The sequence below is a fragment of the Nicotiana sylvestris genome, chromosome 2 (genome assembly GCF_000393655.2).
Source record: "Nicotiana sylvestris chromosome 2, ASM39365v2, whole genome shotgun sequence".
In the NCBI taxonomy this organism is placed as follows: domain Eukaryota; kingdom Viridiplantae; phylum Streptophyta; class Magnoliopsida; order Solanales; family Solanaceae; genus Nicotiana; species Nicotiana sylvestris.
The window spans coordinates 103,901,454-103,973,542 of NC_091058.1; the positions used below are offsets into that span (position 1 = coordinate 103,901,454).

The 72,089-nt window shown below is 41.4% G+C and overlaps 4 protein-coding genes across 4 annotated transcripts; 3 read left to right on the forward strand and 1 right to left on the reverse strand.

The window, feature by feature from the left end:
- Positions 1–26,654: 26,654 nt before the first annotated feature.
- Positions 26,655–30,628, forward strand: LOC104228806 (ADP-ribosylation factor-like protein 8a). The gene is made up of 6 exons (XM_009781348.2): positions 26,655–26,944; positions 28,902–28,983; positions 29,108–29,140; positions 29,251–29,372; positions 29,878–30,039; positions 30,373–30,628. Exons 1-6 carry the CDS (start codon positions 26,907–26,909, stop codon positions 30,488–30,490), a joined length of 555 nt encoding a protein of 184 aa, XP_009779650.1. The 5' UTR covers positions 26,655–26,906; the 3' UTR covers positions 30,491–30,628.
- Positions 30,629–31,281: 653 nt separating this feature from the next.
- LOC104228805 (pentatricopeptide repeat-containing protein At5g67570, chloroplastic) lies at positions 31,282–36,823 on the forward strand. Its single transcript, XM_009781347.2, has 9 exons — positions 31,282–31,938; positions 32,342–32,533; positions 32,659–32,740; positions 32,828–33,016; positions 33,171–33,284; positions 33,702–33,795; positions 33,949–34,106; positions 34,942–35,379; positions 35,791–36,823. The coding sequence occupies exons 1-9, from the start codon at positions 31,376–31,378 to the stop codon at positions 36,589–36,591; spliced, it is 2,631 nt and encodes an 876-aa protein (XP_009779649.1). The 5' UTR covers positions 31,282–31,375; the 3' UTR covers positions 36,592–36,823.
- Positions 36,824–56,624: 19,801 nt separating this feature from the next.
- Positions 56,625–57,014, reverse strand: LOC138885346 (uncharacterized). The gene has a single exon (XM_070166289.1). It carries the CDS (start codon positions 57,012–57,014, stop codon positions 56,625–56,627), a length of 390 nt encoding a protein of 129 aa, XP_070022390.1.
- Positions 57,015–63,045: 6,031 nt separating this feature from the next.
- On the forward strand, positions 63,046–63,948 carry LOC104215312 (uncharacterized). The gene has a single exon (XM_009765082.2). It carries the CDS (start codon positions 63,248–63,250, stop codon positions 63,743–63,745), a length of 498 nt encoding a protein of 165 aa, XP_009763384.1. The 5' UTR covers positions 63,046–63,247; the 3' UTR covers positions 63,746–63,948.
- The last annotated feature ends 8,141 nt before the right edge of the window (positions 63,949–72,089 follow it).

The following is a 72,089-nucleotide window of genomic DNA, read 5'->3' on the forward strand; positions in this document are numbered from 1 at the left end:
CCTTCTTGCGTAGCCTGTTGTATTTAACTTGAGCCTCAACTTCTTCGTCTATGATCCTATTCCCTCTACCAATTCCTGGCATCACCATCCCATTCAGATTGTCCTCTAACCATGCTGGGTAGAGAGGTTCACACCCCGCATGATACCTGTCTGGCTCAATGGTGTTCTTTTCCACAATGATCTTGCAGTGCCACATGTGCTGAGCTTGGCACTTGTAAGGGACATCATCATCGTGAAAGTCTGCTCTGAAATGGCTCATTTTGGCGATCATGGGTGCAACCTATTTCCTTCCTGCTTGCCTCATGACTCGGATAGGGACATAAGGGTATATCTCTCTCAACCTAATCAGTACCAAGTGTGGAGCATCCCTGGATCTGATGATGAATTCGTCTGTTGGGAACCATTCAAACATCCATTGCACCTGATCCTCAGTCAGATTGTTGAAGAATTCTACCCACTCTTTGGCACTTTCCGGCTGAGCAAACTTGTCTGGAATGTAATTCATCCGCTTGGGGTAATGGAAGGCAATATGGTCGTTCCAAGCCCTTCGCAGAAATTCTTGCCGATAGTGACCTTTTTGAAGATGTTCTAATAACCACAACTGCAGTAACAGGTTACAACCCTCAAAATGCTTGACTCCTCTTTGACAGCGCTCCAAAGCTCTGTAGATGTCGACTATGATCATGGGGACTATAGTGTATGTTTGCCCATTGATCCCCTCCATCAAAGTCTTGGCGATAGTGTGTATTCTTTCCCTTTTCATCGGGAACACTATCAAGCCCAAGAAGCATACGATAAACACGAACACTCGGCGGTGGATGTGGCCCAGAGAAGTGATAGAAAGCTCTTCATGGAAGGTACGGTAGGACTTGCTATGGCCATATCTCTCGTACAGGTACACGAAGGGTATGTAGGACTTCTCCAGGCATCCCAAGTCAGCATTTTTCTTCAACTCCATCATCTTTAGGAACCCTATACCAGTATGATTCTCCAGTACCAACAACCTAGGGCTGTCCCAAGTCAATTCCGCAAGTCCCCCAATTTCCTCTAGGAGTGGAGTCATCTCTATGTCGCTGAAACGGAACACAGACCTTTCACTATCCCAGAACAAAGTGGCAGCCTCGATCAACTTGTTGGGCTGAATGTCTAGCAGGGAAGGCAAATTACCCAGGTACTTTCTTACATGTTTCTTGTCACTTGAGGAAAGGTCCTCCCACCAATCTAACAACAATGGTGGAATGTTGCTAACTATACCGAATCTGGGGACCTCGTGCCTCATTTTCTGCAAAACAATAGGGTTAGGCTCTTTTCCCCCACCAGACTCGACTATTTATACATTCATGATTAGCATATTGGCATTTAGTTCTCCAAATTAATGCACAGAACGTGGTTGTATCCGTTGGGATTATGGACTTTTGGATAAGGCTCGTCTAAAATGATTATTATGTGGATAACATATTAATCCAACTAGGTTTGACCATGATGCATGCATAATGCCAATCAGAGTAAGGTTACTATGAGGGTCTAGACTGGTACCCTCAAGCGGACAACTTGAGGGGGAAAGGCACGGAACCATCGACTGCACCGCTGATCGACTAGTTTTACCGCAAATAAGCTTTTCCGAATTTAAGGGTAATAAATAGGAAGAGCGCAACCACTTATCAAGTGTTGCTATATGATTTAATATGCACGAGTGGAATATGATGTGGAGCATGATTTATGCAGCAATAAATAGCATGTATTCAAGTATTTGCACATAGGGAAAAATAAATACAATATTTAAATAATTGAAAGACAGTTATGAAAAAGAAAACAAGGAGACAAGTCAGTTTCAGGAGTAAAAAAATCATAAATGCTTGAAAATAGACAGTTAAATTCAAATAAGGGGAAAGGGTACGTGGGATAGAGCATGCTTGGGCTAATTCACAAAAGATAAGTTCGTTATGGTAAGAGCCTAAAAATAATCCCCAGCAGAGTCACCATGCTATCGCGCCCACTTTTTTCCCTCCATGGAGAGAAGTCCGAGTTTCGACATTCATGGAGGTAATAACTCATTTCCTTTTGGGATTTGGGTATTTGAAGAGTCGCCACCTAACGGATTATGGTACGTTAGGGCACCTAGAGCAATTAACTCTTAGACTAGTTTGCATTACAAGAGATTTAGGGTAAGGGCTCGAAATAACCTTGAGGGGAAGGTATTAGGCACCCCTCTCGGTTCACAACGGTGGGTCCCGGTCGAACTTATACTTATGTGAATTAATCCTTTTAACAAATAAATAGTTTAAGCACGTACTTGCAAATAAAGGCATGTTTTGTCATTTTTGAGTACATATATGATTTAAGTAAAGAAACAAAGGGAAAAGACTTGAACAAGTGGCATATATATAAAGGAAAGTAAAATTTAAACAACGGGAATTGGGAAAGAGGGGTCCTAGGTTGGTTAGCCTACAGGATCACCCCACACAATGCCCCGTAATCACTCCTCAATGAGGATCTACACGTGACATTAGCTTGTGGTCATCATATCCTTTACTATCCAATTCCCTCCCCTTGGTCATAGCCTAAAGCGTTCTCGTTGCCCTGGAGGTATTTAGGACCTCTAATTTGGGTAGTTCTAGAACTTCCTAAGGTTTAAAGGATAAAAGTCTAGGCTTCAATCATAAATAATTAGGATTGCATTTAAAGAGAACAAATTACTGGCCCTCAGTCACCTCCAGAAATATAACAAGTGCACGTCTTCAAAACAACAGTCAAGTATTTAAGCGAAAATCCTAGAACATGATATCTAGGTTAGCAGGGAGTATTCACCATTGAATTAGGACTGAGGTGTCAAAGACCTACTGATTTTAGACCTGTGAATACGAGCAATTTTAAAGCGCAGTTTTATAGTTGCAGGACTTTAATCGCCCTATAGGCTTGCCTAAACGCATAACAGTGGTGTCCTAAGAGCATGATATCTATGTTGATTAGGAATGTAGTAAAATAGTAAAATGATTTTTAAACGATAACTCGAGATCCTATAGGCATGCTTTCTAGCAGTATTGATTTAAGACAGCGTTTGAAAACTTATTAAAGAAGCGACAGATTAATTGATTAACCCAATTCAGAATAAACAAACGCGAATTAAACGGATTTATTTAACTAAACTGGTTTTAAGTTCTAAGGGCATGATTTCTATTAGAGGTGATTTTATAGGCATGATGTCTAATTATGAAAACTGAACTTCAATTAGTCTACACTTTATAGGCATGATGTCTAATTATAAAGCTGATTTTAACCCTATAGGCATGATCTCTACTATTAAAGCCATTTAGATCCTATAGACATGGTTTCTAATATTATGGAAGTAAAGCAAACAAAGAAAATGCATTTGAATCAACACGACCCTATAGGCATGGTATCTACCCAATTTAACCACAATAATATAATACCCTCCCTTTTTCACTAATCACCCCACTGTTGTTTACAATAATTATTACAAACCAACGAATTAAATAAAAATATATAAATAAACAGGAGTTAATCTATAGGGAGCCTGCAGTAGGCCCAAATGACTTCCAAGCCTCCAATAGCCTCAAATGCCAAAGTTCCATAGACAATCTCATGTCTAGGTGTGTCAAAGTTCCCTAAGGACCTCGAGGATCCCGGGCAGTGCTCACACCTAAACCTTTTCTCAAACAATAATTGATTTAGGTGCAGTGTGGAAAGACCAGCTCTGACATGCCAGAGTTCAGAGAGATCTCAAGGATCTCAAAGCAGTACACATATCAGAGGGGCATAACCTAGTATTCTAAGAATAAGTGAAAGTGCATAACAGTTGAAAGAATTTAATAGAAAGGTCTTAAGACTGAAAAAGAACTTTTGAAAACCATTAGTGCTGAAACAGTTTGAGGAAAAGTGTGAAGAAAATAATTAACAATCAGAACCAAGTCATAGTACAAGTTTCAGGAACAACTTTCACACAAAGGGGATAGGGGTTGGGAACATAGAGGGTATCTTTTAATGGAGCATACAAATGACAGGACATAGGGAGTTTTGAGGGGGTTACACATATACAACAAAGATCACAGCAGAAACATGCATCACATAGTTAGAATTACTTTAAAGGGATTGACTGACTTAGTAGGAATGAAAAAGAATAGGCAAGGACTTGAATGAGCATGCTGGGCAAGTATTAACAATGGATGCATGCTAATTATATAGAAACAGAGTTTAGGAAGGACATTAATTAGTCCAAACAGGCTTAAGTTACCTATGCAGACATGCTAATCAAGACAGCAAACAGGCAAGGAAAGTGGAAACATATTAGTCATAGGTTTGACTGGGCAGTATTAGACATGTTTGGATAAACAGTAGACAGAAACATGAACAGTCTTAAGTCATATGAACTAAAGCAGTAAGTAAACACATAGGTTTGATTCTTAAAAATTAATCAGAAGTATACCTAGTTAAAGAATGAAAAGTACAATATGTGAGAAAGGTAGTATGCAACTTCCAACCTTGGCTTGCAGCTGGCTAGAATGGAAAAGATCACAAGCAGCAAAGAGAGCAGAAAAAGAGCCTTTAGAGTGTAAAGAGTAGTGGTTTTTCGAACTATTGTTCGTTGTCCGGAAGTTAAAATAAGAGGGGGTTTATATAGTAATCAAAAGCTTAACAAAATAAGGTAAGAGATCAATTAAGTAGCAAACAGGGAAGTTTGTGGAATCAATCAGCAAGTCCTTCCCTTAACCAAAGGATAATCAAATCAATAGTAAAAGCATGCTAGGTATTTAAGGAAAAGAATCAAGTAAGGTTTGAGTATAGAGTAGGTAATTAGGGGTAAATGAACAGAAATTTCAATTAAGGAAACAATCAATAAAAATCAGCAAAAATACAAACAAGACAAGGGAAAATTAATTAAGGTCAAGCAATTCAATCAAATCGAGTAGAGAGGTAATAATCGAAAGTTTAAGGGAAAGTGTTCAAATCAAACCAGGAAATAAGGAATTTAGAATAATCAAGGATCCAATCAAAGGGAAAGTCATGAAAGAGTCAGCAAGTTTAACATATAAAATAAGACATGAATAGTCAGGATTCGACACATAACTTTAACAAAACAAATAGTTAAAACGACACTAATTCAAGGAGAAAGATACAGGTCTTAACATGAATAGTCAGGATGAACACAAGCATATAGAATCAGTGAAATATCGAACTAATAAATTTTAGTAGAAGCATATTAGGACAAGAAAATCATGAGAAATCACAAGAACCCAAAGCAAGAACACAGTCGATATACCAGTACTCAGAAACCAAACGAAGAACATCAAAAAAGTAGGGTATTCAGTACAAGCGAGTTAAGGTTTAAAAAATCAATCAAAGCACATAAGAAGCAGAAGATCAAACACTAAAAAAATCATCAAACATTTTGTAAAAAGAAATTCCGGAAACCCTAGTTTAGAAAAAGATGAAAATCACTTGAAAATTATACAATTCTTGTAAAGAATCTCAAGGTTATTGTAAAACTCACATGAAACAAGTCCAAATCCTCTCAGATCTGCACAGATCTAAGAGGTTCAGAAAAAGAAATTAGGGTTTCGAAGAGAACCATACAGAGGTGAAGAAACATGCTTAGAAACCCATAGATCATAGTCAATATAGGACGATCTTACTCGAAATCACACTGGAATGGCCTGAAACAGGCGAGAAAGGAACCATAGATGCAAGCCAACTAGCCCTGGTCCCTAGAGGTCCCTGGAGATGGCAAGAATAATGTGAGAGAAGACATTGGAGGCCTGGGCGGTGGTGAGAAACCACCAGAGATAACCATAGACGAGTGATGATTAGGTCCGATTAGGGTTAGGTTTGAGAGCGTTTGAGAGAAGAAAGAGGTTTCAGGGCGGCGGATGGTGGAAATAAAAGGGTTTGGGGGGGTCGTTTGGTTTAGTTTAGGAAGGGTCATTTGTGACCGTTGATCATTATAATCAACGGCTGAGATTAAAGGGTTTTTGGGGCCGGATCGGGTAGCTGGGTTTGGGCTGGATAATTTTAATTGGGATTGGGCTGGTATTGGGCTGAATTTGGGGCTAAAATTGAAATAAAAATAGGCTAGATTTTAAATAGCCACTTTTAATAAATACATAATTTATAAAAATGATAAATGGGTTCCAAAAAATATTTGCGTGTACTAAAATGATTTAAAATAGTTATTTAACATTTTAAAAATATAAAATACCATTTGATGCATCAATAATATAATTATATGTTAACATGGGCAATTATTGCAAAGACGTGCAATTTAGCATAAAAATGTAAATGCAATTATAAAAAATGTACTAAAAATATTTAAAAAATTATGAGGGCATAAATAATAAATTTAAATGACTAAAGAATCACAAAAGTAATTTAAAGGATAATTTTTGGATATTTTATAAATAAAAGAGAAGAAATAAATTTATTTAGGGCTTTTAAAATTATAGAAAAAATTATAAAAATACTTATGCATGCTTTTAACTGCATATGTGCTATATATATATATATTAAAAATATATGAGGAAAAATTGGGTATCAACAATATACACGGGACTCGGAGGTTTTTAGATGATGACTGCTTAACCCTTTCCATCAGAATTATTGTAACCTAGATTAAGAACAATTAAGTATTCCGTGTCTTTCGGATTTAATGTTGTCATCTGGTACGAGCTTGCCTATCATCTAAATTGGTTAGTAAAACTTCAATGAACAAAGTAAAAAATAAACGTTTAGGATAGCTGACCATGGGTACTTGCTTTATTAGAAGTAATATTTCTTCAAGTGAACTGCATTCTAGTAGGATGGTAACACCTTGCCATCCATAGTCTCCAATTCATATGCACCCTTTCCAACAATACCTTTAGCCCGATATGGGCCTTTCCAATTTGGACTCAATTTTCTTGCATTTGCCGCGTGTGCTGATCGAAATACTTAAGGAAAAAGTCCCCAATCTTGAAATATCTCAGACGTTTAACCTCTGCTTTTGTACTGCCATCCGAACCAATGTTGCCTCCCTTCTCTCTTTCGTCAAATCTAAATTTGTACGAAATTTTTCCTCATTTGATACTTCATTTGCATACTTGTACCTTGTACTCGGTTCTTCTATTTCTACTGGAATTAAGGCTCAGTTCCATAAACAAGCGAGAATGGTGTTTCTCCCGTACTTATTTTTGTCGTTATTCGGTAAGCCCATAGCACCCTGAATAGTACTTCAGGCCACATGCCTTTTGATTATTCTAATCACTTCTTTATATTGTTGATAATAATTTTATTTGTCAACTCGGATTGTCCATTTGCTACGGGATGATAAGCTGCTGAAGTAATGCGTTTAATTTTCCAACTTTTGAAAAAATCAGTAACCTTCGCACCTACAAATTGAGGCCCATTATCGCAAACGATTTTCTTTGTGACTCCAAACCGTCATATTATATTTCTCCAAATGAAGTCGATAGCTTCCTTTTCTCGTACCTGTTTGAAGGCACCTACTTCTACCCACTTTGAAAAATAATCAGTTAAAATTAATAAAAATCGTATCTTTCCTGGTACTTGAGGTAAAAGACCTACGATATCCATCTCCCACTTCATAAATGGCCACGGTGATATGATTGAATACAAAAACTCCGCTCGTCGATGCATATTATTTGTATAACGCTGACACTTATCGCATCGTATTACAAAAAAATTCGCTTCATCCTCCATTTTTGGTCAATAATACCTCGCTCTTATTAATGTTTTCATCAACGATCTTTCTCCGGCAAAATTACCACAATGTCCTTCGTGCACTTCTCGCATCACATATTCAATTTATGATGGTCCAAGGCACCGTGCTAAGGGTCCTCCAAACATTTTACGATACAAATTACCTTCTATCAGGCAATACTGAGCAACTTTCATTCGCAACAATTGGGATTTCTTCTTATCCTCAGGTAAAATTCCATTTTGTGAGTAATTTACAAATTCGTTTCTCCAATCCCAAGTTAGATTATTGAAATTGATCTCATTTTTGGTTTGATCGAGGGGTGAATGAAACAAATGCACCACAATTGTCTTTTTTGCGTTTCACACATCAACCACGGATCCCAGATTTGCTAACGTATCGGCTTCTGCGTTTTCTTCCCTGGGTATTTGGACACCTTTCCATATCTGGAACTGCCTGAGTAACTCTAGTACCTTTTCCAAGTATTGCTACATTCGCGTCTCTCTTGCCACGTAATTCCTTTGCATCTGATTTACTACCAGCTGTGAGTCATTTTTGATTTCGATTTGCTCAATCCCAAGTTCTCTTGCGAGTTCCAAACCTATAATCACGGCTTCATACTCCGCCTCATTGTTAGTAATTGGATAACACTTTATTGCTTGTCTTATAATCTCTCCCGAAGGTGAAATTAAAATAATTCCCAAACCTACTCCTTTTACATTTGAGGACCCATCAGCATATAAGGTCCAATTCCCCAGGTTAGACCCGGTAAATACTCGTACCTCTTTTTCGGCTTCAGGAAGTAAGTTCGAGCTGAAATCTGCTAATATCTGAGATTTTATGGTTGTTCTAGGCCGATAGATAATATCATATTTACTAATCTCTATAGCCCATTTAGCTAACCTCCCTAATAACCCTTGCTTGTGCAATATATTCCTTAGCGGGAAGCAATTATAACAGAAATAAGGTGACATTGAAAATAAGGTCGTAACTTTCTTGATGCCATTATCAATATTAATGCAAGTTTCTCTAAATGAGGATACCGTGTCTCAGCATCTAATAAAGATTTTCTAACATAATAACTTGGGGATTTCTTACCCTTGTCTTCATGCACCAGCACCGCTCTTACTGCCACTTCCGATACAGCATGAGTCATTACTTCTGGTGGTACACCTATTATATCTGATTGCGACTATGCAAAGCAGTAGACATTAGCACGTAAAATTTTAATTAACTTACCTTCCATTTCCAAGCTCAAGTTTGTTCCGACGTAAATTTTTTGTCAGGCCAGTGAACGAATAATATAACAACTTCGAGCTCCTCCGTGGTTGTTTTGATATTCTCGTTTTCCTCTGGCTCTTGGATCATATCGGGCCTTGAATCTATATCAGCTTTATTCTTTGGACTTTCAGTTGAGATGGACAATAAATTATCCTCAACTAAATTCTGTAATTGTTATTTCTTATCTCCCTCCTCGAGAGTTCCACTTGCAATTGCAACTGAGTTTATATCCTGCGCTGCTTGTTGATCTCATCTAATTTGATTGATTCTCCATTGTAATGGGAATTTAATTACCTGATGTTGCAACGTTGATTGGACCACATCCATATCATGAATCCATGACCTTCCTAAAATTATTTTATAGGCCATATCTGTATCTACCACTTGGAATTTAGTGTCTTTGACGTAACCTTTTGCGAACACTGCCAATATGATTTCACCTTTCATGATGACACTTGAATTATTGAACGCAGACAACGATCGTGCCTTAAGTATGATTTGACCATTCGCTTGCATCTCGTTCACTACTCTCGGTAGTATGCTTTTCACTGAGCTACCTGGGTCAATCAAAACTCGTCTAACATTAGTATCATGAACAAGTTAAGATATTGCCAATGCCATTATGAGGAATAATCAAGTCGTCTGCGTCTTCATTGTCAAACAATATGTTGTCCCCTTCCAAAACCTGACGAACCCATTTCTCATGGGTAACAATGACTTTGGATGTCTTTTTGATGTCGTGTATGTTACCCCATTGACTTCTTCACCCCCCCCGGTTATAACATTTACCGTTCTTTTTGGTGACGGGGTTTTGGTGGTTCATGCCTATTTTTCATGTAAGATTGTTTTCCTTTTTCACTAAACAGATCAGTCAGGTAGCCTTGCTTCAATAGATATTCAACTTTGATAAGTTAGGATTTTAAAGTGTTTATGTCCCTACTTCCCTATGCTTTGAGTATAAACTGATACAAAAACAGTCCCAAAATGCTCACAAGTTGTGCTTGATTGTAGGGTTGATTGACAAAGTGACGAAATGTCAAAGATCGGCTCAAAAAGGAGTGAAACCTGCTCAAGTATCAAAGACCAAGAGAAGTGAAGAAAAAGGGGCCTAGTGCGGACCGCGTAACAATGACCACGGCCGCACTAGGAGGTTCAGAGACTGGACATTTTCGAGCTTAAGGTCACGCGGCCGTGGTAAGATTCACACGGCCCGCGGAGAAGCTTCGCGGCCGTACTCCTGCTCTGTGTGGTCCGCGTTCATAGGGTTCAGCAAAGGGGCATTTGTCCTCATGCGGTCCGCGGTCACGTCTGCGCGGACCGCGCCAGTTGCCTTCGCAGCCGCGGTACACTCCCACACGGTTCGCATCCCCCAGTTCAAGTCATCAAACAACTAAAACCCAAGAGCCAGTGCGGTCGCGGTCCATTTTGTGCGGCCCGCACTGACCCCACAGGGGTATTTTTGTCCAGTTTTTCCAGCCTAGTATAAATAAAATATTTTACTATTTTTTTAGAGAGAGGTCAGATCTGAGAACAGGAGAATAGCTACGCTTGGTGTTGTAGCTATTTTTGGCATATTTGCTTCCCATTAACAATAGATTATTGTAGTTTCTTCTTAGTAATTAATTAATATGTGTAGTTCTTCATCTATTTCTTCAGTTTCTTCTTTAATTATGTGTAGCTAAACCCATTAGCTAGGGTTGTGGCTCAACCCTAGTGTGGGTAATTTATGGGTGTTGCCATCTAGGGTTAGATTGACTATGGGTATTTGTTATTTGGGTTGATTTTATGATTTAATTTAGAATTGGTGATTGCAAACACTGATTCAAGCTTTGTGGGTTTAACTCTTCTATGACCTCAAAATTGACCCAACAAGGAATTGGGATGGACTCATGAGAAATGATAGTCCCAATTAACGGGTTAAATCTCGAGAGAGTAATCACCCTACTTGAACCCTAGTTGCTTGGTCTAATTTGCCAACCCAATTGGTCTCGAGAGAGTCAATTGGGTAAAATCATTCTCTCTACCGAGAGGTGTGAGAGTGGGTAAAAATTGTGCAACGATTATAGCATAACCCCCAAACAAGTCAATCGAACCTAAGTAACATCTACCCGTCAATTAGCCACCAAGGTAATGCCACAACCCTAGTGCTCTTCCTTCCCATTAATTATAACTTAGCAATATTCTCCTAGCATAATCTAGCTTTAATCCATAGTTTTATAATAGTAGTTATAAATACAAAAACTCAAAAGATGATTGAAGTGACATTAGAAGCACAACCACAACTCTAGGCTAGACAGAAAATACAACTCCACTACTAGCTCCTTGTGGAAATTCGATCTCGGACCTCTATTCGGGTAAAAGATATTGCGATCCACTCTTCCTACCATAGTGTAGTGTCGAGTCGGCAGCGATCAACTTTTTGGCGCCGTAGTCGGGGAGCTTACGGTGTTGACTATCTATTTAGTTAGTTTTGTGTTTTGCTTCTCTTTCCTTCTTGTTTACTAATTTTGTTTGTGTCGATCAATCAGGTACAATGGCTCTTAATGCAAATGACCCTCTCGACAATGTGATACCGGGGGAGGAGGTAGAAGATCTAGAACCAGATGAGGTCTTACCTCAACTTCCACGGAGAGGCCGACATGTCAATGTAAATGCAAATGAGAACAACAAATTCCAGACCCTCCTCCGCCACCACCGAGAGTGGCTCCCAGAGTTTTACCAAATCAAGGATACGCCAGTGCTATTGTTCCTCCCCGAATCCGGGCCGGGAACTTTCAAATCACAAATGTTATGCTGACCTTGCTCGAGCAAAGAGGGTATTTCACGGGTGCCTCCGATCAAAATGCCTACAAGCACTTGAAGGGGTTCGTGGATACATGCTGGGGTAACAAGTAGACCAACGTATCCGAGGATGCATTGAGGTTGAGGCTTTTCCCGTTCTCTCTTCGGGGTAAAGCATTGGATTGGTTAGAAAGGCTCCCCAATCATTCTATTACAACATGGGATGAATTGGCGGACAAATTTATTTCCACGTTCTTTTCTCCAAGTCATATGGCAGCTCTTCGGGATGAAATCCTAGCTTTCAAGCAAGAGCCAACGGAACCTTTGCACGAGATATGGGAAAGATATAGAACAATGGTGAAAGAGTGCCCTAATAACGACATGACCGAGGCTATGATTCAACAAACCTTTTATCGGGGCATCAACACCACGAATCAATGCATTGTGAACCAATTGGCTGGAGGGAACTTTATGAAACTTTCTTACCAAGAGGCATGTGATGTACTTGATGAAATGGCTGACACCTCTTCGGCATGGCAAAGCCGAGCAAATGTGCCCTAAGGTGACCCCACGGTCATCTATTTGCACAAGGAATTGCACGATCATGGCCAAGCCATCGCTGAGCTTACAACAACTATGAATCAATTAGCAAAGGCGCAATTGCAACAAGTCCAAAACTCGCGCCAAGTCAATGCAATGGAAGGTGTTTCTATGTTGAAAAAGGCAAAGAGGACAACAACCTCAAGGTAATTGTGAACAATATGACAACAACAATGATGGTGGTGGTTATTCAAATGAGTGCTATGATGATCAAAGCGAAGGTCCAATTTGTCAACAACTACCAAGGGAATAGAGGTAACTCTTCCAACCAACAATGGCGTCCTCAAGGAAATTGGGGCAATCAACAACAAGGCGGAGGTAATTGGAATAACAACAACCAAAACAACAATTGGGGTAATCAAAGCAACCAAGGAAATTATAATGGGAGTAACAATAATTGGGGCAACAACAACAATCAAGGAGGGTGGAACAATAGCGGGAACCAAGGCAACCGGGGGCAAGGCTTTCAAAGTCCCCCCATGTACAAACAACCAAACAATCCACCCCCCTTTCCTTCTCAAGGTCCGAGTTCGTCCGGAAGTGATATGGGGAGAATTAAAAGCATGTTCGAGCAAATGATGAAAAAGAACCAAGATTCCGAGGCCTAATTAGCTTCGCATAACACATCTATCCGGAACTTGGAGGTGCAATTAGGCCAAATCTCTCAAGCATTGAATACTCGTCCCAAGGGTGCGCTACCAAGTGACATGGTGGTGAATCCGAAGGGTGGGAATAATAATCATGTGATGGTGGTTACAATAAGAAGTGGGAGAGGCGGTGATGTGAATGCCTCAATGCAAAAGCAAGTTATGGATGAAGATGTTGAGTTGCGGGATGATGATGTACCTTTGATTGTTGATGATGTGGTTAATCAAAATGCAAACAATGATGTGCGGATTGATATTAATGATGAGGCCAAGGTAAAGACTCAAGATGCCATGAACCTGTCTAGGGAACACGTGATTGACATGCCCGAGCCGGTTGTACAAAAAGCCAAGGCACCTTTGCCTAGGCCACCTCCACCTTATCCTCAACGGTTAGCAAAGCAAAAGAGTGACAATCAATTCAAAAAATTCATTGACATGATGAAGAGCCTTACAATCAATGTCCCTTTGGTTGAGGCACTTGAGCAAATGCCGAGGTATGCGAAGTTCATGAAAGATTTGGTTACAAAGAAGAGGTCTATGGAGTGTGAAACAATTAAGATGACTCATCAAGTGAGTGCCATAGTGCATTCAATGGCACCCAAACTTGAGGATCCCGGAGCTTTTACTATCCCTTGTACCATCGGAAGTGCGGAGTTTGCAAAGGCCCTTTGTGACTTGGGGGCTAGTATTAATTTGATGTCGTACTTGGTCTTCAAGACTTTGGGAATTGGGCAACCTCGACCTACCTCAATGAGACTTTAAATGGCAGATCGATCGATGAAGCGACCCTTGGGCATAATCGATGATGTTCTTGTCCGTGTTGATAAATTCATATTGCCGACCGACTTTGTCATATTAGATTGTGAGGTGGATTTTGAAGTGCCGATTATTCTTGGAAAACCTTTCCTAGCTATGGGGAAGGCATTAGTTGATGTTGAAGTGGGTGAGTTGACATTCCGAGTGGGAGATGAGAAGGTGGTATTCCATATTTGCAAATCAATGAGACAACCAAATAGCATGGAGGTGTGTTCTTTTGTGGACATTGTCACAGCCATGATAATGGATGACACAAGTTCCATGATCAATGTTAAAGAGCCTCTTGAGGCCATGGTTCTTAACATGGATGTCAATGATGATGCTAGTAGAGTGGAGTGCGTGAATGCATTGCATGGTATGGGTTCATATTCTTATGAGCCTAGAAGGCTATCTTTGGATCTTGAAAACTGCAAAACTCCACCAACGAAGCCATCGATTGAGGAGCCACCGGTGTTGGAGTTGAAGCCACTTCCTCCACACCTCAGGTATGAATTCTTGGGATCAAATTCTACTTTACCTGTCATTCTTTCTTCTTGCCTTACTAACATGCAGGTTAAGGCCACCTTGGCAATTCTTCAAAGGCGAAAGAGGGAAATCGGATGGACTCTAGATGATATTCGGGGTATAAGCCCTGCCTTTTGCATGCATAAAATCATATTGGAGGAGGATGCGAGGCCTTCACTTGAGCATCAAAGAAGACTAAATGAGGCTATGCAAGAAGTAGTAAAGAAAGAGGTTATCAAGTGGCTTGACGCAGGTGTGGTTTATCCCATTTCTGACAGTTCATGGACTTCTTCGGTGCAATGTGTACCGAAAAAAGGTGGAATGACTGTGGTGACCAACGAAAACAATGAGCTTATTCCAACTCGGACAGTGACGGGTTGGAGAGTTTACATGGATTACCGGAAGCTGAACAAGGTGACTAGAAAAGATCATTTCTCATTGCCATTCCTTGACCAAATGCTTGATCGTCTTGCGGGCCGGGCTTTCTATTTTTTTTGGAGGGTTACTCGGGGTACAATCAAATTCTCATTGCCCCGGAGGACCAAGAGAAGACGACTTTCATATGTCCTTATGGCACATTCGCTTTCTCCAGAATGCCATTTGGATTATGTAATGCTCTGGCAACCTTCCAACGTTGCATGATGGCTATTTTCACCGATATGGTGGAGGATATGTTGGAGATCTTCATGGATGATTTTAGCGTGGTTGGGGATTCTTTTGAGTGCTTGGTAAACTTGGATAGACTGTTGGCCCGGTGTGAAGATACCAACCTTGTTCTAAACTGGGAAAAATGCCATTTTATGGTAGAAGATGGTATAGTGTTGGGTCACAAGATCTCGAAGCGAGGAATTGAAGTTGATAAGGCCAAGATCAAGGTTATTTCAAGGCTTCCTCCCCCTACTTCTATCAAAGGGGTGAGGAGTTTTCTTGGGCACGCGGGTTTCTACCGGAGGTTCATCAAAGATTTTTCTAAGGTAGTTAACCCGTTGTGTAAATTGCTAGAGAAAGATGCCAAGTTTGTTTTTGATGAGAAATGCATGGAGGCTTTTGAGCTCCTTAAACAAAAGTTGACCACTACCCCCATCATCACCGCACCAAATTGGAGCTTACCATTCGAGCTCATGTGCGACGCAAGTGACGTTGCGGTGGGGGCGGTTTTAGGACAAAGGATCAACAAGATGTTCCATCCGGTGTACTACTCAAGCAAGACCATGAATGAGGCTCAAAGGAACTACACAGTCACCGAAAAGGAGTTGTTGGCTATTGTTTTTGCTATGGAAAAGTTCCGTCCTTACCTTATGGGGGCTAAAGTTATTGTGCACACCGACCATGCCGCCCTTAGGTATTTGATGACCAAGAAAAATTCAAAGGCAAGATTGATGAGATGGGTTCTTCTCCTTCAAGAGTTTGATTTAGAAATTGTTGACCGGAAGGGTAGCGAGAATCAAGTGGCGACCACTTGTCCCGTTTGGAGGAGGATGGGAGGCCTTGTGACGGCCTTAAGATCAATGATACATTTCCCGACGAGCAACTCCTTGCAGTGTCAATGAGTGGAATACTGTGGTTCGCTGATATTGCAAACTATCTTGTTACCGGAATCATCCCGTGTGAGCTCTCTTCTAACCAAAGGAAGAAGCTCAAACAGGATAGCTTGGATTATTATTGGGACGAGCCCTATTTGTTTAATATTTGCACCGATGGTGTGATTCGACGATGTGTCCCGGAAGAGGAGCAATTGGGTATTTTGGAAGCTTGCCATTCCTCACCCTATGGTGGCCATCATGGCGGGGCGAGAACGGCTTCTAAAGTGCTTAGTTGCGGATTTTATTGACCTACTTTGTTTAAAGATGTCGGTGATGTGGTCAAAAATGTGATGAATGCCAACGAGCCGGTGGAATTTCAAAAAGGGATGAAATGCCCCTCAATACAATTCTCGAGGTAGACATTTTTGATGTTTGGGGCATCGACTTCAAGGGTCCTTTTGTGAGCTCTTATGGAAACACTTACATTCTGGTGGTGGTAGATTATTTCTCCAAGTGGGTTGAAGCCGTGGCTTTTCCCAACAATGAAGCCCGGAGTGTTGTGGCATTTCTTAAAAAGAGTATATTCACGAGGTTTGTCACTCCCCGTGCTATCATTAGTGATGGGGGATCTCACTTTTGCAACAAAGCTTTTGTTTCATTGCTAGCCAAATATGGAGTTAATCACAAAGTAACCACCCCTATCATCCTCAAGCTAGCGATCAAGTGGAAGTCTCCAACCGAGAAATTAAGAGTATCTTGTCTAAAACTGTAAATGCAAATAGGACCGATTGGTCGAAAATATTGGATGATGCTCTTTGGGCCTATCGGACAACTTACAAGACTCTGATTGGTATGTTCCTGTACCGGTTGGTGTTTGGGAAAGCTTGCCATCTTCCGGTGGAATTGGAGCACAAGGCTATGTGGGCCTTGAGGAAGTTGAACTTAGAATGGGATGTTGCTGCAAATCTGAGGGTTGAACAACTTAATGAGCTCGATGAGTTTAGATTCCATGCATACTCCAGCTCGTCCTTGTATAAGGACAAAATGAAGTACCTTCACGACAAATATGCTCGGGGCAAGGAGTTCAAAGTTGGGGATATGGTTCTCTTGTTTAATTCCCGGTTACGTTTATTTCCGGGTTAGCTCAAGTCAAAGTGGAGTGGGCCATTTGAAGTTGTGTTCGTGACCCCGTTTGGTGCTCTTGATCTTAAAAACAAAAATGGTGAAGTCTTCAAAGCCAATGGTCACTGGGTCAAGCATTATCTCGGAAAGTTCGATGGCAGCCACGTAGTGGCACTTCTTCATCTAAAGTGATGCGGTGGTAACATGCGTCGTGCCGCGACATTAAATCAGGCGCTTCTTGGGAGGCAACTCATGTGTAGCTTAGGATTTTTGAGCTAACTATTTATGAGATGTTGCAGGGATTGTGTTGAAGCAGTGCAAAACAAAGTTGGAAAATGGCATAGTCTCTGAAGATTGCTAGCGCGACCGCGGTGCATTTTGTGCGGTCCGCACTGGCATGAGTCAAAAGGGGGACTCTCTGAAGTTCTTCACCGCGGTCAAGTTAGTGCGGTCCGCGGTGGGCTAACGCGGTCGCGGTACACGTCTGTGCGGACCGCGTAGGCTTCATTACGAGGGGTCACACAAATAAACCCAGCGTGGTCCGCGGTCATTTTTGTGCGGCCGCGCTGGTAGGTGAGTACGAGTCCTAATGGGGCTCTATAAATAGAGACAAAGGGTCTCATTTTACCCTTTTTGCAAATTGGAAACCCAGAACCCTAATTCTACTATTCATCCCCGTCCAAAACTGAGATTCTTGCTTGTGTGGATAGATTGCATTCATTCTTCATAATCCTAGTAACATTTCATGTATTTTTGATTATTACTCTTTTATTTTTATTTTAATTGCTTGCCAGTAGTCTTTAACTTCTTTGCCTTCACAATTGTTTTCGAATTGTTAGTCTAGGGTAGCTTTCATGTTAGTTTGAAATAACTAAGGATTGGGTACATGAGTAGGGACAAGTAGGGGTAAAAAGTTGAACAAAAATAGAACAAAAGCATGCAATCCCTAGTTTCCTCACTGAACCTAACCCAGTGCGGCCCGCGGTCACCTTAGCGCGGTCCGCGGTGCCCTAACGCGGTCCGCATTACGCTTCTACGCAGTCTGCGACGCTTGAATGATTGAGGAACAACTTGTGTCCAGCGCGGCCGTGGTAACGTTTGTGCGGTCCGCGCTGGCCCACCGCGGCCGCGACCCCATTTTGTGCGGACCGCGGTGTGAGATTCAGAGAAGACACTTTCTGGGGTTTTGATCAGTGCGGCCCACGGTGCCTCCAACGCGGCCACATTCCTGATGGCGCGGTCCGCGGTGCCTTGTTCTGCAGCAGTGTCTGCAACTTTCATTTTGCTTGTGCAATTTTAATTCAGTCACATGTTTCACTGCCTGTGCTTCAACTAACAATGTAAGATGTGTTTGTTTGCAGACAATGGTAAAACAACGAGGAAGAGGTGCTAAACAACCCGGCCGAGGTGACTCCTCCCGGGGATGAAAAGGGAAACAAGTTAAACTCACTTCCCGACCTAAACTGAAAACAAGGAAACAAATTGCTATAGACGACCAGTCGGGGAGTGAGTACGTACCATCCCAGGACCTCTCTTCTGATTGAGGGCCAGCTACTGCAGTCCCGGCTTCACATACTGCCCAAGCCCCACAACGTATACATTCTAAGTCGTCTGATGGCTCAGTAGTAGGCAGTGGTGAATACTCCACCTCCCCCACAACTTCAGTATCTGGGGAGAGTGCAGAAGGCGGGACTAATAGTGATAACGAGGTACCGAATAGTGGGGTGCCTCAGGTTGGGGGTGTTGAGAGAACTAGTAAACCTGAAGTTTGGGAAGATCAGTTTGTCAGCCAGGTGGCGTTCCACAAATTTAGAGAATGGTGGCCGCACGGAAGTTGATACTTGAGCGGAGCTTTATTGACATAGACCTTCTACCCCTAAACCCTAATGTGCATAGACAGTTCCAGGCTCGAGCGGGTTGGGAGTTCTTTAAAGACAATTGTTTGAAGGCAAATGAGCATATGGTCAAGGAGTTTTACAGCAATGTGGCTCATATCATGAAAGGCACTAAAGTGACGAAAGTAAGAAACAAAAATGTAGTTTTCACCGAGAAGGCGTTGAATGAGTATTTGGGGTTCATTGACGAAGATGAGTCCCTGTACAATGAAAAGTTAGCAATGGGCGAGGAGGTTCGTCCGTGGTTAGCTTCGTACCTGGCAATCCCGGGTACGGTTCCAAAATGGCTACAAGCAGGGACCAAAATACTTCGGAGAACTTTCAACTTCGAGGCTAGAGGGTGGTTGACCTTTGTATGCAGTCGGCTCGACCCGACCACTCATGATCAGACTATTCCACTTGCTCGGGTGGTTCTTATTGCTTCTATTAAGGCAGGTTACCCTATCAATGTGGGAAATGTGATGTCCCGCACCATTTCTGCAGTAGGGGTTGAACATGACTGGAACTACCCTTTTCCCAGCACCCTTACTATGTATTTCCGGGACATGGAGGTGGAGAAGAGACCGTTTGACGTCAAGGTAAAACCTGTGGCTCCATTTTCCTGGTACAGTTTGAAAGGGACAGACAACCCCAAAGACAAAAGTTACAAGCCGCCTTCCTCTACTCCAGCTAGCCAGTCTGAGGAGCCAGTGGCGGTAGTGTCTTCGGTTGAGCCCCCCCACAGAGCCTTCCACCATGCCTACGGTCACCACTGATGATGATTTGCCTCCATGACCCTCCTCCTTTGCTGGCCCCAGTACTTCAGTTGACACGGGGGTCCCTTCTTCCCGGACTCATCCTTTCACGGCCCAGCAGTTGAGCCGGACACTAGCCAGTTTGAACAACTGGATGTCAGCTGCGACATCTAAGTTGTCTACATTGTCTGCTATAGTTGAGGCCCATTCAGCACCTTCCACTACTCAGTTTCCTCAGTCCATTGAGTACACACTGCAGAAGCTCCTGAAAAATCAGGAGAAGATTATGAGGACATAGGACGCCTTGACTATGGTGGTGGATTCACATGGCAAGGCTTTGAGAGAGTCCGCCAAGGAGCACAAGAAAATGAGGAAGTCAAGGGCGTCCAAGGAGTCAGTGAGAGTGCTAGGACTGATGTGGACAGGCTATTGGCAGACCAGATGCCTTTAGACTTGCTATTCGGGGATCCAGCCCCAGCAGCAGCACCAATGCCACAGCCACGGCAGGAGCAGGAGCATGCACCCAGGCCCCTAAGAAAGAAGAGGAAGCTCCCCAGTTCAGTTGGTGCAGTTATTGAGCTACCAGACCCACAGGAGACCCCCTCCAGTGATGCACCTATCAGTCAGCCGGTTCAGAAGCAGGCCCTAGTCCCAGCAGCTGAGCAACAGGAGATCGGGAACCAGTCTGAGGTTCCCATACATACAGAGGACTTGGGGACCACTGATGATCCCATGCAGACGGACCAGGCCTAGGGAGATCCTATATCCTTTCTTTTGTTTTGATATTTATTTAATAGTTGGCATTGGGACAATGCCAGCTTTTATTCGTGGGGGTGCGCCCTACTTTTTCTGGATGACTGTATATGTATATAGATTCTTAGTTTATTTTTATTTATTTTGTGTTTTTTTTACTTTGGGCTGTATATAACTTTACATTTCTATATATATTCATCCCATGTTGTATATTCTACTTCCCTATTGTACATATTCATTCTATTTTCTATTTTCGCAAAATTTTCATTTTAGCTTTGTAGTTAGGCTTGTAGCCGCTTGTTTTGATTTTGGCGTTTCCAATAAGCCCTTGGTTTTCTTAATGCCACGGTTCTTTCCAATGGTGGAGTATTGTGCGAACCGGATGGCTCTTCCCAATGATAGATGGCGTGACAACCTTCTTAAGGGTTTGAGTCCGTTTTTTTTATTTTTCTTTTGTTTTTGATAGCGTAGTTAAAGGCACCTCAAGCAAGGCTTCACTTGGGCCTAACACATTTGCATTTGATCCCATGGTCAAAGACATAATGTTGGGTTCATGATGGTGAAAGTCGTGGCTTTGAGACTCTTGCGTTGACCAAACAATCATCATGTGATCTTTTTGGACCATTGTGTTAAATCATAACTAAGGTCGTTGTGGGCCCTCGACTCGATGTCTTTAGCAAATCCCTAGCGTGTGTGGTGAGGAATTGAAATTTGAGTCCAAGTCCCGAGCTAATGGTCTAGAACTTGCCCTGAATGTCTGTTGAGGCGAAATCCTAGGTGAAATTTGACTTGAGAAATGATTATAGGCTCTCCTTGATCCAAATGCTAAGTTGAACAATTTCATAGCCTTCCAATGAAATAATCCCTAGTTAACCCTTTTGAGCCTTAAACCTTTTTCTTTCAAGAACCAATGCTACAAGCCTTTACCTGTTTTAAACGATTACTCTTTCTTGGCACCCAAATCTTCCCTTGAGTAATGGCAAAAATCTAAGTTTGGGGGGAGAGACAAGAAAGGAAGCAAAGCAGTAAGGTAACAAAGAAAGAAAAGAAGGCAATGAAAAAGCAAGAAAAGAAAAAGGACAAAAAGAAAGTCCCATGTGAACAAGAATAAAAAGGGATTCAAGGAAAACAAAAGTGAAAAAAAGGTGTGGAGAAAGTAGAAAAAGGAGAAATGTTTTGAATTGTATAAGAAAGAGTGACAATGTGTCTCTCTAACCCCTTGTGAAGAAGTGAAATCCTCAAAAAGAGCCAAGAAAGTTGTGCTGAAATGAATCAAAAGAAGTGCTTAAGGGAAGATTGAACCCACGTGAATAAAAATATGTCCTACCCTTGCCTAAAAGCCTTCACAATGACTCCACAAAAGCCCTATTTGATCTCAAGTTGAAGGGAGCTTACATTAGTGGATACTTACATAAGGGGCAAACATATGGTACTTAGAGCCGGACTTGTGACCTTCCTTTTTGAGAGAGATGAGTGAAATTTCATTTGCTTCAATTTGTGTGTCAATATTTAAAAGGTGAGGTTCGCTTAGGGAGGGTTGAGGATGTGAGAGTTTGGGTTCCACAATGACCAAAGTAAGTGAGAAAAGCTCTTTGATGAAATGTGTCAACTCTTGATGCTCTTGTGTCGCACTTGATCCATAGTTTTCAAAGTTTTCAATGTGTTAATGATACATTCGTATTGAGGGCAATTGTTAGTCCCAATTGATGCTTGTTGAGGTTATTTTAGGATAGCTGGAATTACTGGGATGTTCCTTTAAGGGGTGGGTCTTATTTTGTTTGCTTGAGGACAAGCAACGGTTTAAGTTTGGGGGAGTTGATAAGTTAGGATTTTAAAGTGTTTATGTCCCTACTTGCCTATGCTTTGAGTATAAATTGATACAAAAGCAGTACCAAAATGCTCACAAGTTGTGCTTGATTGCAGGGTTGATTGACAAAGTGACGAAATGTCAAAAATCGGCTCAAAAAGGAGTGAAACCTGCTCAAGTATCAAAGACCAAGAGAAGTGAAGAAAAAGGGGCCTAGTGCGGACCGCGTAACAATGACCGCGGTCGCACTAGGAGGTTTAGAGACTGGACATTTTCGAGCCTAAGGTCACGCGGCCGCGGTAGGATTCACGCAGCCCACGGAGAAGCTTCGCGGCCGCACTCCTGCTCTGTGCGGTCTGCGTTCATAGGGTTCAACAAAGGGGCATTTGTCCTCATGCGGTCCGCGGTCACGTCTGCGCGAACCGCAATAGTTGCCTTCGCGGCCGCGGTACACTCCCACGCGGTCTGCATCCCCTAGTTCAAGTCATCAAACAACTGAAACCTAAGAGCCAGTGCGGCCGCGATCCATTTTGTGCGGCCCGCACTGACCCCACAGGGGTATTTTTGTCCAGTTTTTTCAGCCTAGTATAAATAGAACATTTTACTATTTTTTTAGAGAGAGGTCAAATCTGAGAACAGGAGAATAGCTACGCTTGGTGTTGTAGCCATTTTTGGCATATTTGCTTCCCATTAACAATAGATTATTGTAGTTTCTTCTTAGTAATTAATTAATATGTGTAGTTCTTCATCTATTTCTTCAGTTTCTTCTTTAATTATGTGTAGCTAAACCCATTAGCTAGGGTTGTGGCTCAACCCTAGTGTGGGTAATTGATGGGTGTTGCCATCTAGGGTTAGATTGACTATGGGTGTTTGTTATTTGGGTTGATTTTATGATTTAATTTAGAATTGGTGGTTGCAAACACTGATTCAAGCTTTGCGGGTTTAACTCTTCTTGAGAAAGAGAGTTTATGACCTCAAAATTGACCCAACAAGGAATTGGGATGGACTCACGAGAAATGATAGTCCCAATTAACGGATTAAATCTCGAAAGAGTAGTCACCCTACTTGAACCCTAGTTGCTTGGTCTAATTTGCCAACCCAATTGGTCTCGAGAGAGTCAATTAGGTAAAATCATTCTCTCTACCGAGAGGTGTGAGAATGGGTAAAAATTGTGCAACGATTATAGCATAACCCCCAAACAAGTCAATCGAACCTAAGTAACATCACCCATCAATTAGCCACCAAGGTAATGCCACAACCCTAGTGATCTTCCTTTCCATTAATTACAACTTAGCAATATTCTCCTAGCATAATATAGCTTTAATCTGTAGTTTTATAATAGTAGTTATAAATACAAAAACTCAAAAGATGATTGAAGTGACATTAGAAGCACAACCACAACTCTAGGCTAGACAGAAAATACAACTCCACTACTAGCTCCTTGTGAAAATTCGATCCCGGACCTCTATTCGGGTAAAAGCTATTGCGATCCGCTCTTCCTACCATAGTGTAGTGTCGAGTCGGCAGCGATCAAACTTCTCATTGTAGGATCCTGCAATCTGTTGTTCTATGGCCATGGTCATTGTGAAACTCACACCAAAATTCCTGACTTTTTTTGCTAGGATCTAACCTCATCTCTCTCTGCCATTGCACATTGTCACACATTCCTCTTAGAACAACTACCAAATCTGATGTGCTAAATTTGAAATTGTAATCTCATATTCTTGATCAAGAGTTTGGATCACTATTTCTGCCCGTGTCTCGTTCCCTTTTGAATTGGGAAGACTCGTCTCCTTTTGTCTCGATCTTGAATCAAACCGTGCATGTTCTTGTTTAGATCGGGAATCTCGTCCCGTGGTTCCCATATAAGGCTTGTACCTGTTCTTACCAATCCTCCTTTCTGTATCTAAACGTCTAGATTCGGGCCTTTCCTCTACCTTTTGGCTAGGAAACCGTATCTTCTTTTATTCATAACTTCATACAGTATCTGTTGTACATGTCATTCTAGGTAGTTGCAAGAAACTCCCGCAGACTTTCTTTCAATCTTCTCGTGGCTTCTAAACTTTTCTTATTCATATTACTTGCAAACTCCATAGTTGCCAGTTATCAGGTACACTTGATAGCATCATTCTCTCCCGCTGAAATCTATCCACGAATTTCCTGAGCAATTCTGTGCTTTACTTTGAAGATATCTTCCATCTTTTTTCTACTTTTTGGGCTCCCGAATGTTCTTTTATAAATGAATCTGCAAGCTCAACGAAAGAGTCAATAGGATTTTCAGGTAAGAATGAATACCACGTTAATGCTCCTTTCGTGAGGGTTTCGCCGAATTTTTTCACCAAGACTGGTTCAATTTCCTGCTTGGTTAAGTCATTGACCTTAACTCCTGTGGTAAATACGGTAACATGGTCCTATGGGTCAGTGGTCTCGTCGCATTTAGAGATATCGAACATCTTGAACTTTTTGGGAATTAGCAAAGGTGCCGCACTCGACTTCCAGGGCTGTTATGAATATTTGTCAATATCTACTCCTTTGATCATTGATGGCGCTCCAGGTATCTGTTCTATCCACTAATTTTGTTCCTTGAGCTGTTTCTGCAAGGTTAATATCAAACTTTGCAAATTAGAGTTATTTGGTGTACCTGACCCTCCGTCTCCAGATTCGTTAGGTATTTCTCCACTTCCTAAGTTATCAAGCCCTGAACGAGGATTTTTCATAGTTGTATTTACTAGTGGAGGGGTCTGCACAATATTGGGCAACCCACTTGCAAAAGCACGCAAAGCTTCACCAACTTGTTGCGCAATCATCTGCTTCAAATTATCCTGCTCGTTGGCTTGTTCACCAACTTGTTGTCCATCGTTACAAGTAATAGACCTTTCAGGTCAACTGTCTCGTGAGCGTTGGGGAGTTGTTGTGGGTGTATGGTGTGGTGGAGTTCCACCTTGTTGTCTTTCTTGAACTCTCTCACCCACCTGAACAATTTCGTTAGTAGTAGACATGCGTTGTTGCTAAAGATAAAAATATGAAAAGTGAACAAATTATCAGATTCTCGGTAACATAACCAATTTGTTTAACTAAAAAATAATTTTTGTGGTCAAAGTCAATATTAAAGAAAATCGGGTTTCTAATAACTAAGTTTACTTTACTTTTCCAAAAATAAGAAAATAAAATAAATGAAGGAAAGAAATTTTATTGATGTTCGATATGTTCTCCCAAGAATTGTGAACAAGAATCTCCAATCAAGTACGATATAAATGTAATAGACCGATTGCATATATTTGTGAGTATTGTGATGATCATAAAAAATATGGTAAGGACCTTTATATAAGGATACAAAAATATAACAGATTTTCTTACTTAATTCATACTCTTTACTAACATTAATTGCATTAATTGCCGTTACTGAAGTTACTCGTAATGATTATGGTAATAATAGGCGATGACGCATAATCAAGGATAATGATGATTCTCTTTCCATATTCGTTATTGTTCATGAATCTTCCCCTTTTTATGGCATTCATGCTTGTCGTGCCTATTTCTTCTTTCCCATGACAGATACAATACCTTCTTCAGTATATTCTGCGAGTGTTTTAACCGTGCCTCATCATTCTTCTTTACTAATCTAATACTAATGCCACTTGTCACCTTATCGTCAATCCACGTGTCATGCCTATTTTTTCACCAATACAATTACCAAACTGTTCTCTTTAATTTAACTTTTACATTTTAATAAGATAATAAAGCCTCTTATAACAAATATTTAAGATAATATGTTTATTTAAATAATACCAAATCTTAGAGTCATGTCATTTTTCGTAGTTGATCTGGCCATATACAAACCACAACTCTTCACGTTATCTTTTGAAACTACTTTAAAAAACCATATAAAAAAACAAAAATAAATTTTTTTGATCAAAACGTCACGCAACAAGTTATCTTTCCATATTTTATTCAACCATATTTTCCATATACGGTATTTTTTCACATTTTTTAACCAATCAAAAGTTGGAGACAAGACACGTCGACCCTAGGGTTGTAAATGTAGGCTTAACGTGCGTCCACAACTAAAAGGTCCCGGGGCTGCCCACCGTCCAGTAATCATCCAAAAAGCACCACCTCTCGCCTATCGATTTAGATTTTCGTTGATAGTGAATGCCACGCGCTTCTCTTGGTGAGTATGATTCATTATTCCTTAAGTGGCCAATTTATACGATGAGCTGGATTGGCCCAGCACTCATCTGACAGCGAAATTTAGCTGCCAATAGCAATGGCTATTTAGTAAATCTACGTAGATTCAAGGGCTAAATATTACTCCCTCCGTTCCAATTTATGTCAAACCTGTTTGATAGAGTAGAATTGTAATTTATGGAATTTTTGTAATTTATGGTCCTAAACAAATTACAAAGGGCCCAGAGAATTTATGTGGTTATAAAACCTTCTCGTTAAGATAAAGTAGAATTGTAAGTTTAAACTAAATTAAAGCAAATACTTTCGCACAGACACACCGAAAGGGAGGGAGTAGTTACAATATTTGTCTCCAACCATAATAATTTCGTCCCGTATCTCCTATGAGTGATTTGATATTTGTACGCATATACGATAAACAGCAGCGAGGGAAAAGAAGTTACCCAAAGGATATTTGTGATATGTCTGAGAGGGATCTTTATTTTTTATACTGATATTCTTATATACAGATCTCTCTCTTTTCTTTTGTTTCCGTTTCCTCACATCAGCCATGGGTATCTGGGAAGCTTTTCTCAATTGGCTTCGAAGGTATATTTCCTTTTCTTAATTTATTTTTGTATAATGAGCTTTTCAAAGTATAATTGCTTGGAGAAAGGACATACAGATAATAAAGGTAAATAGGATCCTTATAATCTATCAAAATTAATTTGAGATTGAGGCTTGTTAATATGCCGTTGTTGACTTATGGATTTGAAAATAAATAAATAAATATAGGGATATTATTGTTAAAGGTATATGAATTTGTCCTGTGATGTACGATCTGTCTTCCTTTTGTTTGTTTCTTTTTTCCTACTTGGGTGCGTTATCTGTTGAACGATTTTTAAGCTTATGAGTTCGAAATTCTAAGAATATTAAGTTATTGAGTTCTAAATTATTAAATTGTAAATAATAAATGAATTCTTGAAGACAAATACAGAGTTTGAGCCAAAGCTACTGGGTTCGCCAAACCCGTAGCCAAAACACTGGCTCCGCCTGTGCCTCTGGTACTGTGACCTCGTATTTGTTTTGTTTGAGATTTCTGGAATTTGGAAAAGGAGGATATGATTTCTGCATCTTCTTTTTCGTTTTGTTTGCTTAATGAGTATAAAAGTAATCATCATATTCCCATATATCATAGAAGTTTATATCACTGACTTCATCTCGTGGAAAAGAAATTGGAGTGGGAGATCAATGGCAGCAAACATTCAGTCTGTTTTATCAGATATGGGCATAACATGGTTTTGGATTTTGAAGCTATCTGGCTACGAGATGTTGAACTGTCTATAAAAAGATGTTCTTTTTTCTCAATTCTATCCTTAGAGTTGTCTTATCTGAGCCTCTTCATCCAGTTCTGAAAGAGTTACTCTGGGGTTACTAAACCTCTCTATTGTACTTCACTACTACACCTCCCACCAAGGCATGGCAACAGACACGAAAGATTTATTTTTTAACAGTGCAAGGAGATTTTCTACTTTGAAACGACAAGAAATCTGATCTGCCCTTCGGTACAAGTGAGCGTTTTAGGATAAATCGGGTAGTTTTCATTCACACTTGTCATATTGGCCTGTTGAAAACTTGTATATTTTTTGCTACTATAAGAAGGGATTTCATATCTTCTCTTCCAAGGTTCCCGTGCCAGCTGAAATCATGTTTCTGTGTCCTTAGATGGTCTCTTATATTTTGCTCTCTTTGTTCTTGACAAGGTATTGAGAACTTAATCCTGTTGTCATTGTATCCTTTGGTTTATTTACTTTTTCAGATTTGGCTGAACCATTTCCCTTCTTCTCTTATTTGAATTTTTCACCCTAATCCTTGAAGTTCTTACAGCTTTTGATCTTTCTATGTTTTTTGCAAAATGATTAGTGTCTTCCTTGGGAGTCATTACTCTATACAGATTATTTGTCTGGTCAGTGATGACTACCTCTTTTCAGAGAAAATAAAGTATATATGTTAATGCGAGAGAGGGTCTATTACCTAACTATGTTGTTGGAAACGGCTTTCATATTCTTAAAAGGACTAGATACTGAATGGTGAAACAATTTGTAAAGTAAATGTCTTTTGAGAAAGGTAACAACAACAATTTGTAAAGTAAATTTTCAGTGCCCTTTTTGCTTTTGTTTATTCAGCAGTTGATACTTTCCCTTGAGCTTCCATCAGATGCAAAAATTTCTCCTGAGTTTCAACTGGGGTTGTTCGGGAAATGAATGGACCGAAAACTAAAATCTGACAGTTGCCCATCCGTTTTTGTATTATCCCACCGTGCTGTGTACTTTAGACATTGTAGGTGCTATTAGTGTAAGGTCTTTCAATTGTGTTGTTGTGGCTCTGTTATTTCTGAGTTTGGAACTTGATTGTTGAAACATATTGCTATCTTCTTTCTGAGGTGGACTTAAAAGTATAATACATATAGGAATTTCGATATTATAAATGTACTTGTGCTGATCACTATGTTTCCTTTGGCTCTTATGAAATGATTCCTCATGTCAAAACTTGCTTGTTCCTTCAGCCTCTTCTTTAAGCAGGAAATGGAGCTTTCATTGATAGGATTGCAAAATGCGGGGAAAACATCTCTTGTAAATGTTATTGCTGTAAGTAAATTTCTAGTTAACATTCTAGTGCCAACTCATCGTTATGGTTTCACTTACTTTTGCTTCCATATAACCAATGGAATCTGACACCTTAATGGGTTTGTTCCTCTCTTCTCATTCTTAGACTGGTGGATACAGTGAAGACATGATACCAACAGTAAGTTTTCATCCTAAAGCATCTCATACCAGTTTTTTGTTTTTAGCCAATTCTGCTAAATACTTGATTTTTCATAATTATAAGAACTTTTTTTTTATTTTTATATTCAGGTGGGATTTAACATGCGCAAAGTGACTAAAGGAAATGTGACTATAAAATTGTGGGACCTTGGAGGTCAACCCAGATTCCGCAGCATGTGGGAGAGATACTGTCGTGCAGTTTCTGCTATAGTGTATGCATCTGCCTTCCAGCTTATTTGAATTACTTTAACAGATAGATCTTGATGAATCCATTTATACACTCAGTTATCACCTTTACTTTTATTAGTAGGCTCACTTCTATGTTAGCTATCCTGAGTGCTTTACGAGTTTGTGTCGTATAATAGTACTATTGAAGTATTAGAAGACAACACATGGTAAATGGTGGGTCTTCTTATGAATTGAGATGAATTTCGTTTTCTTCATGGTTTATAAATGAACAGTTTATGGAAGCTCATGGTTTGCCTGATCAAGTTATCCGATCTGGCGCTTGACAGATCTATGTTTTTATGCCTTGGATAGGTGGAATTCCTTGATCTTGACCGTCTCCCTGTATTATAAAGGAATGATACTAAATAATGAACTCCTCAGAGTTTTAATAAATTTCAACGATAAAGTGTTTCACGCATATGTATGAGTTTTAATATTGTAGCCCTGAGTTATTTTGTTTCTGAATTCCTTAAATGCCCTTCCCTGCAGTTATGTTGTTGATGCTGCTGATCCTGATAACCTCAGCATTTCAAGTAGTGAACTCCATGACCTGCTGGGCAAGCCATCGCTGAGTGGTATTCCATTGCTTGTAGTGGGGAACAAGATTGACAAGCCCGGTGCCCAGTCCAAGCAGGCTTTGACTGACCAGATGTAAGTGCAGAAAATTACGTGCGAGTGATTGGTGGCCTTTTACGGCCTTAGGTTACATTATGGTTGGTTTGTGGAAGGGAAGGAAAAGTTTAATCTTTCAGTTCAGATCTATAAAATTGGAAAGGAAGCAAAAGAGATTTCACATGGTTTAGAAAAAGCTTTTGGCAGGGGATGCAAATGCCTCTGCATGTCCTCCTCTTCATATCTAGTTGCAAAGAAAGATGGGATCTTAACCTTATCCCTCCTTCCCCGTCCTATTTTTTGAACCCTAGTCACATAGCTTTAACTATCTCTATATGGAGTTATCTTAAAGAATATTATGTTGTTTTGCAGGGGATTGAAATCAATAACTGATAGAGAAGTATGCTGCTATATGATCTCGTGCAAGAACTCCACTAATATTGACTCAGTCATTGATTGGCTTGTTAAGCACTCGAAATCAAAGAGCTAAGGATCACACTTTTTTGTAGTACTGATTTGTATGTTAACTTTGTGAGGCTATTGGTTTTTTCTGCTGGTTTCTCCAGAGTTCTCCTTGTATTGTATATTAAATTATTATTGAAAGAGTTCTTACATGTTTCTTTTTTTCTTTTTGGGATTTTCTGTGTCAACTCTCTCTATTGTCTGTGCCTTTCCTCTTTTATAGTGTTTGCGAATTTGTGTGAAGGGAGACCTTTGATTTATTAGAAGAAAGAAAGAAACCTGAGTGATCATTACTTTTCTGTTATATCGGAGCCCCAATTACTGATGGCAAATTATGTATATTCTTTGATTATGTGAGCTTCAATCGTTGATCTCTGTCAAATTCTCTTAACATTGGAATGATGCTACTTCTATTGCGTTGGTGAAGGGCAGTAAAAGAAAATGGTTTTTTTTTATCATTAATGCTTCCAAAATTTACTATTGTAAGAATATGATGTGAGTATTTTAATAATAAAAATACGTGATATACAGTGTGACATTATTATTTCTATATGTTGAGACGTAAATAGGCAAATTTTAAGTTAAGAAATAATTTATATGTAAAAGTAATGTGAGTTTAGTACAATGGAAAATGTTTTTCTACAAAATGTTACATGTAGAAAATAAATTTCCTTTTCCAGCTATCTACTCAAATTAACATTTAGATGTCATTATATATTTTTGGTACTCAAGATACTAATATCTAATTTGCTAACATTTTAATTATCAATTTATTACGAAAAGAAGAAAAGAAATGCTCCTATTGAAATCCAAATAAAAGAAATCAAATTCCTGGTAGTCTTATCAGCAAAGAGCGGGGAGTACCAACTCTGTAATTGCCTCAGTTCACTTCCCTTCTCATCCCTCCATCTCCATGGAAGCCTCCACCGGACCTCCACGTCTTCCTTCTCCGTCACCATCAATAAACGTCGAAAAGTTAAAGCAAAACCTCCTGCAAAACGGCGTCGACCCAACTCCCAAAATCGTCCACACTCTCCGCAAAAAGCACCTTCAGAAATTCAACCGACGTCTTGCCAAAAAAGCCGCTAAAGAACCCGAACCGCTCACGGAAACCCAAACACAAGCCCTTGCCGAAGAATCATATTTCCACGCCGTTAAGTCAGAGTACAAAAGCTTCAACAAAGAGGTGAATGCCAAAAATGATGTGAAAATGGTGGGAAGGCCTTGGGAGAGAATTGAGAAACTCAAATTGCAAGAGCTTTCTAGTGAGAGTAAAGTGTATTCTGGTGATAAATTGAATTCTGAGCATCTTTGGGAGCTCAGTGATATAATTGAGAGTGAAAGAGATAAATTCTCATGGCTTTTGGATTATGGTGTTGAAATTAAACAAGGATGGTTCGATAATGAAAGTGATAACTGGGACTATACACGTCGTCGTAGAGGCGAAGCTGAGACTATTCGGTTTGTTATTGACAGGTGCGTGAACCCCAACTAATTTGAAATTGAGATGTTGTTATTTTTGTTGAACTGATAGGTGGCAATATAGCTAATCCGATTAGTTTGGCATTAAGGCGTAATTGTTGTTATCGTCATAGTACGATTGATAAGTGTATGAATATTGCACGATTGATAAGTGTATGAATATTGCATGTTTACAGTAGGTTAAAGCAGAGGCGGATCCATACTTTGAAGTTTATGGGTTCCGATAACCATTTCAAATTATCAATTGGGTTCACAATCAAATATTTATAAATATTTAAATTTTTTTACATATACAAGGACCGTACAAAAGCTATTGGGTTCCCGGGAACCCACATGCTATCCTCTAGATCCACCACTGGTTAAAGAATGCTGATAATTTTCTCAATTCTTGTTGTAGATTGAGTGGGACAGAACTAGGTGTGAAGGATTATAAGTTTTCTAAGTTGATGAAACACTCGGGATTGCAGTTTACTGAGGAGCAAATGCTGAGGTTAGTGGAAGGGCTTGGTGAAAAGGGACAGTGGAGACACGCATTGTCTGTTGTACACTGGGTTTTCAACTCTAAGGAACACAGACGCTGCAAGAGCAGGTACATATGTTTTATATATGGTTTTGATTTCAGAGCTACAGTGTGGTCAATTGTAAATCTTTCATGTGTATATGTTGCTTCTATTTCCTTGAAAAAAGAGAAAACAATTTGTTTGGTCTATCTAGGTTTGTGTACACAAAACTGTTGGCAGTTCTGGGGAAAGCAAGGAGGCCCCGTGAAGCTCTTCATGTTTTCAATTTGATGAGAGTATATCCTAACTCTTATGTGTCAGCTCCTTCTTCAATATACTCATATGATGTGGTTGGAGAGAGTTTAACACTATGTGATGTTTAGGGAGATGCCCATATTTACCCTGATATGGCAGCCTACCATAGCGTGGCAGTTACACTTGGCCAAGCTGGTCTGCTCAAAGAGTTGATCAACATCATTGACTGCATGAAGCAAAAACCTGAAAAGATAAAGTACATGCGGAAGAAGAACTGGGATCCTGTTCTTCAACCGGATCTTGTGGTATATAATGCCGTAAGTAATTGTTGTCCTTTTCTATTTGTCTTTTTTCTTTTCTGATAAATAAGTAGTGATAGTTTTTGTACTTTGGAGGTCCCAATTTTGTTTTTTCTGTTCAATAATCTGCTCATATTTGTGACTTCAATGCTCTTAACTAAATGGCTGCCAGGTTTTAAATGCTTGTGTACCATCCCGCCAGTGGAGGGGAGTGTCCTGGGCTTTTGAGCAGCTGAGAAAGAATGGTCTTAAGCCTAATGGGCCAAGCTATGGACTCGCGATGGAGGTAGTTCATACTTTTTTCCCCTTTTAGTTTTAATAAAGTTGACTTTGTATTACTCACAGAGTCTAGCACTAAGAAAATGCTACGAGTTACAAAAATAATTAGCTTTACGCCTTCAAAATGAAAAGAATTATTTATAATATCTGGAGGTGATCCATACCTTTGATACCAGTACGGAGCAATTGATATTACAGTGATTGTTTGTTTATTCTCTTGCTTCACAATGAGCATTTGCATGTCTCCCTGGCACAGTAAACTGCATATAGATTTTAGACTAGCATCATCAAACAACCATTCAGTAAGTATTCAGGTAGTTGCTAATTGCAGCGTGCTATGTACCATCTAATGCTTGTCATTTATCTCCAAATAGTTATTGCAGCATTATAAGTATGACAAGTGATGCTGCACTTTTATTGAAAGGTAATGTTGCAATCTGGAAAATTTGACCTTGTCCATGAGTTTTTTGGAAAGATGAAGAGAAGTGGGGAAGCCCTAAAAGCTCTTAGTTATAAAGGTAAGATGGTTTTCTTCTTTCCACTGTCGTCTCCCCCCCCCCCCCCCCCCCCAAAAAAAAAAAAAAAACTCCCAATAAAAATAAAAAGAAGATAACACAAAAAGGAGCACTCAACTCTTTTTAACTAAGAGATATATTGTGGCATTCCTTTAGTTCTTGTAAAAGCTTTCTGGGAAGAGGGGAGAGTCAATGAAGCCATTCAAGCAGTGAGGGAAATGGAACAAAGAGGAGTTGTTGGAAGCGCCTCAGTGTATTATGAGCTGGCTTGCTGCCTTTGCTACCATGGGATGTGGAAAGAAGCATTCTTGGAGGTATCCTTACCCTTTTCACTTTATCTGTTTTCCTTTTAATGGTTTTTATAGAGACTTCTTATGTTAGTGAAGCTTAAGTTATATAAATCATTATTTAGACTTTCTCAGAGTCAGTTCCCATGTTGTATACTGCATAAAGAAGTTCCCTCGTCAGTACTATCACTTCATGTACAGCTGGACTAATGGATTAGATTGTTTTTCTGAATGTAATTTCAGTTTTAGCACTTCTTTATATTTTTGGAGGACACAAATTTTGCATGCAGTAAAGCACATCTGCCAGGCGTTAATTATAAAGATTGTCATTTAAAATAAGGCAAATTTGTCGAGGACTTAGACAATACTTATTCTGGGAGATGTTGGATTCTGAATTGAAATCCATCAACAAGTTCATTTTAGCAATTTCATGCATCTTCTCTTAAGCTTGATTCTTGGTATTTCTTCAAGCCCATTGATTGAGGAATGTAGGTATTTTCGGCTCTTGCCTTTGGAGCTAAGAGTGGTGTCATGATATGTCTTTTTTAAAAGGAAAAGTTGGTTATAGTACTTGTACAGTAATTCATTATGCACACATGCATATGTTCCTTTCATTTTATTTTTTTAACCTTTGATCTTTAGTCATTACATGACTCAAAATTTTGTTGCCTTCAAGTATGCATCTTCTGCTGTGTCAGTTTATGCTCTCTCTCAATCTCATTGAAAAGGTGGCATAACATGCAAAATTATCTGCTGATATCCGAGAGTTCTCTCCTCTTTGTGTAAATGTGTCTGCGTGGTTCATCTTCTGCTGATCTTTTGATGCACAAAGTCAATTTCAGTCATTCAATTATTACCACAGATTGAGAAGCTGAAAATGCTACGTCACACAAGACCTTTGGTGGTTACCTTTACTGGCATGATTTTGTCATCCATGGATGGTGGACACATTGATGGTTGCATATGTATATTTGAGCACAGTAAAAAGCATAGCGAACCTGACATAGGAATCATAAATGCCATGCTGAAGGTTTATGGCAAGAATGATATGTTCTATAAAGCTAAGGAATTATTTGAGTGGGCTAAGACAGAGGATCCTGGTCCTCAACTTTACCAGGGTAACTTTAGTTCTTCCCGTAGCCCAGATGCATATACATACACCTCAATGCTTGAGGCCTCTGCTTGCTCTCTCCAGTGGGAATACTTTGAGTATGTGTACAAGGAGATGGCCTTAAGTGGGTATCAGCTTGATCAAAGTAGACACGCGTACCTCCTGGTGGAAGCATCAAAAGCTGGGAAGGTAAAATTTGAAAGACTTGTTTATTTCTCAGGACTTGCTGTTGATATCTTTTTAAATTGATATCTTTTTAACACCAAATAGTAGATTAGCACCCTCCTTCCAGATATAAAAAAATCTAGCCAATGAGATCTACCTGGTCAAAATGCGTAAGCCTATAGGTTGATTCAACTTATTTCAACGATTTACCTGCAATTGAGCTATAACAGAAGAAAAAAGGTTGAGTGGAAATAATGATGAAATGCTTTTATAGTTGTGGATGCAGTTACTTTTCATGAGTTGGTTGTGTTCCAGATAAGTCTCTGTTATTGGAGTTATATCAAAAATCAGTATCTCGTTGGAACTAGGTTAAAAATCAGCCTGTTATTTTGTATTCTTCATTTCCTTTTATAAGCTTCTTCATTCATGGAGCAGGTGCATCTGCTAGAGCATGCTTTTGATGCAATACTGGAAATTGGTCAAATACCTCATGCATCATTCTTCTTTGAGATTCTGTGTCAAGCCACCTGTCAATATGATTTTGAAAGAGCTGTTGCTCTAATTAAATCAATGGTTCATGCTCCATTTCGTGTCAGTGAACAACAGTGGATTGACCTATTTAACAACAATGGTGAAAGAATTAGCCATTCTAGGTTGAGAGGATTATTTGATGTGCTATGCAGTCAAGCCTTGGGATCAGACTCGACCATTGTAAACTTATGTAGTGCCTTGGAATCTCTTTGTGGATCTTACACTTCAACAGTGCTTTCAATCGGTGAACCTGTTAAATTTGCAACAGATGCCTGTGCTATGACAGCTGATAAGGATAGAACTTTATATACATGCAATGCTCCTGCTAATACAGATGAATTTGACCTTCAGTATGTTCAAGCTGATGAAGGTGACTGTAATGATGAAGCCTATGTCCATTCCTCTGGTGCCAGAGAAAAAGGTGTCAATAGGGAGTTAGTTTCTGATATGTCACACTTAAGTCAAAGAGAAAATGAGAGGGCTGGGACCAGCACAATCTCGGAGCTTTCTGATGAAGAACTAACATTTGATGACCAATTTGATTACTTGGATGATATAGATCAGTTAGGACTCGGGATATCTGATGATGAAGATGACAACTCTTGTGAAACCAAGGTGCCTTCAGCACAAGAAATATTAGAGACATGGGAGGATATCAGGAAAAAAGATGCTACATTTTTCTCCTTTCAACTAGGCCAGATGTGAGTTCTCTTTCACAGAAATTGCTCCTTCCTTATGATAAAGCCTCCTTGCCAAAGCCCAAAGCCAACCAAATGATGCTGGAGACTGGCTGTGATAAAGAGCAGTATGATTTACACGTTGTGGATTCTAAGTTGTAAATGTAGATTAAAAGATATATATATTAAAGGAATTTTTACCTCCTATAACAAAGGTTGATACCTTATTTATTTTAAATAAATACCCTTTTAAAAAATTATATTCCAGAGTTACCTTTCGATTTTTATAGTCATTTCTATTTATGGTCATCTCCTACTCTTAAGCCATAAAATAAGCTTTGTATTATTTTTCTCTCTCATTCTTTCAGATTTTTCTCCACCCTCTCTCTCTCTCAACTCCAGTCTTTCTCCATGAATACAACCACGATTCTCCACTGATTCATCTCCATTGTCTCGCAAAATTTTCAAATTTTTTTGCTCCAAAGTTGTGGCAAGTGTTAAAGTTGATAGATTTTCGCTCCTAAATAAATCCCCTCGAATTGTTTTGTCTTGTAATCCTTACAACCCTAGAAGCATTACAATCCTCCTGTTGCTATTTTTGCCCTAGAAGCCGACTTACATCTTCCCTCCTCTTCCATCCACTTCTGCTATGGCGAACTGGGCAGAATTGCCGCACGAACTCATTACTACGATTGCAAAGCGTGTTAAAGTGATGGAAGATTTCATTGCTTTTAGTGGTGTTTGTATTTCAAGGCAAACTGCTGCTCCCAAATACATATCGAAACGGGACTGGGTTCTTGATCGAAACGGGAACAGTAGCCTTTCGAGTCAAAATCGCGGCCCTCTCGACGAGACGACATTAGGGTTGTTCTTGAACAAAGACGACGGAGTTTGGAGCTGAGCAACTTGAAGATTCTGTTAATATATTTCAATGTATCTCGCCGTATTTTCATGTATTTTATTATATTCATTGTCTTTTTATTCATTTTATTTTAATGTATCTCGTTGTACTCCATGTATTTCATTGTATTCACTGTCTCGCTCTATTCCCTGAATGTATTCATATGTTTTTTAATTAATTTAATTTATGTATTCAGAAGTATATATGTATTCAAATATATCTACAGTATGTATTCATATGTTTTTGCACTATAGATGAATCTCGAATTTTATTGGTTAACAACATAGACACCCACGAACGATATTAGTTCGTGAAGTAGAGGCTCTGATACCAACTTGTCACGACCCAAGTTCGTCATCCGTGAACTGTCGTGACAACACCTAGTCTCTACGACTAGGTAAGCCTAACAATTGCGGAAAAAGAACAAAACGCGGAAAAACTAATAAAATTGAAGATAAGCAAATATAGAAGCGTTTAAGATGCCGCTCGGCATATACTAATACAAGATCCCAAACTGAAACTACATTTCCCAAAACCCGGAATCTCATGAAATCACAAGCTTTTGAATGACTACAAGTGTCGAACTCCAGAATGTCTAAACAAAAGTAAATATAGAAGGGCTAATACTTTAAGAGAGGATGGAAAGGGACTCCTCGGTCTGCGGATGCGGCAGATATACCTCAAAGTCTCTGGAGAATCGCCTCGCCTCAAGGGTAGTAGGGCTGAGTCGAAGTACCTGGATCTGCATATGAAAAACATGCGCAGAAAGGGCATGAGTACACAACAATGGTACTCAGTAAGTGCCAAGCCTAACCTCGGTCGAGTAGTGACGAGGAAGGTCAGGGCCCTACTGAGTTTAGATGAAAAACAAGGTATAACAGTATAGAATAAGACAATATAATTAAGTACAAACAGTAAGAAGTAACACAAGATAGTAAGAACAACAACAACTACAACAGAGCCAAAATAATCACAGAAAGAATACAGCTCAACACAGAGGTAACAACCGGGGGATCTCCCAGGATACCGTCCTATAGTCCCAAATATAAATATCCAGTGGATCTCCCAGGTGTCATCCCGTAGTCCAACTCATAGTGCACGAGGATCTCCTAAAATACTGATCCGTAGTCCCAAATATAAATACCAATACTGGAGAAATCTACCAGGTGCAGTCCCGTGTTCCAATATAAAAGTGCAGGGGGATCTCCCGGAATACAAATCCATAGTCCCAAAGTAAACAAACAGATCTCTCGGGATACCGTCCCGTAGTCCTAAAGTAAACACACAGCAGCAACACGAAGAATATTCAATTCAGTCCAAATTTCCATACCAAGGTAAACAGATAATTCTAACCTAGCATGATGCACGGAATTCAAATAAATCAATTTGAGCAAGGAAGGCAAATAAGTCAAGTAGACATGCTTCCCTAAGCTAACAGTAGGATTAAATTGCAGGTATCATAAGCAGGAAAGAAAACTCAGTTATAGTTACTTATTGAAAACAAGATTTTCAATAATTAGCACATGTACGCACTCGTCACTTCACGTACAAGACATTTCATATATCAACAACACCAATTCCTAAGGGGAGTTCCCCCACACAAGGTTAGGCAAGCCACTTACCTCGAACCGGCTCAAAATCAACCCGAAACCACGTTTTTGCCACGAGTACTCGACTCCAAATTACCCAAATCTATTCAAATCAATTGCGTAATGTAAATATAACTTCAAGTAACTGATTCCACTAATTGATTCTAAGCTAATACGCGAAATTAGGAAAAATGACCAAAACGCCCCCGGTCCCACCTCTCGAAAACGGGTAAAATTTATCAAATTCGGAATCCTCACACTCTCACGAGTTCATTAATACCAAAAGTACCAAAATCAAACCTCAAATGGTCCCTCGAATCACCACTCAAAGCTATCTAATTAACCAAGCCCTAACCCCCAATTTACCACTGATTTTTCTTCAAATTTCATACTTACAATGATAAAAATCACCATAATAACGAGCTTAAGGGCCCAAGACCTTACCTCATTGAATCCCTCTGAAAACCTCCCTTGAAAATGCTCCCCAAAGCTTCTTCCCGTTTGAAAAGAGATGAAAAATAACTCAAATTCGCGAAGGCATCTATTTATATGTTCTGCCCAGCAAATCCGCTTTTGCGGCCATGGGACCGCACCAGCGGTCCCGCTTCTGCGGAACTAAAGTCGCATCTGCGACAATTCATTAAACAGCAACTTCCACACCTGCGACCTCCTTTGCGCAGATGCGGTGCCGCAGAAGAGGTGCCTGGGCCGCATCTGCGGCCAATCCTAAAATGCCTCAAACCGCACCTGCGGTCCTCCAAGCGCATCTGCAGGCTCGCACCTGCGGTCCCCAAGCCGCAGGTGCGGTTATGACAGCAAACTCAGCAGCTTCAACTATAAATTCCCAACTCCAAACTTCCCGTTAATCATCCGAAATTATCCCGAGGCCCTCGGGACCTCAATCAAACACACGAACAAGTCATATACCACTATCCAAACTTATACCAATCCTCAAAACACCTAAAACAACATTGAAACATCGAATTAACCATGGATTCAAGCCTAAGAACTCTAAAAACTCTCAAATTATGCTTTCGATCAAAAGGTCTATCAAACCTCGTCCGAATGACCTGAAATTTTGCACACACGTCACATTCAATACTACGGAGCTACTCCAACTTTCAGAATTCCATTTCAACCCTTAGATCAAAATCTCACTATCGAACCGAAAACTTCAAAAATTCAACTTTCGGCATTACAAGCCTAAATAGGCTACGAACCTCTAAAACACAATTCAAACATGCCTCTAAGCCTGAAATCATCCAACGGAGCTAACGGAACCAACGGAATTCCATTCCGAGATTGTCTTCACACTGCTCCGCCTATGGTCCAAATTCTAAAACTTAAACTCTCATTAAGGGACTAAGTGTCCCAAAACTCTCCGAAACTCCAAATAAATCCTCCTGTCAATCACAATAGCAGAAACAAATACGGGAAAAGCAGTTAACAGGGGATCGGGCGTTAATTCTTAAAAAGACTGGACGGGTCGTTACATCCTCCTATACTTAAAAATTCGTTCGTCCTCGAACGAGCATAGAGACATACCTTAAGTAGTGAAAAGATGAGGATAATGGCTGCACATATCCTGTTCGGTCTCCCAGGTCGCCTCCTCGATCGGCTGACCCCGCCACCGAACCTTTACTGATGCAATGTTCTTTGACCCTCAACTTCCAAACCTGCCTATCCAATATCGCCACTAGCTCACCAACATAAGATAGATCCTTGTCCAATTGGACTGAACTGAAATATAACACGTGCGATGGATCACCATGATACCTCCGGAGCATCGAAACATGAAATTCCGGATGAACTCTTGCCAAGCTAGGAGGTAAGGCAAGCTCATAAGCAACCTCCCCGACGCGCCGCAATATCTCAAAAGGACAAATAAACCTCGGGCTCAATTTTCCTCTCTTCCCAAATCTCCTAATGCCCTTCATAGGCGAAACCCGAAGCAGAACCCGCTCTCCAACAATATAGGAAACATCACGAACCTTCCGGTCCGTGTAACTCTTCTGTCTAGACTGGGCTGTACGGAGTCTATCCTGAATCACCTTAACCTTCTCCAAAGCACCCTGAACCAAGTCTATGCCCAATAATCTAGCCTCACCCGGCTCAAACCAATCCACCCGGGATTTACACCGCCTACTATATAAAGCCTCGTACAGTGCCATATGAAATACTGGACTGATAGTTATTGTTGTAGGCAAACTCCGCCAATGGAAAGAACTGATCCCAAGACCCTCCAAACTCAATCACACACGCACGGAGCATATCCTCAAGAATCTGAACAGTGCGCTCGGACTGTCCGTCCGTCTGAGGGTAAAATGATGTACTCAACTCCACCCGAGTACCCAACTCATGTTGTACGACCCTCCGAAACCGTAATGTGAACTGAGTACCTCTATCTGAAATGATGGAAACTAGAATACCATGTAGACGAACAATCTCCCGGATATAAATCTCCGCCAACCGCTCTGAAGAATAGGTAGTACACACAGGAATGAAGTGTGCGGACTTGGTCAGCCGATCCACAATCACCCAAATGGCATCGAACTTTCTCAAAGTCCGTGGGAGTCCAACTACAAAGTCCATGGTGATCCGCTCCCACTTCCACTCCGGAATCTCTATCTGCTGAAGCAACCCACCCGGTCTCTGGTGCTCATACTTCACCTGCTGACAATTGAGACACCGAGCTACAAACCTAACTATATCTTTCTTCATCCGCCTCCACCAATAGTGCTGCCTCAAATCCTGGTACATCTTTGCGGCACCTGGATAAATGGAATACCGTGAACTATGGGCATCCTCTAGAATCAACTCCCGAAGCCCATCAACATTGGGTACACAAATCAGACCCCGCATCCTCAATACCCCGTCATCACCAATAGTCACATCTCGAGCATCGCCATGCAAAACCTTGTCCTTGAGGATAAGCAAATGAGGGTTATCAAACTGACGCTCCCGGATACGATCAAACAAGGAAGATCGGGAAACCACGAAAGCTAGAACTCGACTAGGCTCCGAAAGATCCAATATCACAAACTAGCTGGTTAAGGCCTAAACATCCATCGCTATGGGCCTCTCGGCTGCTGGTAAATAAGCCAAACTCCCCAAACTCTCTGCCCGGTGACTCAAAGCTTCGGCCACCACATTGGCCTTGCCCGGGTGATACAAAATAATGATATCATAGTCCTTCAGCAGCTCTAACCATCTCCTCTGGAGCAAATTAAGGTCTTTCTGCTTGAACAGATGCTGCAAACTCCGGTGATCAATATAAATCTCACAAGGCACACCGTACAAATAATGACGCCAGATCTTCAAGGCGTTAACAATAGCAGCTAACTCGAGATTATGGACAAGATAATTCTTCTCAGGCACCTTCAACTGTCTGGACGCATAGGCAATCACCCTACCGTCCTGCATCAATACCGCTTCAAGGCCAATCCTCGAGGCATCAAAATAGACAGTATAAGACCCCGAACCGGTAGGCAATATCAAAACTGGGGCTATAGTCAAAGCTGTCTTGAGCTTCTGAAAGCTCGCCTCACACTCTTCCGTCGACTAGAACGGAGCACCCTTCTGGGTCAGCCTGGTCATAGGTGCTGCAATGGATGAAAACCTCTCAACAAATCGACGATAGTAACCCACCAAGCCAAGAAAATTACAGATCTCTGTAGCTGAGGATGGTCTAGGACAACTCTGCGCTACTTCCACTTTCTTCGGATCCACCTGAATACCCTCACTCGATACTACGTGGCCTAAGAATGCCACAGAATCCAACCAAAACTCACATTTCGAGAATTTTGCATATAACTTCTTTTCTCTCAAAGTCTGAAGCACTGTCCTCAGGTGCTGCTTATGATCCTCCCGACTCCGGGAATACACCAGAATATCATCAATAAAGATAATGACAAACGAGTCAAAATATGGCTGGAACACACTGTGCATCAAATGCATAAAGGTTGTCGGGGCATTGGTCAGCCCAAACGACATAACAAGGAACTCGTAATGACCATACCGAGTCTTGAAAGCAGTCTTCGGGATATCTGGCTCCCGAATCTTCAACTGATGGTAACCTGAACGCAAGTCAATCTTAGAAAACACTCATGCACCCTGTAACTGGTCAAACAAATCATCAATATGAGGCAAATGATACCGGTTCTTCACTGTAACTTTGTTCAACTGGCGATAATCAATAGACATACGCATAGAACCATCCTTTTTCTTCACAAACAAGACAGGAGCACCACAAGGTGATACACTAGGCCGAATAAAACCCTTATCAAGCAATTTCTGTAACTGATCCTTCAACTCTTTCAACTCGGGAGGGGTCATACGATATGAAGGAATAGAAATGGGCTGAGTGCCCGGCAACAGATCGATGCCAAAATCACTATCTCTATCGGGCGACATGCCCGGAAGGTCAGCTGGAAACACATCAGAAAATCCCGTACTACTGAGACTGAATCAACTATAAGGGTATCAATATTGACATCTCTCACACAAGCTAGATACGCGTCACACCCCTTCTCAACCATACGCTGAGCCTAAAGGAATGAAATAACTCTACTTGAAGTATGATCTAAGGTACCCTTGCACTCTACTCGCAGTACACCTGGCATAGCCAGCGTCATGGTTTTGACGTGACAATCAAGAATAGCATAATGGGGCGAAAATCAGTCCATGCCCAAGATAACATCAAAATATACCATACTGAGCAATAATAAATCAGCTCTGGTATCAAAAACACTAAGAGAATCTCCCACAGGACCGATAAACGCGGTCCACAACAAGAGAATCTCCCACAGGAGTATAAACATAAATAAGAGAACTCAAAGAATCCCGAGATACACCCAAATGCGGGGCAAAATAAGAAGACACATAAGAATATGTGGAGCTTGGATCGAATAAAACCGATGCATCTCTATGACAAACCAGGACAATACATGTGATGACAGAATCAGAGGCGACAGCCTCGGTATGGGCAGGAAGGGCATAATATCTGGCATGGCCTTCCCCTCTAGGGCGACCTCTACCTCCCCGACCTCCACCTCTAGCTAGCTGAGCAGGTGGGGTAGTAACGGGGGCTGTAACCATGGCCTGAGAACTCTGCGGGGTACGTTGTGCTGAGAAGTCTGTGGAGGTGCACCCCTCCTAACTCTGGGGCAATCCCTCACCATATGGCGGGTGTCACCATACTCAAAATAAGCTCTGGGAGGACGTGGTGGCTGTGACTGACCACTGAAAGCACCCCGCGTAGGAGGCGCGCTAGATACTGGAGGTGCATAATAAGGGTCCTGAGGCCTAGGAAGAGCTGTAATACCACTGGCTGCTGGAAGAGCTGAATGAACGCGGCGACTCATATAACCCCTACCATGACGAACTACAGCTGGAACACAGGCACCAGAATAATGGCCCGACTCTCGAGACCTCTTGGCCTCCCTCTCCTCTCTATCCCTAGCATGCATACCCTCCACTCTCCTAGTAATGCTCACCAACTGCTGATAAGAAATATCCATCTCCAACTCACGAGCCATGATAGACCTGATGCTGGGAATAAGCCCCTCAATAAACCGGCGAACCCTCTCGCGAACCGTAGAAGCCAAGGCCAGTGCATGTCTAGCCAAGCTAGTGTAACGGACAACATACTCCGAGACAATCATAGTACCCTGGCGCAAATGCTCAAACTCTGCGCGCCATACGTCCTTGAGGATCTGAGGAACATACTCTCTCAGGAACATATCTGAAAACTGAGTCCAAGTCAGGGAAGCTGCCTCATCCGGGCTGTCTAACTCATAAGTACGCCACCACTCATAGGCGGCTCCTCGAAGCTGGAAGGTAGTGAAGGAAACCCCGCTCGATATTCCTATGGTACAGAGAATACGGTGACACTCATCTAGAAATCCCAGAGCATCATCTGATGCTAGACCACTGAATACAGGAGGCTTGTACTTCTTGAACCTCTCAAGACATAGTTGCTCATCCTCGGAAGTCGCTTCCCTGTCCTCGGGCTGATCTGGGACTGCAGGCTATACAGGAATAATCTCTAGGACCTGGTCAACATGCACTAGCTGTTCAGGAGTGCGGGTGGCGGGAGTCTGTGCTCCTCCCCCGACCTGAGATGTAGCTGCAGCAAGGGGAAGCAACCCTGCCTGAGCCAGAGTGGTGTACATGCTCATGAATTGTGCAAGAGTCTCCTAGAGAGCTGGAGTAGTAGTAGCAGTAGGCGTATCAGGTGCCTTGACTCCGGCTGGAACTGCTGGTGGCACCTCGGTGGCAGCTCACGCGGGTAGTCTAGCGGCACCACGTGCGCGTCCTCGGCCTCTACCCCAGCCCCGACCTCTGGCGGCTCTAGTAGGGGGCGCGGGTACCTGATCATCTCTGGTAGCACGTGTCCTCACCATCTATGAGAGAATAGAAGACAGAAGTTTAGAACTGTGATATAAAAAATCCCGCACGACAAAGAAATCAAATGAAGTGGAATTTTCCTAACAGCTACATAGCCTCTCATAGATAAGTACAGACGTTTTCGTACCGATCCGCGAGACTCTAATAAACTGGTTTGTGATTCATGACTCCTATGAAACTATAACCCTGATACCAACTTGTCATGACCCAAGTTCGCCCTCCGTGAACTATCGTGACGGCACCTAGTCTACAACTAGGTAAGCCTAACAATTGCGAAAAAAGAACAAAATGTGGAAAAACTAATAAAACTGAAGATAAGCAAATATAGAAGTGTTTAAGATGCCGCTCGGCATATACTAATACAAGATCTCAAACTGAAACTACATTTTCCAAAATCCGGAATCTCATAAAATCACAAGTGTCTCACTCCAGAATGTCTAAACAAAAGTAAATACAGAAGGGCTAATATTTTAAGAGAGAATGGAAAGGGACTCCTCGGTCTGCGGACGCGGCAGATATACCTCGAAGTCTCTGGAGAATCGCCTCGCCTCAAGGGTAGTAGGGCTGAGTCGAAGTACTTGGATCTGCACATAAAAAACATGCGCATAAAGGGCATGAGTACACCACAACGGTACTCAGTAAGTGTCAAGCCTAACCTCGGTCGAGTAGTGACTAGGAAGGTCAGGGCCTTACTGAGTTTAGATGAAAAACAAGGTATAACAGTATAGAATAAGACAATATAATTAAGTGCAAACAGTAAGAAGTAACACAAGATAGTAAGAACAACAACAACTACAACAGAGCCAAAATAATCAGAGAAGGAATACAGCTCAACATAGAGGTAACAAACGGGGATCTCCCAGGATAACGTCCTGTAGTCCCAAATATAAATATCCAGGGGATCTCCCGGGCGTCGTCCCGTAGTCCAACTCATAGTGCGCGGGGATCTCCCGGAATACCGATCTGTAGTCCCAAATATAAATACCCAATACTGAGGGAATCTACCGGGTGCAGTCCCGTAGTTCCAATATAAAAGTACAGGGAGATCTCCCGGAATACAAATCCGTAGTCCCAAAGTAAACAAGCAGGGGGGATCTCCCGGGATACCGTCCCGTAGTACCAATGTAAGGTTGATTTCGGGTTAATTTTGAGTCGGTTCGAGGTAAGTGGCTTGCCTAACCTTGTGTGGGGGAACTCTGATCGCGGTGAACTCAACCTTACACAACGGTAGGAGGAGCGGGCGCTAATACATTTTACCCGAATAGTGGTATCGGGGTCAATTTCCACAGGGAGCTTGGAATGGAGTTGCGTATTTGTTTAGACTAGGAATGCGTGTTTGCTCCTAATTGTACTTCTACCATTTTTTCGGTTTTTGTTTAATCACTACTATTATCAACTACAACAAGTTTAAGCTAATTTATGCTAAAAGGGTATGTTCTAAGTTGTGATTAATATAGAGAAAGACACTAGGGTCGTGGCATCACCTAGGTGGTTAACTAACGGGTAGAGGTTACTAATAATAGATTGATATATTTGGGATCAATGTTATAACCGTGCACATTTGTACTCACTCTCACACCTCTCGGTAGAGAGAGCGATTTTGCTCAATTGACTCTCTCGAGATCAATTGGGTAGGCCAATTTGACCAAGTAACTAGGGTTCAAGTAGGGTGATTACTCTCTCGAGGTTTAACCCGTTAATTGGGACTACCATTTCTCATGGATCCACCCCAATTCCTTGTTGAGTCAATTTTGGGGTCATAGACTCTCTTTCTCAAGAAAGGTCAAGACCCACTAAGCTAGAATCAATCCTTAATTAAACCATAAGATTAACCCAAATAACAAACACCCAATATCAATCTATCAGTAAGAAGCAACACCCATTAATTACTCACACTAGGGTTGAGCCACAACCCTAGCTAATGGGTTTAGCTAGACATAATTAAAGCAGAAAATAAAGAAATAGAAGATGAAACAACCATATTAATTAATTGCTAATGCTAAACTACAATAATCTATGATGAAACTAAGCTAAAAATGCCCAAGATAGGCCAAAACATAAGTCTCACGAGTGCAGCAGCTGTCATTTATACAAAACTTGACCTAAAAATGGTAAAATGTTCTATTTATAGTGGACTGGAAAAACTGGACAAAAATGCCCCTGCGGGGTTAATACGGACCGCACAAAGATGGCACGTGGCCGCACTGGGTTGTTTGACCTCTGAATCTTGCTCTCTGAAAATGGTGATGCAGACTGCACAAAGTTGGGGTGCGGCCGCATAAAAACTGGCGCGGACCGCACAAAGTTGTTGTGCGGCCGCATGAAAGGTTTTGCAGCTTCTCTGAACTTCGCTGATGCGGGCCGCGTGACCATAGAGTGCGGCCGCATAGGAGGGAGCGCGGGCCGCATGAAGTTGGACGCGGCCGTGTGGTTTGCTTTTGGAATATAATACTCTCTGAACTTTATTGGACGCGACCGCATAGCAAAATTGTGCGGCCGCATGAGTGAGACGCGGGCCGCATGAATTGGGATGCGGCCGCATAGGGCATGGCTTGTAAGTTCACAGCCTATGAACTTCTATGGTACGGTCGCATGACATGATGGTGCGGTCTGCACCAAGTTCTGAATGTCTTCACTCTACTGATCTTTGGCACTTGAGCAGGTTTCACTCCAATTTGAGCCGATCTTTGACGATTTGTCACTTTATAGCTCAAACCTGAAATCAAGCGCAATCTGTAAGCTTTTTGGGACTATTTTATAGCAATTTACACTCAAAGCGCAGGCAAGTATGGGTATAAAACATGTTAAAATCCTACTTATCAACTCCCCCAAACTTAAACCTTTGCTTGTCCTTAAGCGAACAAAACAAAACCCACCCCTCAAAGGCAACATCCAAGCAATTTCAGCTTATCCTAAAGTAACCTCAACAAGTGTCAATTGAGACTAACAATTGCCCTCAATGCGAATGCATCATTAACACATTTAAACTTTGAAAGCTTGTGGATCAAGTGTGACACAAGAGCTTCAAGAGTTGACACATTTCATCAAAGAACTTTTCTCAATTACCTTGGCCATTGTGGAACCCAAACTCAAACACCCTCAACTCTCCCTAAGTGAACCTCACCTTTTTGAGTATTATCACACAAATCGAGGTTGATGGATTTCCACTCATCTCTCTCAAGGAAGAGGCCACAAGTCCGGCTCTAAGTACCATATGCTTGCCCCTTATGTAAGTATCCACTAATGTAGGTTACCTTCAACTCAAAATCATGTAGGGCTTTTATGGAGTCATTGTGAAGGCTTTTGAGTAAGGGTAGGACATAGTTTGTTCAAGTGGGTTCAATCTTCCCTTAAGCACTTCTTTTGATTTATTTCGGCACACTTTCTTGACTCATTTGAGTATTCACTTCTTTTTCAAGGGGTTAGAGAGACACATTGTCACCCTTTTTCATGCAATTCAACACATTTCTCCTTTTTTACTTTTTCCACACCCTTTTTCACTTTTGTTTTCTTTGAATCCCCTTTTTGACCTTATTCAATTGGGTCTTTATTTTTGTCTTATCTTTTCTTTTTCTTTTTGCTTTTGTACCTTTTTACCACATTGTTTTCTTTCTTGTCTCCCCCCCAAACTTAGACGTTTGCCATCTACTCAAGGGAAGATTTGGGTGCCACGAGAGGGTATCGTTAAGAACGGGTATAGGCTTGTAGCTTCGGTTCTTGAAAGAAGAAGGTTCAAGGCTCAAAAAGGGTTAACTAGGGATCATTTCATTGGTAAGTCATGGAATTTTTCAATCTTAGCATTTTGGATCAAGGAGAGCCTACAATCACTTCTCAAGCCAAATTTCACCTAAGATTTCGCCTCAACAAACATTCGGGGCAAGTTCTAGACCATCGGCTCGGGACCTGGACTCGCAAATCAAATTCTCACCACACACTCAAGGATTAATAAAGATGTCGAGTCGAGGGCCCACAACGACCTTAGTTACGATTCAAGCGCACAATGGTTCAATACGACCACATGATGACTGTTTGGTCAACACAAGAGTCTCAAGGCCACGACTTTCACCATCCTAAGCACAACATTATGTCTTTGACCATGGGATCAAAGGCAAATGTGTTAGGCCCAAGTGAAGCTTTGCCTGAGGTATCCTTGACTGCAAAACTTGAAAATCAAAAAAACGAAAAATCAAAAACGGATTCAAACCCTTAAGAAGGTTGTCACGCCATCTATCATTGGGAAGAGCCACCCGGTTCGCACAACACTCTACCCTTGGAAAGAACCGTGACATTAAGAAAACCAAGGGCTTATTGCAAATGCCAAAACAAAACAAAAAGGCTACGAGCTTACTATGAAGCTACAAACGAAAAATTTTAACGAAAATAAAGAAAAACCAAATGAATATGTACAATAGGGGAGTAGAATATACAACTGGGGGAATGAATATGTACATAAAGTAGAAAAGTAACTAGAATGAAAAGTTATATACAGGCCAACTATCAACTAGCAACATAAGCTAAGAATCAAATAAATATGTACAGTCATCCCAAATGTATCAACCATCAAAATACAAAATAGTAGGGCGCACCCCCACGAATAAAAGCTGGCATTGTACCCAATGCCAACTACCAAAATAAGCATATAAACAGAGAAAGGATATAGAGTGGCTCCTCAAGCCTGATCCGTCGTCATGGGCTGATCAGTGGTCCCCTGGTCCTCTGTACTGGCGGGAACCTCAGACTGGTTTCCGGCCTGCTGCTGGGACAGGGGCTGAGTCATGGACCGGCTGAACATCTGATGGATCACTGGAAGTATCCTTCTGAACCTGTGCTACCTCTATCACAACACCCTCAGTGCTAGGAAGCTTCATCTTCTTCCTTGGGTGCCTAGGCTCCTCCTCCTGTTGTGGCTCCGGTACAACTACTGATGGTGGAGGTGACGACTCATCAAAGAACAAGTCTAAAGGCAGTTGATCTGCCTTTAGCTTGTCAACCTCAGCTCGGAGCTCCTTCACCTCATCCTTGGATGCCCGGGATTTTCTCATCTTTTTATGTTCTCGGGCAAGCTCCTTTAGAGCTTTGCCCTGTGCATCAACTGCCTTTGTCAAGGCAGCCTGAGTAGCCAAAATCTTCTCCTGGTTGGCCAGGAGTGTCTTCAATGTCTCCTCAATGGACTGAGGAATCTCAACTGTGGCTGGAACAGACTGGGCCGCAACTGTGGTAGCCAAAGTGGACAACTTGGATGTCGAGACTGACATCCAGTTGTTCAAACTGGCCAATGTCTTTGCTAATTGTTGGGCCGTGAGGGGGTTGGATCTGGAGGTGGGAACCACTGGTCCAGTTGAAGAACTGGGACCCACAGAGGAGGATGGGATGTCCAGAACAGTGGTGGTAGCGGGAGTGGGTGGCTCAACAGAGGCTTCTACCGCAACTGGCTCCTCAGACTGGCCAGTCGGGGCAGAGGTGGATGTTTTTCCCTTCTTATCCCCCTTCGGGTTGTCTGGCCCCTGAATATTAAACCATGAGAACGTGGACACTGGCCGGACTTCAACATCGAAGGGGTATTTTTTTACCTTTGCATCTTCAAAGTACATTGTGAGGGTGTTCGGGTAGGGGTAGTTTCTGTCCATATCAATGCCAATGGATGTGATCACATTGTACATAACATTCCCCACATTGATGGGGAAACCTGCCATGATGGACGCAATGAGAACTGCTCGGGCGATTGGAATGGTTTGGTCATGGGACGAAGGGTCCAACCTGTTGCATACAAAAGTTAACTATCCTCTCGCCTCAAAATTAAGGTCCTTTCTCAGTATTTTCTTCCCCACCTGAATCCATTCCGGAATGGTACCCGGCTGAGCTAAGAACTGTGCCACCCAAGGACGAGCTTCCTCTTTCAACGCTAATTTCTCTCTGTACAAAGCGTCATCAACCTCGTTGAAACCCAAATATTCGTTCAACACCTCTGCCGAAAACACTATCGTCTTATCCCGCACTTTGGTTGCAATTGACCCTTCTTTGGTGTGGGCTACATTGCAGTAGAATTCCTTCACCATATGTTCATTTGCATCGGTCAGCACATCTTTAAAGAAATCCCACCCCACTCTAGTAAGAAATTGATCATAGACTCTAGGAAGGAAGGGTAACAAATCCCGGGTGACTATTCTTCTTTCTGGAATCAGCTTCTTCTTTGGCCACACTTCCCGAAATTTATGAAAGGCTACCTCGCTGACAAATCTGTCCTGCCATACAGCTGGGTTTCTACTTCTTTCAATTCCCCCAACTCTAGGTACCCCACTGTCCTGGACCTCCTCATCATTCTTGTTTTTGTCTTCTACACTCTCCCCGGATCCTGAAGCTGTGGGGGAGGTGGAGTATTTGGTACTGCCTGCTTTTGAGCCCTCAGAAGACTCAGGTTGTATAACAATTGGAGCTTTAGCAGGGCCTGCGGGGGCTTTCCACGAACCCGTTGAGAAATCCTGGGAGGGGAGGTACTCACTCCCCGACTGCTCTTCATCACTCACCACCTGCTTTCTTGTTTTTAGCTTTGATTGGGTAGTGAGTTTCTTCAATTTAGCTTTACCTCCCCGGGAGGGGTCACCTCCTCGTCCGGGCTGTTTAATTCCACGACCTCATTGTTTAACCATTATCTGCACACAAATAATTCTAACATTGTTAGTTCAGGTAGTTGCATAGTTTAAGTACAAACCAGAAACACAGATAGAGAATAGCTGACAGCAGTGCGGACCGCACAAACTAGGCATGCGGACCACACTGCCCACTTTGGAATTCAACACCTCTCTGATTAGGGATCATGCGGACTGCATGAACAGGGTGCACGGCCGCATGGGAGCCAACGCGGTCCGCACAAACTGGTCATGCGGCCGCATTGGCCATAATATTGAAAAGTGGTGCCCTCTGAACCTCACCCATGCGGATCGCGCAAACATGGCATGCGGCCGCATGGAGCATGGCTCGGACCGCACAAACCCGGCATGCGGCCGCGCTGAGAGAATCAACCTTTGGACTCAAGGTTTACGCGGACCGCACAACAGACTGATGCGGTCGCGTGGGGTATGGCGCGGACCGCACAAAACAGGGCGCGCGACCGCGCTGAGCTGAAAATACAGGGGCAACAAGGGCTTTAATTACTAGGCTCAAATCTTTCATGGTTTAGCATCCTACTTTGTCCCTACTCATTTATAACATGCCCATCATTTCAAAGAGCAACAAGAACACTATAGAACTATTCTAGACATGAAAAAAATGAAAATCAAAAAGAAAAAATTGAAGAAGTTATGACTAAGGGAACATGTATAAAGTTTAAATTAATGCTAAGTAAAGGGTAATGTGAGAGATATGTTACCAGGAAAGCGAAGAAATTCCGTTGATTTTAACACTAAGAAGGATCTCTGAAGGTGAACAGTAACTTTTAGGGCTCAGGAGTGAATTTTGGCGAAAAGTTCTACTGAAGACCCTAATGGTCTATTTATAGGAAACAAGGGGGGGCCCATCACTTACCGTCCAGTGCGGCCGCGTGAACACGACCGCGGGCCGCACTGGGGTTTACCTTTTTACCTAAAGCTGTAGCGAAAGCACGCGGACCGCATGAAATGGGATGCGGCCGCATGAGTACTACGCGGGCCACACAAAGTGGGACGCGACCGCGTGAACACAGTTCAGAGACTTGTCAATAATTTCTTTGGCCGGTGCGGACCGCGCAGAGTGGGATTGCGGCCGCGTCGGTCACTATTCAGAGACTGTTGTTTTACACAGTTGTTTTTGCACTGGTTCAATCGCAATTCCTGTAACATCTCACAAACCATTAGCTCAAAAATCCTAATCTACCACAGAAAACAAAAAGAAAGAAAAAGATATGGGTTGCCTCCCAAGAAGCGCCTGATTTAACGTCGCGGCACGACGCATGTTACCATCAAAGTCACTTCAAATGAATGAGTGCCACCACGGTACTATCATCAAACTTTCCCAAATAATGCTTGACACGATGTCCATTGACCCGGAAAACTTCACCATTTTTGTTTTTGAGATCAATCGCACCAAATGGGGTTACACCGACAACTTCAGATGGACCACTCCACTTAGACTTAAGCTTTCCCGGAAATAACCTCAACCGGGAGTTGAAAAGAAGAACCATGTCACCAACTTTGAATTCCTTCCCCCGGGCATACTTATCGTGAAGATACTTCATCTTGTCCTTGTACAAGGACGAGCTGGAGTAGGCATGAAATCTAAACTCGTCTAGCTCATTGAGTTGCTCAACCCGGAGATTCGCAGCGACATCCCATTCTAAGTTCAATTTTCTCAAGGCCCACATAGCCTTATGCTCCAATTCCACCGGAAGATGACAAGCTTTCCCAAACACCAACCGGTACGGAGACATACCAATCGGGGTCTTGTAAGTTGTCCGATAGGCCCAAAGAGCGTCATCTAGTTTCTTCGACCAATCGGTCCTATTGGCATTGACAGTTTTGGACAGTATATTCTTGATCTCTCGGTTGGAAACCTCAACTTGGCCACTCGCTTGATGATGATAAGGAGTGGTCACCTTGTGATTTACACCATACTTGGCAAGCAATGAATCAAAAGCCCGGTTGCAAAAATGAGAGCCACCATCACTAATGATAGCACGTGGAGTGCCAAACCTTGTGAAGATACTCTTTTTCAAGAATGCCACCACACTTCGAGTTTCGTTGTTGGGCAAAGCTACGGCTTCGACCCATTTCGACACATAATCAACCACTACCAAGATATAGGTGTTCCCACAAGAACTCACGAACGGCCCCATAAAGTCGATACCCCACACATCAAAAATATCTACCTCTAGAATTGTGTTGAGAGGCATCTCATCCTTTTTAGAAATCCCACCGGTTCGTTGGCATTCATCACATCTCTTGACAAAATCACCGGCATCTTTAAACAAGGAGGGCCAATAGAAACCGCAACTAAGCACCTTAGAAGCCATCCTCACCCCGCCATGATGGCCACCATAGGGAGAGGAATGACAAGCCTCCAAAATACTCAATTGTTCTTCTTCTGGGACACACCGGCGAATCACACCATCGGTGCAAATCTTGAACAAATATGGCTCATCCCAATAATAATCCAAACTATCCCGCTTGAGCTTCTTCCTTTGGTTAGAAGAGAGCTCATACGGGATTATACCGGTCACAAGATAATTTGCCACATCAGCAAACCACGGCATATCATGCATATATACCGCAAGGAGTTGTTCATCCGGGAACGCATCATTGATTTCAAGGCCGTCAGAAGGCCTCCCTCTTCTTCCAAGCGGGACAAGTGGTCCGCCACTTAATTTTCACTTCCTTTTCGGTCCACAATTTCGAGATCAAACTCTTGAAGAAGAAGCACCCATCTCTTCAACCTTGCTTTTGAATCTTTCTTGGTCATCAAATACCTAAGGGCGGCATGATCGGTATGGATAATTACTTTGGCCCCCATAAGGTACGGTCAGAACTTTTCCATGGCAAACACAATAGCTAGCAATTCATTCTCGGTGACTGTATAGTTTCTTTGAGCTTCATTCATCGTCTTGCTTGAGTATTACACCGGATGGAACATTTTGTTGATTCTTTGGCCCAAGACCGCCCCTACCGCAACATCACTAGCGTCACATATGAGCTCAAATGGCAAGGTCCAATTGGGTGCGGTAATGATAGGGGTTGTTGTCAACTTGTGTTTTAGCAGCTCGAAAGCCTCCATGCACTTCTCATCAAAAACAAATTTGGCCTCCTTCTCTAACAACTTGCACAACGGATTAACTACCTTAGAGAAATCTTTGATGAACCTTCAGTAGAAACCTGCGTGCCCCAGAAAGCTCCTCACCCCTTTGATAGAAGTAGGGGGAGGTAACCTTGAAATGACTTCAATCTTGGCTTTGTCAACTTCAATACCTTTTTTCGAAATCTTATGACCCAATACAATACCCTCTTCTACCATAAAATGATATTTTTCCCAATTGAGGACTAGGTTTGTATCTTCACATCAAGCCAACACTCGGTCCAAATTTGTCAAACATTCCTCAAAGGAGTTTCCCACCATGCTAAAATCATCCATAAAGACCTCCAATATATCTTCCACCTTGTCGGTGAAAATTGCCATCATACATCGTTGAAAGGTCGTTGGGGCATTACACAATCCAAACGGCATCCTCGAAAATGCGAATGTGCCGTAGGGACATGTAAAGGTCGTCTTTTCTTGATCTTCTGGGGCAATGAGAATTTGATTGTACCCCCAGTACCCATCTAAAAAGCAATAGAACGACCGACCCGCAAGATGATCAAGCATTTGGTCGAGGAACGGCAACGGGAAATGATCCTTTCGAGTCACCTTGTTAAGCTTTCTATAGTCCATACAAACTCTCAATCATGTCACCGTCCGAGTAGGAATTAACTCATTGTTGGCATTGGTTACCACAGTCATCCCGCCCTTCTTCGGTACACATTGCACCGGAGAAGTCCATGAGCTGTCAGAAATAGGATACACCACACCGGCGTCAAGCCACTTGATAACTTCCTTTTTGACCACTTCTTGCATAGCTTCGTTGAGTCTCCTTTGGTGTTCAAGTGAGGGCCTCGCATCCTCCTCCAATATGATCTTATGCATGCAAAAGGCGGGGCTTATGCCCCGTATATCCGCCAATGTCCATCCAATTGCCCTCTTGCGCTTTTGTAGAACCACCAAAGTGGCGTTAACCTGCATGTTAGTCAAACAAGACGAAAGAATAACAGGCAAAGTGAAATTAGGGCCCAAGTATTCATACCTGAGGTGAGGAGGAAGTGGTTTCAACTCCAACACCGGCGGCTCCTCAATAGATGGCTTGGTTGGGGGAGTTTTGCGATTCTCAAGATCCAAAGATAACTTCCTAGGCTCATAAGAATACGAGCCCATACCATGCAAAGCGTTTACACATTCAACTCTCCCAGCATCATCATCAACATCCATGTTCAAGAGAACGACTTCAAGTGGGTCTTCAACATTCACCATTGAACTTGTGTCATCCACTATCACCGCCGTGACAATGTCAACAAACGAGCAAACCTCGGTGCTATTCGGTTGCCTCATAGATTTGCATACATGGAACACCACCTTTTCATCACCAACACGGAAGGTCAACTCTCCCGCCTAGACATCTACCAAAGCCTTCCCAGTAGCTAGGAAAGGTCTTCCAAGGATAATTGGAACTTCACAATCCAAGATAACGAAATCGGCCGGCAATATGAACTTATCAACACGAACAAGGATGTCATCAATAATCCCCAAAGGGCACTTCATTGACCGGTCTGCCATTTGAAGCCGCATAGAAGTTGGACGAGGTTGTCCGATTCCCAAGGTTTTGAAGACCGAATATGGCATTAAATTGATACTTGCCCCCAAGTGACAAAGGGCTTTTGCAAAGTCGGCACTTCCAATGGTACATGGGATAGTGAATGCACCAGGGTCCTCGAGTTTCGGAGCCATAGAATGTACAATTGCGCTCACTTGATGGGTCATCTTGATTGTCTCACACTCCATTGATCTCTTTTTTGTAACCAAATCTTTCATGAACTTTACGTATCCCGGCATTTGCTCAAGTGCCTCCACCAAAGGCACGTTGATAGTCAAACTCTTCATCATCTCAATGAATTTCTTAAATTGGTTGTCACTCTTTTGCTTGGCCAACCATTGAGGATAGGGCGGAGGAGGTCGAGGTAAGGGTGCTCGAGCTTTGGGCACCACCGGCTCGGGCATAACAATCACGTGTTCCCTAGACAGGTTCACGACCTCTTGTGTTTCTTCCTCAACCTCATGAACATCAATCCGCACATCATCTCTCACACTTGGTTCAACTACATTTTAACCACCAAAGGTATTTCATTATCTCGTAACTCATCTTCATACACCGTAACTTGGTTTCCTCTTGAGGCATGCACATAACCGCCTCTTCCACTTCGCGTTGTCACTGTCATCACATGATTATTGTGCCCACCCTTGGGGTTTACTACCGTATCACTTGGTAGAGCACCCTTTGGGCGAGTATTTAAAGACTGAGAGATTTGGCCTAATTGCACTTCCAAGTTTCGGATAGATGTGTTATGCGAAGCTAATTGGGCCTCGGAATCTTGGTTCTTTTTCATCATTTGCTCGATCATGCTTTCAATTCTCCCCATCTCACTTCCGGACGAACTCGAACCTTGAGAAGGAAAGGGGGTGGATTGTTTGGTTGTTGGTACATGGGGGGCCTTTGAAAGCCTTGCCCCCGGTTGCCTTGGTTCCCGCCATTGTTCCACCCTCATTGATTGTTGTTGTTGCCCCAATTATTGTTATTACCATGCCAATTTCCTTGGTTGCCTTGATTACCCGAATTGTTATTTTGGTTGTTGTTATTCCAATTACCTCCGCCTTGTTGTTGATTGCCCCAATTACCTTGAGGATGCCATTGTTGGTTTGAAGAGTTACCTCTATTCCCTTGATAGTTGTTGACATATTGGACCTCTTCGCTTTGATCATCATAGCACTCATTTGGATAACCACCACCATCATTGTTGTTGTCATATTGTTCACAATTAGCTTGAGGTTGTTGTCCTCTTTGCCTCCTTTTCAACATAGAAACACCTTCCATTGCGTTGACTTGGCGCGGGTTTTGGACTTGTTGCAATTGCGCCTTTGCCAATTGATTCATAGTTGTTGTAAGCTCGGCGATAGCTTGGCCATGATCATGTAATTCCTTGTGCAAATGGATGACCGTGGGGTCACCTTGGGGCACCTTTGCTCGGCTTTGCCATGCCGAAGAGGTGTCGGCCATTTCATCAAGTACATCACATGCCTCTTGGTAAGAAAGTTTCATAAAGTTCCCCCGGCCAATTGGTTCATGATGCATTGATTTGTGGTGTTGATGCCCCGATAAAAGGTTTGTTGAATCATAGCCTCGGTCATATCGTTATTAGGGCACTCTTTCACCATTGTTCTATATCTTTCCCATATCTCATGCAAAGGTTCTATTGGCTCTTGCTTGAAAGCTAGAATTTCATCTCGAAGAGCTGCCATATGACTTGGAGAGAAGAACTTGGCAATAAATTTGTCCGCCAATTCATCCCATGTTGTAATAGAATGATTGGGGAGCCTTTCTAACCAATCCAATGCTTTACCCCGAAGAGAAAACGGGAAAAGCCTCAATCTCAACGCATCCTCGGACACGTTTGTCTGCTTGCTACCCCAACATGTATCCACGAACCCCTTCAAGTGCTTGTAGGCATTTTGATCGGAGGCACCCGTGAAATAACCTCTTTGCTCGAGCAAGGTCAGCATAACATTTGTGATTTGAAAGTTCCCCGCCCGGATTCGGGGAGGAACAATAGCACTGGCGTATCCTTGATTTGGTAAAACTCTGGGAGCCACTCTCGGCGGTGCCGGAGGAGGGTCTGGAATGTTGTTGTTCTCATTTGCATTTATATTGACATGTTGGCCTCTCCGTGGAAGTTGAGGTAAGACCTCATCTTGTTCTAGATCCTCTACCTCCTCCCCCACTATCACATTACTGAGAGGGTCATTTGCATTAAGAGCCATTGTACCTGATTGATCGACACAAACAAAATTAGTAAACAAGAAGGAAAGAGAAGCAAAACACAATTCTAGCTACACAAATAGTCAACACCGTAAGCTCCCCGGCAACGGCGCCAAAAAGTTGATCGCGGCGAACTCAACCTTACACAACGGTAGGAGGAGCGGGCGCTAATACTTTTTACCCGAAAGTGGTATCGGGGTCAATTTTCACAGGAAGCTTGGAATGGAGTTGCGTATTTGTTTAGACTAGAAATGCTTGTTTGCTCCTAATTGTACTTCTACCATTTTTTGGGTTTTTGTTTAATCACTACTATTATCAACTACAAGTTTAAGCTAATTTATGCTAAAAGGGTATGTTCTAAGTTGTGATTAATATAGAGAAAGGCACTAAGGTTGTGGCATCACCTAGGTGGTTAACTAACGGGTAGAGGTTACTAATAATAGATTGATATATTTAGGATCAATGTTATAACCGTGCACATTTGTACTCATTCTCACACCTCTCGATAGAGAGAGCGATTTTGCACAATTGACTCTCTCGAGATCAATTGGGTAGGCCAATTTGACCAAGCAACTAGGGTTCAAGTAGGGTGATTACTCTCTCGAGGTTTAACCCGTTAATTGAGACTACCATTTCTCATGGATCCACCCCAATTCCTTGTTGGGTCAATTCTGGGATCATAGACTCTCTTTCTCAAGAAAGGTCAAGACCCACTAAGCTAGAATCAATGTTTGCAACCATCAATCCTTAATTAAACCATAAGATTAACCCAAATAACAAACACCCAATATCAATCTATCAGTAAGAAGCAACACCCATTAATTACCCACACTAGGGTTGAGCCACAACCCTAGCTAATGGGTTTAGCTAGACATAATTAAAGCAGAAAATGAAGAAATAGAAGATGAAACAACCATATTAATTAATTGCTAATGCTAAACTACAATAATCTATGATGAAACTAAGCTAAAAATGCCCAAGATAGGCCAAAACATAAGTCACACGAGTGCAGCAGCTGTCAGTTATACAAAACTTGACCTAAAAATGGTAAAATGTTCTATTTATAGTGGGCTGGAAAAACTGGACAAAAATGCCCCTACGGGGTTAATGCGGACCGCACAAAGATGGCACGCGCCTGTACTGGGTTGTTTGACCTCTGAATCTTGCTCTCTGAAAATGGTGATGCGGACTGCACAAAGTTGGGGTGTGGCCGCATGAAAACTGGCGCGGACCGCACTAAGTTGTTGTGCGGCCGCATGAAAGGTTTTACAGTTTCTCTGAACTTCACTGATGCGGGCCGCGTGACCATAGAGTGCGGCCGCATGGGAGGGAGCGCGGGCCGCATGAAGTTGGACGCGGCCGCGTGGTTTGCTTTTGGAATATAGTACTCTCTGAACTTTACTGGACGCGACCGCATAGCAAAATTGTGCAGCCACATGAGTGAGACGCGAGCCGCATGAATTGGGACGCGGCCGCATGGGGCATGGCTTGTAAGTTCACAGCCTCTGAACTTCTATGGTGCGGCCGCATGACATGATGGTGCGGTCCGCACCAAGTTCTGAATGTCTTCACTCTACTGATCTTTGGCACTTGAGCAGGTTTCACTCCAATTTGAGGCGATCTTTGACGATTTGTCACTTTATAGCTCAAACCTGCAATCAAGCGCAATCTGTAAACTTTTTGGGACTATTTTGTAGCAATTTACACTCAAAGCGCAGGCAAGTATGGGTATAAAACATGTTAAAATCCTACTTATCAAACTCCCCTTAGGATTTGGTGTTGTTGATATATGAAATGCCTTGTACGTGAAGTGACGAGTGCGTACATGTGCTACTTTTTTAAAATTCTGTTTTTATTAAGTAACTATAACTGAGTTTTCTTTCTTGCTTATGCTACCTGCAATTTAATCCTACTGTTAGCTTAGGGAAGCATGTCTACTTGACTTAATTGCCTTACTTGCTCAAATTGCTTTATTTGAATTCCGTGCAGCATGCTAGGTTAGAATTATCTATTTACCTTGGTATGGAAATTTGGACTGAATTGAATATTCTTCGTGTTGATGTTGTGTGTTTACTTTGGGACTACGAGACGGTATCCCGGGAGATCCCCCTGCTTGTTTACTTTGGGACTACGGATTTGTACTCCGGGAGATCCCCCTACACCTTTATATTGGAACTACGGGACTGCACCCGGTAGATTCCCTCAGTATTGGGTATTTATATTTGGGACTACGGATCGGTATTCCGGGAGATCCCCGCGCACTATGAGTTGGAATACGGGACGGCACCCGGGATATCCACTGGATATTTATATTTGGGACTACAAAACGGTATCCTGAGAGATCCCCAGTTGTTACCTCTGTGTTGAGTTGTATTCTTTCTGTGATTATTTTGGCTCTGTTGTAGTTGTTGTTCTTACTATCCTGTGTTACTTCTTACTGTTTGTACTTAATTATACTGTCTTATTATTTACTATTATACCTTGTTTTTCATCTAAATTCAGTAGGCACTGACCTTCCTCGTCACTACTCGATTGAGGTTAGGCTTGGCACTTACTGAGTACCGCTGCGGTGTACTCATGCCCTTTCTGCGCATGTTTTTCATGTGCAGATCCAGGTACTTCGACTCAGCCCTACTACCCTTGAGGCGAGGCGATTCTCCATAGATTTCGAGGTATATCTATCGCGTCCGCAGACCGAGGAGCCCCTTTCCATTCTCTCTTAAAGTATTAGCCCTTTTGTATTTATTTTTGTTTAGACATTCTGGAGTTAGACACTTGTAGTCATTCAAAAGCTTGTAATTCATGAGATTCCGGGTTTTGAAAAATGTAGTTTCAGTTTGAGATCTTGTATTAGTATATGCCAAGCGGCATCTTAAACGCTTCTATATTTGCTTATCTTCAGTTTTATTAGTTTTTTCGCATTTTGTTCTTTTTCCGCAATTGTTAGGCTTACCTAGTCGTAGAGACTAGGTGCCGTCACGACAGTTCACGGAGGGCGAACTTGGGTCGTGACAAGTTGGTATCAGAGCAACTTCACGAATTTTCACGGAGGGAAGGATTAGAAACTCGGTGATGCTCTGTTTTGTTCTATTTATCGTCCTGGAAAAAATCTTCAGCATATTCGCGTCAAATACAGGTTAATGGTGATGTAATTGAGTTAGTTGAGTTATATTAGGAGTCTATTATGTTAATTGATTCACTTTCCGTTTAAAAACAACTGAATAGACCATGAATTGCGCTAGTTACATTACGGTATTCACAAATACATATTGTGAATACAGTCAACAACAACCACGACCCAGTATAATCCCACAAGTGGGATCTGGGGATCGTGAATACAGTCGAATACAATAATTATCTAGCTGTAATCACATGTTTCACGTCGAGTTTTGCTACTTTATTCATGAATATAGTAGCTTAAATACATCGAATACATTCTAAAAAACCTGAAAACATAGCTATAGAAAGTAATATAGTAAATGGTAGCTACAACTAGCTAATAACCACTAAATAATAGTGGTTTGTGAAAAATTCTCTATATTAAACTTATTTTTCACATATATATAAAGTTTGAGTCAAGACACCCCAACATAAGCTAAATAAACTAATCTTATGGTTATAGTGCATTTTGTAAAAATTTAACGTCTTACTCTTAAGCATATACTCTCTTAAGTCAAGTTCTACACTTATTTCACCACTCATTAGGATTAATTGAACTTATCTCTCTAGTTAATCTGATACGGATAGATTTATTATTTATTGTAAAATTTTAAAATAAATTAGGGTAGATATACAGTGACAATATGAAACATGCTACAGGATGTTTGCCACGTCAAAAAAATGAAACAATATAAGAAAAATTAAATCAAAGACTTACTATTGCTTCACTCTTTAAAGCAATCTGATATAATCACTTAAAAATAAGGAGGAATATTTTTTTAATTAGTACTATAAGATTTAAGAAGTGAAAAATGTAAACGTCCTAAAAGGAAAAAAGAAAAACTGGGTTTTGGAAGAATTTTAAAGCGGAGAAAATCTCTTTTTGTACCTGTAACTTCAAAGTATCAAAGTACTCTTCGACTAGCCAATTCGTTATTCGTCAACGTAAAAACGACACCGTTGTTCACTTCAGTCCTCCTTTCACCTTCTTCCCATTTCTCTTCCATTACTAAAACCCTAACACAAGTCTCTGCAATTGCTGGAAATGGCATCTCTAGTTTCAAAAACCTCAGTAACAAGGGGACTCATTTCTCGGATCCGTGCCCCGTCAATAGCTCACTCTCTATGCACCGCTACTGAAACCCGAACCCATAAGCTGGAGCGGATCGCTGACCAACTTCTGGACCTGAACAAGCTCGAAAAACATGACTACGCCATTCTCTTCCGGCACAAAATGGGTCTTAATCGATATGGGCCTGCTGTTTCGGGCTTAGGTTCTTCTGGTCCTTCCTCTGGGCCAGCGGCTACTGAAGCAAATGCTGAAGAAAAAACCATCTTTGATGTAAAGCTCGAAAAGTTTGATGCAGCGGCTAAGATTAAGGTGATTAAGGAAATTAGGGCTTTTACTGATTTGGGCTTAAAGGAAGCTAAGGAGTTGGTGGAAAAAGCGCCAGCTGTGGTGAAAAAAGGAGTAACCAAAGATGAAGCTAATGCCATTATTGGAAAGCTCAAGGCAATTGGTGCTACAGCGGTATTAGAATGAAAATTTTCAATTTTGCCTTCATTTGTTATATTTTACATTGTTATTTTAATGTGAATGGATATTGTGATCCATTTTTTGATGAATTTTGGTTGCATAATTGCTAGGGATTTTACTAACAGTAATTTGCTGATACTCGTTTTTATGTGTCCCTTTTGCTGTTTATAGTTCCTGGCTTACTACTTCAATAAACTCGTATTAGCTCATTTTGCTATGTGCCATAGAGCTGGTTGAAATTGTAATAACTTGCTAGATCCAATTTTGCTCCCATGTTACATGGATTTATTTACAAATGGCATAGCAGAAGTGAGAATGTGTAAGTATACGATATGGGTACATTCAGCTTTTTTCTTAATTTGTAGTGTATTTTAGAAAATCCATGCTAAGTACCCACATGCATGCCATACCTATACATATGGATGCATCAAAGCAATTGTAGTGGTCTATGGTTATCTTCCACTGGCTTGTTTTGGAAATTGTACATTAATCATATGTTCCTGGTTTACCTCGTCCATCAATTGCTTAGTTTAGTTCATTTGAGATCTGCTATAGAGTTTGTTGAATTTGTAATAACTTGCTGAGTTATGGATGTTTACTGTTCTCTGATTGCAAGATACACTTCCTCTCTGCCCCTGTATTGGTTTAAGTTTAATGCCACTGGTTTGTTTTCGGGAGCTATAAGGTGATCATTTATTCTGTATAGCATGCTTTCCTTGGGATCATAATTGCAACTGCAGATGAATAACCGAATTTGAAGTGAACAGCCTTGATATTATATAACCTTCCATAATATCTTAGGATTTCTCAATTGCTAGCATATATTTGAAATCATAGATAGCTAAAGATGATTGGCTTTCTTATAGATCAGCATTCCAAACAAATACCATGAAGTTCTTCTCAAACTTGTGCGCGACTTTAGTAGTCAACCTGCAAGTGTACAAGATTCTCTTAGAAATTTGTTTACTTGCTCCTTATGATAAGTCTTCATTTGGTGGCCATCAGTATGCCTCTCCCCAAATTGAATGTGGGATACTCTTGATTAGCAGTTAATATATTATTCTTCTTTGATTATTGCTCATCTGAGGCTATAAGCTGAGTGGCCCTGCTTGTGTCTCGGATGCCTTAGTTCAGTTGTAGCCATTTTCTTTTGCATTCACAATCTGTCAATGTCTGTGTTTTCATGTAAAGGATTATTTTAACTGGAATGACTTGATAAATTACAAACTAGTATCCCTTTATTAGGATAGAAGTTGCTTCTTTGAATGCAAACTCTTTGGGATCTACCCTCTAATATGTTCAGCATCTTTTGTGCAGTAGTTCTTTCATGACCTTTAGTTTAGCTCAAGTCTGTGTTTGTCATCTATGAACAATGTGACTGGAGATATCTCTGGTTTCTAATCAAAGTAAATTCCAACCCATTTCTTGGTTTTTGGTATAAGTATTTTATTTCATGGGCAGATTAAAAACAGTTGCATAGTAATCAAAATCATATGTACCTTTTAGACGTGGACTTTCGCTTGCACTTGGTGTAGAATTGAAAACAGGAACTTAGCAGAGTAAGTACACGAGGTTTTGGGAGATTCAGGGTCCTTGACTCCCTAATAATACAGCAGCAAGTTTTAGGACATAATTTCTGAGTTTAAATCTTCATCTTCGCACTTGGTTGAGCCATCTCGCATTTTAATTTTTGATGTATTTGTTGGACGCAATAAGAATGTCGCTTGATTTTCATTTCACATCAGCTCTTCGGGAAAAGAGATAGAAAATATGCACCTTATGTTCATATCTCGCATACACAAATTATTTTTTCCCTTGCCAATAGATGCATTGGCAAATGAACTGGGGGAACCTGGCTAATTGACGCGTATAGTTACGCTAGAAAAGCTCGCTGGGTACCCATCCTTCATTGCTATTAGTTCATATCCAACGAATGCCGGAAATTGGTCTTCACATTCGAAAGATATTAATGCACGATAATTTGGTGGGGATTAATCGATTGATGTGCAAGTGCTGCTGATACCAGAATCATTTACCATCACAAAGTTAAAATGAATCAGTAACTCGTGTGGTCTATATCCACATAATCAAAACTATAATTTTATATACTCATAGCATCACCAAAAATTTCATGGGGTTCCATGGCAAGTCAACTAGCTGTCTGTACAGTTTGCACCCAAACAGACTACAAAAGAGGGTATATGTACAAAAATAAAAGACTAACTTCTATTGCTCTCTTGCCAATGACCCAATGACATTCAATATCACCTGCCAATGGACACAGTTATCCATATTTACAAATCTATTCACATATCTACAGTGACATTTAAGCTGGATAGATGCACACCCTAGCTGTTGCAATCCAGATCCACCTGCATAAGCAAAAAAAAGAAATTGTAAAGAGGCGATAAGAATTCAAAATCTTATATGCAACCAAAGGATTAGGTTGCGAGCATAATGATATAGTGAAATATAAACAAACCTATGATATACTAGTTAGTATTAAATGAAAAACAAAAAGGATAGATTGTGAAACCACTGAAGGTGAGAGAAAACAGCAGGCCACCTAATTCTTTACTTCATAGGCAACGCGATCAACCCCCTGCCCTCGCCCCACACTCAAAAAAAAGAAGAAGGTACTATGCAGGTAAATCTCTCTAGGCAACAGAGCGAGTAACTAATAATTGAGTAACATTAAAAGGCAAAAGGTTGACTTCATACTTGAAATGGAATACAGATTAGAAATCCAAAAGAAATTTGAATATACAAGACCTCTTCCTTCATAGGACCAAAGCAAGTCCACTTTTGTTACTCCATCCATCATGTCTTTTAGATTAGCAAATCAAAACTGGAACTAAAATTGTGGTCATGGTTTGATCCCCATGGACGGTGACGTTATAAACCAAACCCAAGTAATTTGAAATTTAAGGCATAGTTGATTGACTCTTTGCTTAAGATGGAACTAAAATTGCTCGATCACCTTTTATTAACATTTAGTGTACGTTAATAAAAAGGTAACTTAGAAGATAAGCTTACCACACACGGACAGTTCGAGGATTCAATGCCTTCAATGCTGCTTCAGCAAAGCACTGTGCCGCTTCTGCCTCTGCTTCAGCCTTCTCCGCATCTCTAGCTGCCCTTTCTGCCTCAGCAGTAGCAGCTTCTGCCTCTGCAACTGCTTGTGTAGCAGCTGCAGCAGCCTCTTCCGCACTCATGCTCATCATTTGAGCTAACTCTGCATCAATTTGTGCTTTAGTAAGTATTCTAACTCCATTGTTTTCAAGCTTTGGGGAATCCTTCTGCTTCCCCTCCAGAAGCAATGGGAAATCGTTGCCCCTGGCATCAGATGATACTCTACCTGGTGAAATCCTGTACTGATGCTTCGCCTATCAATAAGAATACAAGCATTTAACAATTAACAGAGCTTACCCATTGTGGGGCTATCAATTCACTGCTTGTCTGAACTCTAATCTTCTATAAAGACGCATAAATAAAACGAAAAATGCACAAAAGCTCTCAGTTTCAGAAAGATAAATGCATTTACATAATAAATTTTCACAACTGCAACTTAAATCAAAGAATTTTACTCAGCAACCATGCTGAGAAACCTATTTCTGAACTGTTCAACATAAGGGACTTCATAATTCAGGGGAGGGTTCATAACTGAAAGAGAATGGTACCACAAACCAAACAAATTGATGCAGCCAAAGGATAATAAACTCCCAGTGTTTCCGTCACTGAAACAGCTTGGCATGATGTTGCAGTGAAGATCAAGCTCAAGACCGAGAACAGACATGATACTATAGTCTTGACATAAAATAATATCACTACCTCTAGTTAAGTTAGCAGCTTCCCATCTTCTTCATGACTCCACAGATTTCACACTAACCATTAACAATTAAATGTCTTGCGACAGTGGAATTCAACTAACTTATTAAATCCTTTGGGCCATGATTATCTCCTGACACCTACACCAACTCCATTCCCAACAGGGATAGAAGGACAAAAGTGGAACATTGATACCAAAAAAAAAAAAAAGAACACCAAAAGCAACACTTAAATATAATGCAAGTTATACATAGGTCCTCTGAGATTACAAGATGATAATCCTCTCAAAATAATCACATAACTATTATCTTAGAATTGTCCTCCTAATCACGAATTAGCAATTAGTGATTTCAAAGCTATATCAAGATGGAATAGCCCATAAGCATCTGTTGATGTACAGCCAATGCACCTGACCTGAAGACCAAAAGAGGAGATTTTCATCACGTGAGAAGGCACGGGAGAAAATATGATATATTGATATTGTGTGTTCAATACAATACAAGAGGTCCTTATTTATAGCTATACTATACAAGGACATACTACTCATATTCCAATGTGGGACAAGACTACATTATGTACATATCTAACACTCCCCCTCAAGTCGGTGCATACACATCATATGTACCGAGCTTGTTACACATATAACTAATACGAGAACCAGTAAGAGACTTAGTGAAAATATCTGCTAGTTGATCATTCGACTTTACAAACTTTGTAACAATATCTCCTGAAAGTATTTTTTCTCTGACAAAGTGACAGTTGATCTCAATGTGTTTAGTCCTCTCATGGAACACCGGATTTGACGCAATATGAAGAGCAACTTGGTTATCACACACTAGTTCCATCCTGCTGATTTCTCCGAACTTTAACTCCTTGAGCAACTGCTTGACCCAAACTAACTCACACGTTGTCATAGCCATGGCCCGATATTCAGCTTCGGCGCTAGATCGAGCAACTACATTCTGTTTCTTGCTCTTCCACGAGACTAAATTACCTCCTACTAGAACACAATATCCAGATGTAGATCGTCTATCAAAAGGTGATCCTGCCCAATCAGCATCTGTTTACCCAACAATCTGCTTGTGGCCTCGATCTTCGAATAGTAATCCTTTGCCTGGAGCTGACTTTATATACCGAAGAATACGAACAACTGCATCCCAGTGACTATCACAGGGAAAATCCATAAACTGACTTACAACACTCACCGGAAAAGAAATGTCAGGTCTAGTCACTATGAGGTAATTCAATTTTCCAACCAACCTCCTATATCTCGTAGGGTCTCTAAGAGGCTCCCCTGTCCAGGCAGAAGCTTAGCATTCAGATCCATAGGAGAGTCAATAGGTCTGTAACCCATCATTCCAATATCCTCAAGAATGTCCAAGGCATACTTCCGCTGTGAAATAACAATACCTGAGCTAGACTGAGCAACCTCAATACCTAGAAAATACCTTAGACTGCCCAAATCTTTAGTTTGGAAGTGCTCAAAGAGATGTTTCTTCAGATTAGTAATACCATCCTGATCGTTGCCAGTAATAATAATATCATCAACATAAACCACCAGATAAATACACAGATTTGGAGCAGAATGCCGATAAAACACAGAGTGATCAGCCTCACTACGAGTCACGCCGAACTCCTGAATAATTGTGCTGAACTTACCAAACCAGGCTCGAGGGGACTGTTTCAAACCATATAATGACCTGCGCAATCTGCATACACAACCACTAAACTCCCCCTGAACAACAAAACCAGGTGGTTGCTCCATATAAACTTCCTCGTCAAGATCACCGTGGAGAAAAGCATTCTTAATGTCTAACTGATAAAGAGGCCAATGACGTACATCAGCTTTGGACAAAAAAAGACGAACAAATGCTACTTTAGCCACGGGAGAGAAAGTATCACTATAATCAAGCCCAAAAATCTGAGTATATCCTTTTGCAACAAGATGAGCCTTAAGCCGATCAACCTGGCCATCCGGACCGACTTTGACTGCATAAACCCAACGACAACCAACAATAGACTTACCTGCAGGAAGAGGAACAAGCTCCCAAGTGCCACTCGCATGTAAAGCAAACATCTCGTTAATCATAGCCTGTTGCCATCCAGGATGAGATAGTGCCTCACCTGTAGACTTAGGAATAGAAACAGTGGACAAAGAAGATATAAAAGCATAATGAGGTGACGACAGACGATGATAACTTAGACCAACATAGTGGGGATTAGGATTAAGTGTGGACCGTACACCTTTGGAGTGCAATTGGTTGACTAAAAGGAGACAAGTCCGCAGTAGGTGCAGAACCTGATGCAGGACGTGAATCACCTGGGCCTGATGCTGGATGTGGACAACGGTGATAAGTCAAGAGTGGCGGAGCTGCAGAAGGTTGAACTGGATTATGTGGAGGAACTGGACCTATAGGTGATGGAACTGGAGCTATAGATGGGGGAACGTGAGCTATAGATGGTGGAGCTGGAGATGTAGAGGAAGATGGATGGGAGATAGTGACTGAATCTCCAAAAGAAGAGACTGGTTGTACCTCAGAAATATCTAAGTGATTATCTGTACCTGTGAGGTATAATTGGGTTTCAAAAAAGGTAACATCAGTACCTGTGAGGTATAATTGGGTTTCAAAAAAGGTAACATCAGCAGACATAAGGTACCGCTGGAGGTCAGGGGAGAATAGCATCGATACCACTTTTGCGTTCTCGAGAAACCAAGAAATACGCACTTAAGAGCATGGGGAGCTAATTTATCTGTTCCTAGAGTAAGGTTATGGACAAAACAAGTGCTTCCAAAGACACGGGGTGAAAGAGAGAACAAAGGTAAGTGGGGAAACATGACAGAGAATGAAACTTGGTTCTGGATAGCTGAAGATGGCATATGATTAATAAGATAGCAAGATGTAAGAACTGCATCCCCCAAAAACGCAACGGAGCATGAGATTGTATGAGTAGGGTACGAGCAGTTTCAATAAGATGTCTATTCTTTCTTTCGCTACCCCATTTTGTTGAGATGTGTACGGACAAGATGTTTGATGAATAATCCCATGAGATTTCATAAACTGCTGAAATGGGAAGACAAATACTCTCGGGCATTATCACTACGAAATGTGCAAACAGAAACCCCAAATTGATTTTGAATTTTAGCGTGAAAGGTCTGGAAAATAGAAAACAACTCAGATCGATTTTTTATCAAAAATATCCAGGTGCACCTAGAATAGTCATCAATGAAACTGACAAAGTAGCGGAATCCTAATGTAGAACTGACCCGACTAGGACCCCAAACATCTGAATGAACTACAGTAAAAGGTGACTCTGCTCGATTATCAATACGTCGAGGGAAATGAGAGCGAGTATACTTACCGAGCTGACATGACTCACACTTTAGAGCTGACAAGTGAGATAAACCAGGTACCATTTTCTGAAGTTTTGACAAACTGGGATGTCCCAACCGTTTATGATAAAGCTGGTGAATCAGTAACAGGACAAGTTGGTGATGGAAGACAAGATGCGAGTCCATGTGATTTAGCAAGGATAAGGTAATAAAGTCCATTTGATTCACGTCCGGTATCAATGATCCTCCCTGTACTGCGTTCCTGTATAAAAACATGATCATCAAGAAATAAAACGGCACATTTAAGTGATTTGGCTAGGCGACTAACAGCTATGAGATTAAAAGGACTATTAGGGACATAAAGAACTGAATCTAAAGGTAAGGAAGGAATTGGGCTTGCTTGACCTATTGCAGTTGCCATGGTTTGAGACCCATTGGCCATTGTGACTCTTGGAAGAGATTGAGAATACGAAATAGTAGTGAAAAGAGATTTGTTACTAGAAATATGATCCGATGCACCTGAATCAATGACCCAAGACTCAAAGGATGAAGATTGAGAGTCACAAGTCACGCTATTACCTGTTTGAACAACGGAAGCTATCTCATAAGATGTTTGCTTACCTGCTTGGTACCGAAGAAACTCAAAATAATCCGCTAAAGAAACCATCCGACTATTCGAAGTATCGGTTCCCATGTCGCTACAATTAATAGTAGTAGGGTTAACTTGAAATAGTGAAAATTAGTAACTCCTTTGGGAAAACTGAAGAAATCGCTAAGAAAACATTGTTTCTGCACCGGAAACTTAATACTGTTCTGCGTGGAAAACACTGTTCATGCCAGAAATACTGTAGCAGCCGGAAAAAATTCAAAGTGGTCGGAATGAAATAAAAACAGTAGGGGTAGGATCGGAATTACCAGACGACCCAACTGTTCTAAAGAAACTTTTTCAAACAATGGCCGACAGTCCACTTCTGAAATCATTGTTCACGTCGGAAAAATATAAAAGTGGTCGGAATTTGGTGTAACCTGGATGGATATGCTCGGAATTACAAGGGGAACAATCTGTCCTGAAGAGTCGTCGCCAAAAAATGGCCGCAAGGTGGCCCATGCGACGTCGGAACTTCGCCGGAAAAGTTTCTTCCGACAGCTACAGTACCGCCGGAGATTTTCACTGGGGTTTGGTCGCCGGAC

Excerpts from the sequence above, each read along its gene's own strand:
- LOC138885346 (XM_070166289.1), bottom strand. The coding sequence starts at position 57,014 with ATGGAGTGTGAGACAATCAAGATGACCCATCAAGTGAGCGCAATTGTA.
- LOC104228806 (XM_009781348.2), top strand. The coding sequence starts at position 26,907 with ATGGGTATCTGGGAAGCTTTTCTCAATTGGCTTCGAAG. Across the intron at positions 29,141-29,250 it reads GTGAAGACATGATACCAACA|GTGGGATTTAACATGCGCAA; the intron begins GTAAGTTTTCAT and ends TTTTATATTCAG. Across the intron at positions 30,040-30,372 it reads CAGGCTTTGACTGACCAGAT|GGGATTGAAATCAATAACTG; the intron begins GTAAGTGCAGAA and ends GTTGTTTTGCAG.
- LOC104228805 (XM_009781347.2), top strand. The coding sequence starts at position 31,376 with ATGGAAGCCTCCACCGGACCTCCACGTCTTCCTTCTCCGTCACCATCA. Across the intron at positions 32,741-32,827 it reads ATGTTTTCAATTTGATGAGA|GGAGATGCCCATATTTACCC; the intron begins GTATATCCTAAC and ends TGTGATGTTTAG. Across the intron at positions 35,380-35,790 it reads AAGCATCAAAAGCTGGGAAG|GTGCATCTGCTAGAGCATGC; the intron begins GTAAAATTTGAA and ends TTCATGGAGCAG.
- LOC104215312 (XM_009765082.2), top strand. The coding sequence starts at position 63,248 with ATGGCATCTCTAGTTTCAAAAACCTCAGTAACAAGGGGACTCATTTCT.